Raw genomic sequence first — 70,834 nt, forward strand, 5'->3', positions numbered from 1 at the left:
GTGCCTGTGCTGTTCCTCGGCCTGGAATGCCCTTTCCCTGACCCTTCTCCTCTCTCACCTCTGCCCCTCCCAACACTTCATTCTTTTCCTTTGTGACTCAGGTTTTTTCAAGGAAGCCCTAGAACAGCCCGGTGCAATAGAACGCTCTGTGATGATGAAAATGTCTGGATCTGCTCTGTTCAGTAGGGTAACCGCTAACCACATTTTGCTGTTGAGCATTTGAAATGTTTCTGGAATGACTGAGGGACTGAATTTTAAATTTTAAGTTAAATTTAAATCTAAATAGCCAGGCTTGGGGAGTGATTACTGTGGAACAAGAGTAATCTTGATTCCTTCTGTGACATCCCCTGCTGGTTTCTTATATTCTCCCTTCAGTGTGAAAAGTGAAAGTGTTAGTCACTCAATCCAACTCTTTGTGACCCCATAGACTGTAGCCCACCAGGCTCCTCTGTCCATGGAATTCTCCAGGCAAGAATACTGGAGTGGGTATTCCCTTCTCCAGGGGATCTTCCCAGCCCAGGAATCAAACCTGTGTGTCCCGCACTGCAGCTGGATTCTTTACTGTCCGAACCACCAGGGGAGCCCTTCAGTGACCTATCACATATTGTCATTTGCATTTAGTTGGGCATTTTTAAAACCCATTCCTTGTTAGACTGTAAGTTCCAGAAGAACAAATGCTTTATCTGCTTTGCCACAGCTGTGTCTGTAGTACCTGGAATGGGATCAGTAGATAGTAAGTACATCATAACATTTCTTGATGGATGGGTGAATGAATGAGTGAATGCTTAGTGAAGGCATTGCTTTCATTGGTGCTTTCCTCAGTTGCTTAGCCTAATGAAGTGCAATCATGAAAAAGGTCAGCCCCCAGGTCATAAAATTAAAAGCTAAATCCATGCTTATAGGCACCATACATTCCCTATGTATAAGTAAGCTTGTGTGTACAAAAGGATAATAATGCATTTGCAAAGCTTTGCATCTGTGCATTCATGTGTGGACATGTTATGACCACGTATCTCCATGTCAGGGAAATGAGGTCACTAAGACACATGAAAGTCACTCAGGGAGGCAGTTTCTAAATCAGTACTTTTTATTTTGAAAGATTTGTCAAACTCTTCACATCGTGGCAAGAGTTTGCATGATTAATAAGAAGCAGCTTTTTCATGAAATGCTTGGAGGTGAACGAGTTCTCAGCCTGTGAGATCCGACCATCCCATTGATTTTGAAATTTCTTTTGATTAATAGAAAGAAAAAGTGGGGAGGGGAGAAGAGGAGGAACATGCTAGCGACTGAAGGAAAGATCTCTGGTGACAGCCATCCAGATGTGAAAAAAGAAAACAGAAAACCCAAAAGAAAACCAATTTGCCACCTGCCCTTTTTCTGTTTTACCACGTTCTGCACCTCGCTCTTGATTTTGGTCTTTCTGGCTGAAACAGCCTCCCTGTCCTGCATCTCCTTAAGGTAGTTTGGAGGGGAGCAGCCCTGCAGGATGTGGTGATCCACCTCTCAGAGGTGTGGGGGATTCCAGAGAACGGATGGGCCATGGCTCTGAAAAGTCTGAGCAAATTGCCTAATGCAAAAAGAAATGGCACTGCAAAGTGAGAAGGGGAAATGGTGAAGAACTGGGTTTGTGTGAGAGTTTATGTACTTCCAGAACATAGCCTCAATTTCCTTCTCTCAGTCACAGCCCCTGACCACAAGATTTGTTATCTGTGGTTCTGGCTGGTAGATTCTGCAGGTCTCTCCCACCACTGATCCTCTAGCCCTAGAAGCATCCTTGCCAACATCACGTGCCTGTTACTTCCCTTTGTCCATCTTCAGGCCACTTAGGAATGACCCCCTGGCAGCCAATACCCTGAAATAAAGTTAACACAAAGTCTGACTTGGTGAATATTAGTTTCAAGCAGAAAAGTAGAAAATCTGAAGATGCAACGTGTGTTGAAGGCAGACTCGAGCAGATCAAGTGTTCCACCCATGTGCCACCAAGACAATGGGCAGAGGTGCACACGGCAAGGGGAAAATGGGACCATTAGTGGGTGAGCAAGAGGCCGTGATAGCTGAGTTACAGCTAAGAATGTCGTGACTTGGGTTAAAATGTCTATGTTTAGCACCGTTAATGTATTCGTTTAAGTCTATATTAGCACCTTGACCCCAGGCAGAACAACAAACCATCCAAACATTTTAAACATTGGGGAAAACAGGAGGGGGAAGGTCAAAGAGAGAGAATCGGGTTCTGCAGGAGGAGGCGTGGCTTTAGATCACGAGGTCCTTGTCAATGTCCTCTGCAAGGCAAGAAGGAGTAGAATTAGACTTGGGGGCCAGGGTCAGTGAGGAAATGTTTCCCAAGGAGTTGGCAGATCCCACCCATCCCAGGGGCCGGGGGCCAGGTAACCAGTCCAAGGTCACCCAGGGAGTCTATGACTGAGAACTTCGGTCTCCCCCGTCCCTGGCCGGTCCTTGTGACTTGCGCTGCCTAATTACACGTGCTGTTTCCTGTAGATGACTGTCAGTTCCCAAAGCAGTGCTAGACACAGAGTGAGTACTGATGCTTCAAAAGGGAGAAAGAGACAGTCGGGTGGATAGAGAAGGACCAGGAAGTCATCTAAAAGAGTGAGGCCCACCCAGGCAGGGAGAGCAGACAGGAGTTAACCAGGCACAGAGCAGAGATGGACAGGAAGGACAGACATACAGAGAGCAGCGAGGTGGGAGGGAGAGGATAGCAGACCCTTTGCTCAAACACTCACTCTCCTTGATGCCGAAGCAGCCGGCCCACTCGTCCAGGGCAATGTATTTGTCGTTGTCCAGGTCACAGGTCTCGAAAAAGCGGGTGGTGCAGTGTTCCATGGGGATAAGGGGGGCACGCAGTGGGGCCAGCTCGGTGTGAGACAGGTACCTGCAGGGGTGAGGTGGGGAGAGACTGAGGCTGAGCCAGCCCCATAGCCCTGCTTGGGGAGACAGGGGGAGGGAGCCTGCCCCTTGGGGCTAAAGGAGAGGATGTTCATTGCAGAATGGGAAGCCGGGATCCTGCGTCTGCCCCGGCTCTGCCACTGACCTGCTGTGGTTCTGAGCATACAGCACTGCCCCACTCTGAGCCTCAGTTTCCTCCTCCATCAAAGGGGGAGGAGTTGATCATAACATCTAAGGGCCCTTCTAGGTCTGAGGTCTGTGGGTTCATAGGGTTCACAGGTCTCATGGTGAATTTCATTGTTTCCTAACTGACTAAGAATTGAGGGCACAGAAGCTTAAAATATTCAGCAATTCTGCTGTTGGTAGATCAAAATATGGTATGAAACAACAATGCATGTTTTCTGCAGACACATTTATACATCTGCAAATACTCAGAAAAGAGGTGAAAAAGAGATGCATCAAACTGAAGAGAGTACTGAAAAAGTTGGGGAGGAAGGGTGGGGTTTCCCTGGCAGCCCAGTGGTTAAGACTCTGCACTTTGACTGCTAAGGGCCTGGTTTGACCCCCGGTCAGGAAACTATGATCCCATTAGATGTGTGGCTGGAAAAAAAAAAAAGGGAGAGGGTGCCAACTTCTGAGAAGGGAGCGTGGGAAGAGATTGGAATTGGCAGGCAGAGGGTGAGTAGAACTTTATCTTTTATGTACTATGTCCCGTGTGAGAGGGAGGCCTTCTGATTTCTCTCCCAATCTCCTCTGTTCCTGTCCTCCCAGCTGGCCTGGACTCCAGAGCACATATAGGATTTTTTTTCCCTTGTTCCCCAGAGCCCTCCATTAGTTGTCCTCAAAACACTCTTCCCCAAGGACCCCCAGGCCCTCCTATCTGGCCCAACTCATGGAAGGGATCAGTTGAACTGAAGCTTCTCCGCCTTCTTTGTATATCAGTGAGGAAAGCGAGCCCCAGAGATGGGCAGGGACTCAGGCAAGGTCACCAGGCAGCTCTGGGTCAAGGAAAGGGGCAGGACGATCCTCTGACCCAGCCTGCTTTCCCAGATGCAGGGTCCTTGCAGCCCCATCTGGAAGCCTCCCTCCAGGCCCCTTCCTTGCTCAGCCTGAGTCCAGATGTTCCCTGACTTCTCCCCTCCCCTTCACGGTATGACTCAGATGGATCTCAGCCATGGAAAGAGCCTGGGAGAGAAGCTACAGGCAGTTTCCCAGCACTCAGGAGACCCCAGCCCCCCAGGATCACCCACAGGGTGGGCTGGACTAGGAGGAAGGGTTGAGCCTCCCAGAGGGGAGCAGCCCTGGGCATCCTGTGTGAGCAGAGCGGCCCTCCTCTTGAGCTGCTCCAGGAGCACACAGCAAGAGAAGGCAGAGGTGAGGGGGGCCTGTCCTGCTCAGCTGCAGAAGCATCAGCCACCACCTGCAACTTCGGGGCACCTTCCTTACTTTTTCCTTCCATTGTGAGAAACAGATCACCACCCAGAGGGTGAGCTCCATGGGGGCAAGGGCCTCCGTGTCAGTTCTGACTACAGTTAAATCCCCTGCCTGGAATCATGTTGGACATGTAATAGACACTCAATAAATGTTGGTTCACTGACCAACTATCGGCTTATCCCACAGGGCGTTTACTATGGCACTTCCTAACTCATTTCAACACGGGGCAGGAGTGATCAAACCAAGGGCTTGCCATGGAGATGGGATGGGCACTGTGAATGTCTTAAGAACTTCCAGAGCCAGTTTGCCCCATTGGGGCCAGGTCTCAGGGCCTTTCTGTCTCACACAGACCCTGCCACCTCACAGAGTCTGGCGCTCCTTCCCAGCTCCTTCTACCTTGCTGAATGGATACCCAAGGCTGGCACTCACAGGGTTAAGGTGGGGTTTTCAGTTCTGATGGCTTCTGCCTCTTAGGGCAGTAAGGAGGGAGTGACTCATGGCACTAAATCTTCTATATCCTTTCTCTTACACCTATCCTCTCCTGCCTCAGCCCTTAGGCAAACTATGGGCCTCCAGGGCTGGGAGCAGCAGAGACCCCTGAGGAGTTTTCTGACCACATCTAGTGCACCTAGCAGCCCTGACTGGTGACTGTCCACTCCAGGGCCAAGCCAGAGGCAGCTCCCCGCTGTGATCCTGAGGGTCTGGGGTCTTACCCGTCAATGGGGTGCTGATCCAGCTGCCCAAACTGCCAGTGCACCGGGAAGATGTACATGTTGTAGTTCTTCTCGAAGTCCCGGGCCAGCAGCTCCACAGGGTGGTCGCCAGCCTCCAGGCGCTTCTCGTTCTCGTGGATCTTCTTCACCTGTGGGAGCAGAGACGCTGTGAGACGAAGGGTCCACGGAGGCTGTCGGGGCCAGTCAAGGTCCTTCCCCCGACAGGAGGCCAGAGCAGGCAGAGACCAGCCCAAGTCTCGGTTTAGAATGAGGGAAGGGGGACCCCCAGGTGGTCCAGGGGTTAAGACTCTGTGCTTCCACTGCAGGGGGCACAGGTTTGATCCCTGTTGGGAACCTAAGATCCCACATGCTGAGCAGTGTGGTGGGGCTGGGGGGTAGGGATGGGGTGTAGAGACCAAATGAGGGAAGGAAGTGGTTAGATGAGTACCAGCATTATCTCATCCACAGAAGTGGAGGCCTGGGGCCATCTCAATCAGAATAACTGGGGAGTGTGTCAAAATGCAGCTTCCTGGGCCTTGCTTCACAGAGACACTGGTTCAGTGGGCCTGAGGTGGGGCCCAGGGAGCTGTATTTTATCAGTACTCCTAGTGCTTGATATGCCCCTTAAAGTCCACAGACTCAGAAGGAAAAGGGAATAGAATTGTTTATGCCCCGTACTTAACATGGAGCTAAACAAAGTGAGCAGGTCCTTTCATTACAGGACTCCTCAGAGCCTTTAAGAGGTGAATGTGCTCTGCCTGCATGCTAAGTCACTTCAGTCATGTCCAACTCTTTTTGACCCCATGGACTATAGCTCGCCAGGCTCCTCTGTCCGTGGGATTCTCCAGGCAAGAATACTGGAGTGGGTTGCCATGCCCTCCTCCAGGGGATCTTCCCAACCCAGGGATTGAGCCCATGTCTCTCATGTCTCCTGCATTGGCAGGGGGGTTCTTTACCACTAGCGCCACCTGGGAAGCCCCTGAATGTGCTCTGCTGCTGCTGCTGCTAAGTCGCTCAGTCGTGTCCGACTCTCCGCGACCCCGTGGACTGCAGCCCACCAGGCTCCTCCATCCATGGGATTCTCCAGGCAGGAGTACTGGAGTGGGGTGCCATTGCCTTCTCCGTGAATGTGCTCTAGGAGACTTCAAAGGCTGCACGGAGGAGTCTGTGTCCTCAAACCCGGGACAGAGGCGCTCGTTGGAGCAGGGATGCGGGCTTACATTTGGGGGCCTAGATCTGTGAACAGGACTGTGGATCTCAGCCAGCCTGGGGCCCGAGGTCAGGGCCAGCTCGGGGCCGAGCAAATGCCCCGAGACAGCACGAGAACGGCCCTTACTCGCAGCTTCTGCTTCTCGGTCAGGAGGTTGTTGTCCTCGTCCCTCTCGTACAGCGTGACCAGGACGTTCTTGAGCCAGTCGCGCATGCGCAGTGGGAATTCAGTCAGCTCGGAGTCCAGGCAGGGTGGGATGTCTAGGGTCAACACACCGGGTGGTCACCACAGACCCTGACTCTCCCTGCCCGAGGGCCAACGTGCGGGCCAGGTCGCTCTCCCCAACCCCGCCCTTCTCCTGCTACTGCTTCAGTCTGTGACCTTGGCACAGGGCTCGGCCTCTCTGGGCCACAGTTTCTTCACACCTTTTGAACAAAGGAGATTGGCGGGGGTGGGGATGGGGGGAGAATACTCTGCAAATGGACAAGTGCAAAGGCACATCCCCTGTTCCCTTGACCTTGATCTGATCTGGGGAAGGAAATGGTTTGCTCCAGAGACTCCTGCTTTTCTGGGTGTTGGGCCCTGAAAACAGAAGCCAGGACCCACCATAATGATGTTGACCCTTGAGAGATGTTTGAAGCTGGGTGACTGAGGAACAGCATTCACCCATAGGCCCAGCTTAACCGGGCTGGGGGTTCAGGTATGCTTAATTACCAGAACATTCTTAGCGATAGGATTGCATCCTGGTCTTTGGAACTCAAGGTGACAAAATGTCGGTCCTAGAGATTTCATCCAAGTCCACCTTCTTGGAATTATTAGAGATCAGTGTGGAGAGAAGGGGCTTGCTTAAGGCCACGTTATCAGAGCCTCATCCAGCGCCAGGGCATATGGGTGCCAGGGGGCCTAGGGGTCCATCATTCCCCCATCCTTGGGCCCATGGAAAGTCCCCTCTGTGGTTAGGACCACGACCTTCTTCACCAGCAGCTGGGGAGTGGAAGAGAACATCTGAGAGGGAAACGCTAGGAGTTGGAGCAAGCGATACGCCCCAGAGAACAGAAGAGCCACTTGGCACAAGTGTCAGTCTCACTGCCCAAGGATTCCTACCAACGTCCCTCCCCCGCCCTCCTTCTCCAGGCCTGCGCCTTCTCTTTTCCATCCAGGGTCCTGTAACTGCAAGAGCGGTGCTGACCACAGGAGAACCTGGTTCCCTTCCTCCACCTTTCTGCACTCTGCACACCTGAGGCAGGTGAGGGCCCTCCCCGGTGTCATCTGGTGTCAGAACATACCAGACACACCATGTGGATGCTGTCTTGGAGGGGAGCAGAGGGGGCCTTGCCTGTCTCGGATGACAGGGAGGCAGACACGTAGGAGCAGGAGCCTGGGCCAGCTGAGTCTGCCCCTGGGATCACTCCCTAAAGGCCAGGCAAGCCCTGGCATTCCTGCCCACAACACCTGGCTCCCAGGTTTCTAGAAGCAGGTGCTTAATCATATGTTTTATGCGGGCAGATGGGAATGTAACAAAGTAAAAAGGCCTAGGATATGACAATGTTGAGTAACAGGGTCTAAGGGGAACTGACTGGATTGCCTTGATTTTAATGCATTCAAATTCAAGTATTTTTAAAACACTTTTTAGGCCCAGGAAGAACATCATTTTTGCTTCACAACATTGAAGCAGGAAAGATTGTGGTTAGACCTATAGAAGAACTTCCTCATCATTACAGAAAAGAAGTGAGCTGTCTTGGATGCTAGTGAGAGGCTCCAGAAATCTGCCCTGATCTTGTGTTTCCTCCACTGCTCAGTCCATCCTGGAGGGGTCCTGAGTACAGATACCAGCTCTTAAACAATCATCTCATTTTATAACTGGGATCCCTGAAGCTCAGACAGGGGAAGAGAGGTGCCCAAGATCACACAGCTCAGAGGTGACAGAACCAGCATCAGTGCCAGTTTGCTGCCTCTTCCCCGAGTCGGGAGGCTTGGCGGGGCCCGAGGAGAGACTCACATTTGCAAGGTCCGATGTAGTCCAGGTGGAGTTTGTGGCCCTTCTTGGTGCCCTCCAGCGTGCACTTGGTGGCAAAGAAGTGGCAGGAAGAGTCGAAGGTCTTGTTGTCATTGCTGCATACCTGTCGGCAAAGCATAGAGTGCCTCACCCTCATTCCCAAAGCCCTTCGCCAGTACCGCCATCCGTGCCCATTTTAGAGATGGGAACACTGAGGGCCAGGCAAGGAACGTGGTTAGCCCGGGGTCCACACAGTGAGTTAAGGGTGGGGCCCAGGCAAGGAGCCGCTCTTTAGGCTCCTAAGTCAATGTTCAGCCCAAGCTGAGAGCCGCTGCTGGTCTCTGAGCAGCGGAACGATGGAGTCAGGGCTGAGATATGGGAAAGCAAACCTGGGAAATACAGAAAAGATGAATTGAAGGCGAGGATGAGGGAAAGGTAGAGTATGCCGAGAAGAGTTAATAAAATAGGCCTGGGATTGTTGTTCTTAGAAAGGCCTTCTTGTGATGTTGGCCCTTGGCTGGTGTCTGGGAGCGAGGCTGGTGAACAGTTGCTTGCACTGTTAGAAAACTGATGTCTACAAATGATGCAAGTGTCTCAATTTGCCTGGGTTGCTCATACAAACAGTATGGTTCATGCTGAACATCTCTTTTCCTGCTTGGAGTCTAGAATTTGGGTGTATGCTAGGCATGGGATGCCTACGTGGCCAGGCTTCAACTAAACACTGGGTGCTGAGTCTGTAATGGGCTTCGCTGGGCAGAAGCCTTGCTTGCATGAGGTTGCAGCTCACCTTTGTAGCTGGGGAAAGAAATCCTTCATGGCAGGGGGAATATAAGCAAGACTATGCATGGATCCCTCCACACTCAGCCGGTATCCAATTCCCTTTTCAGCCAGCTACGTATCCTTAACTATTAGCAGTGAGTGCAAATATGTGGTGAGTTATATTGGTCCTTCTTGCAAATCTCTGCACATGAGGATGGCAGAGCAGAGTTGCTATGGGCTGAACAAGGGCAGTGGCAGTAAGTAGTTGTGTCAGGAGGAGAGAAGCCTTGTCTTGAAAACCCTTCACATACTTACTGCGTACATATCACTGCGGAGGGAGAACTGCTGGGCACTGGTGACCAGTGTGATAGGGGGTGGTGGGGTGAGGAGGAGGGAAGAGCTGACGAAGATGCTAAAATTTGGACCTCAAAGGGTAAGTTGTACTGGGGAGAGGTTGAAGGTGAGGTGGAGTTGTAGGAATGATGCTGGAACTCAATTTGTGGCCCTGAGCTAGGTGACCACTAGCACAATGGTTGATATGCATGAGTGCTCAATAAATATTTACTTGGATGGATGGATGGACAGATGAGTCCTATTGGAGACTGAATGGACAGCTTTGAAAGTTTTTTTTAAATAGTACATATTGAATACTTACTAAGTACCAGGCATTATCTGACAAACCCCTGCAATAGCTCTATGAGATCAAGTCTATTTCTGTTCCATCTTTAGAGGTGAGAAAACTTGGAGAGGATCAGGAACATAGCTAAGATCTCACACTATCAAGAGGTAGAAATGAAGGTTGATGTCATCCTTTGCTGTGACCCAGAACACAAGTGTTTGGACCTGATGCTTTGCCAAGATTCTCCCATGTGAGAAAGTCCCTCCTGTGTGTTCCCTTCTGAGTCTCAGTAGGGCTGGAAGCTGGTAAATTCCTGCCCGTTGCTGGAGAGTCAGTGACAGTCACTCTCCATTGACTGCTGGAGAGTCCCAGACAGAGACCCCCTCTGGCTGGGTCTCTTGCTGTGACTAGACCTAGCGAGGGGACTTCTGAGCCTGGAGCTGCCCTGTGGGACCCCCAGGCCGGCAGTGTTGTGGGCAGACGCTCTGAGGGCTGCAGCCCTCACCCCCCGCCTTGTCCCTCGGGCCTCACCTTCTCAAACTCGCCAATGGGGGCAGGGCAGCTGGTGGGGTCCTGGCACACGCACATGGGGGTGTTGTTCTCATCCAGTTCGCACACCTTGCCGTGTTTGCAGTGGTGGTTCTGGCAGGGGTCTGGCAGAGCACAAGGGCGACGTGATTAGCCTCACCCGGGCTAGCACATCCATCCCAACCCAACACACACGGCTCCTTGAACAGAAGTCCTCGGGTCTGGCCCCCACTCAACCTTCGGGCAGCCCTGCGCCCTCCCTTCTCTTCTGCTGAAATCAGCTTGTCGGGGAGCAGTTGGCTCAGTCTGGGGAACTAGAGATTTGGTCTGAGGTCAGGGCCAGGCACTCCTGCGGGGGCTGGGGATTCAGTCTGGGACCCGGGAGCACCGGATGCCATATGGCTCCCCCGAGGGTTGAAGCAACCACTGTGTTCTGGCTGTTCATGGATCAATGACAGCAAAGTAGTTCAGAATTCTAGAATAGACTTTCTAGAATGACTCGGAAAGTCAGCTGTTGTCACGGAGCCAGGGAGCTGTGCAGCCCAGCAAAACACACCTGAGTGTCTGCAGCGGAAAAGGGATCAGAGCCCCAGGACCACACCGAACAATAGAGTCTGCCTGTGTCTTGTAAACACCGGATGAGGGACGTGGAGGGGAAGGAACAGGACTCAGTAGACGCCCCTCTGCTCCAGTGGATACTCAGGCCCTGAGGGTGAGAGCTCATCTAACCTTTCCTCCCGGTGCTTGACTGGGGTGTTGCAGTCTTCCTTTGTTGGGTGCCTGCCCGGCCAGGTCCTGGGCAAGGGTGCCTCTACTTTTATCTCATAGTCCCTCGACAACCCTGGGGTGGGGGTCTACTGTCTTCACCCTTCCCCACGCAAGACATGAGCAAGCTGGGCTCAGAGAAGGTTTGAGGGCTGTCAGAGGGCATCGCACAAAGTTTGGAGGCAGACCTTGGTTGGTCCACCCCCAGAGTCTGGGCTGTTAGCCCCTGGGGTACGGTGAGTCTCCATCATGCGGGTTAGGGATCTGGACTGTGGGTGGGAGCCAGAAGCCCCAGGTCCTGCTTCTCACAAGCTGTATAGGAGTTGTGTCAGGCTTCCAGACCTTATTTCCTCATGGCCATTTGACAATTAAATAAGCTTATAAGTGTGAAAGCGTCTGGGGCCATCAAGTGACCGGACGGGACTGGGGATCTCCGTGGGAACCTGAAACCCAACTCTGGAACTAGATTAAAGTGCTGCAAGGGGACAAGGCCACTTCCAGCTTAAGACTTCCCTTCCTAGCACTCACAGCCTGGCTATAAATAGATCTTTCCAAATTCCAGAGAACACTCCCAACCTTTTAGTCAAGGCAGTTTGTCCTTCACAGCCCCTCCCACAGGGAGGACCCCCCTACCCTGCGTTTCCTGGGGAAGGAACCTCACACAGGCTGGGCCCGCGCCCCAGGCCCGGGCGGCAGAGGGCTAAGGCCTGTGTAACAAGACAAGGAGAAGGGACCTACTCTCAGCCACCACCTCTTCCTCAGTTTCCTCGGCACCCTCATCGAATTCTCCTACTTCCACCTGGACGGGGTTGGCTCCCACAGGTACCTGGGGTGGAGGGAGAAGAATGAGTCAAATGCCCCATCCCACCCCCAGACCTGGAGGAAAGGGGCAAAGGCTGGAGGGGACTTGCCCAAAGCCTTGGGTACCCACAGGGGATGGGGAGAGACATGCCGGAAGGAGTGCTGGGTTCAGATCCCAGGAGGCACAAGTGCCAGGTCCAGGATCGCGACTGAGTCTACGGACCCGCTCTTCCTCAAGGGCCCAGAATGCTATGGAGATGCCCTAGAGGCCAGCAGGGGTGTCAGGGCAAGAGCGGGTGCCAAGCTCTCTCCCCTTCCAGCCGCACCAGGGTACTCTCCCTTTCATCAGTTGACATTTGGGAAGACTGTGGGTGACCATCTGAGAAAAAATGTCACACAGTTGGAAAAGTAAAAAACAAATTCAGAATCATAGCTCCCACCTATGAGGTTCCAGGGAGAGTTTGGGGAGCACTCGGGAGTGTGTCATCATTGGGGGATCCACCGGCTTTACATCTGTGCTGTGTGTGCACGTGGGAAGGGGAACAATGGCCTGTTCCAGCAGCCCCTGTCTGGATTCCCCAGCGGGAGCGGATGTTGGCAGAGAGGAGTCTGGGGCCCCCACCACCTACCTCGGCCACCTCGGCCACGGTTTCTTCCACCACCTCTGTCTCATCAGGCAAGGCTTCCTGTTGCTGTTGGGAGGTAAAAATGGTGTTCAGAGAGGTTGGGGTCCGGGCCAGCTTCCCACCACTAACATGCCTTAGCCTGGACCACTGAGGCTGGGGAGCTAGGAGAGAAGCTTGTGGGAGACGCCTGCCATGGGTGGGCAACTCGGGCACAGGAGAAGCCAAACATGCAGGCTCTGTGGGCTGCAGGAGCACCTCCCTTTGTATAGTTACATCTGGAGTGTCTATCAAAACTCCAAAAGCATTTCTGCAGCTTAGACTCCCATAATGATGGGAGACCAACTCCCTTCAGATGGGAAAACGGAGACCCATAGGGGATGAACCCTGAATTTTAACAAATGTCAGTGTCTTCCCCACAGGTGTGATACTGTCATCATCATCATTATTTGGCAATTCCTTCTTGGAGTCAACTTGGAGTTAGAAGAAGCAAGATAGCACATGACTTTGAGGTGCCTGGCTGGCTGGGGCTTCTTCTACCATCACCCCATCAGCATCCCCTTCTCTTCTGTAAGTCTTCATATGACAAAGAGCTCACTTCCTTCTAAAACAATCCTAGTCCCTTTCTGGGGAAGCTCTGATTGCTAAACAAGTACATCTTCACATTACATGGAAATCTCTCTTCCCTGGAATCTCCTCCCAATGATCCTCATTCAGTTTTTATTTTGAGCTTATTAGTTTAAGGGAAAAAAAATCTTAAAAAAAAAAAAAAAAAAGACCACTCAAGATGGGGAAGTGCTTGTCCCCTCTGAACATCCAGGGCTGGTAGATTCAATGCCCTTGAGCTGGTGGTGGGAGGTAAGACCAAGAAGATGTGACTTTCAGGTACTCACAGGGGCTGCCAAGGCCCTCCCGGCCAGGCAAAGGAGAAAGAAGATCCAGGCCCTCATGATGCTAGGAACCCTGTGGGGAGAAAAGAGATGAAGAATTCAGTGAGGGCTAGGTGTCTTGATGGAGAGTTCCTCCTGACACTGAATTCCTGTGATATGCAAGATAATTTTAGATGGTCCATGGTAAACAATAGTGAAAGACAGGGAGAAAGTTGCTTCTACTTGCTTCTCTTTTAATCCTGATGGTATGAGAAAGTCTCAGTTTGGTGCTAACAAGTCTTTAACATCTAACACTCATCTCTTGCCCTTTTGAACAGAGGCCAGGCCTCTGGCTCAGAGCCTCCGCAGGAAACGACATCCAGCTGGAATTCAGTACAGTTGTTCTGTCTCCTTTGTGTCTAGTTTAACAGTTTCCTTCTATTTATGACAGAAGTACGCAGGTTTTTCCATTTATGGTAGGGATCTTGTCTCTTTCCTCAGTACATTTATTTAAATTTTTAAACAGTGATTGGACACAGACAACTGGTTAATCAAGTCTGGGCAATGCTGAACTGGAACTTGTTCAAGGGCCCTTCAATCCCTGATGTTCTAGGATTCTTTTCTTCCTATACCCCAGACTCTTCCTCCTCTCCCCTCTTTCCCCCGACCTCCTTCTCCCTACCCCTACTTAATAAGAGAATTTAATAGGCAGCAACCCCTTGCCAATTTGAGACAATGAGGCCTACATTCTAAAACAAAGAACAATAGTTTTTGAGTGTGGTCAGTGGAAACTTATGGCCATACTTTCCTCCATTCTGCCCAGGAGGGATGGTACTTCTCTGGATTCTGTGTGGAAACTACCCAAATGCTTGCATATGTTTAGGGTTACCTTCTGTTTCTCCTTCACAGCTAAAAGATGTTAACTAAGATCTAGAACATTCTCTAGAAAATTCTCCCACCCTGGTCACTGCTGAAACCTTCCTCTAGATGCTGAGCTCTCGACTCTAACAATCTCATGACCGGAGGGCATCTTGGAGCAGAATCTCTATGATTTGCTGACAAAATGCGTCCCTAACCAAGGGACTGTGGTGGGGATGCTTTGTTTCTTGTTCTAACTCAGTGAACTTCCGTTTCTAAATGGCTTTAGAAAGTCCTTCCTTCTACTGTTCAGCTTGCCTCCCTTCAAGCTTCTCCTGGTCTACTGTGATTATCCATCTGCGGCCACACAGAGCAAGCATGCTCCCCTGTGCCTAAGCAGCTTTTAGTTAATGTGGGCAGTGGCCATGTCTTCCCTCATTCATCCCTAGTTCCTTCCAAGATTTCTCAACTGACCAAGCACCTTGGTGGGCGGTACCCTGGCATCGTGGAAGAAACGCTTAGCTTGGAGCTAAATCCCAAGGATTCTGGTTCTATCTCAATATTAACTTGGTATTTTGGTTCAATCCTTCATCCTCTCTGGATCTTGGTTTCCCTCTTCTATTACTTGAGAGGGTTGGACTAGCTGAGCTTTGAGATGGTAGCCTGAGCCCTTGAGATGCCCTTTAACTGTCCCAAGCACATGCTGGTCTTGGCACACATCATCCCCTCCATTATCCCCATCTTCACTTAAATTATGGTATTTGGGTAGTAGAAACAGGCAGCAGAAGGGAAGACTTCATAATGGTCCTCTATTGGGGTTGAAATAGACACTAAACCTCAGTATTCTATGGCATGTATACGAAATAAAACCAACAGAAATTTAAAGAAATCCACCTGGGAGCTTGGTTTTGCTTCGTGGTGTCCCCAACTCTCCCATCTGAATGCAGTCTTCCCTTCCCAGGTTTTGGAAATGTTCCTCTCCCCCTACCCTGCATACACAGTCCTATGCTTCTCTTCCCCGCTCCACTTCTCTCAAGCCTAGAGGTGGAAAAATCTCCTTTCTTGCTTCCCCACTTGGAGACAAAAGCAAAACAATGCCTGCATGTGGCTTTGGGTGAAAGGAACAGGAGAGAAAGCATGAAAGGCTTGTCTGAGACAGTTAGAAGTTGAAGGGTCAGAGACTCATAGCAGGAATAAAAAAAGGCACTTTATCTGGGCTCCAATGACAGACAAGTCCTACAGTTAGAGAAGCAGCCCAGCTAGGGCTGGAAAGGCAGTAAGCTTCAGCTTGGAGAGCCAGGAAGACTGGCATCTCCAGGATTTGTGTCCTTCATCTGAGCAGAGGAACTGCTCCTCCTCTGTGACCAGGGAAAGATTTGTGGGTCGGCTCTTCTGTCTGTCCTATCTCACCAGCCATGCTTTCCCAGTGACACGCTGACTCTTTCTGCCACCCCCATCCTTGGTGCTGCAGCCAGAAGAGAAAAGTGATTCTAGATCTCACGGTGCATTAAAATTTCTAATGGTCTCACACACTGGCACCATGGCATGGGAGGGCTGTGAGTCCCGCTGTTCCGATGAGGGGTCTGAGGTGGAGAGGGAGGAAGTCAGGCAACATTCAGGCCCCTTTCAAGCTGACAAAATTCCTCCTCATGGACTTGGGTTGGGCCTCATAGAGTTTTTCTTTGAGACTGGGGTGGGGATCGGGGAGAAAAGTGGGAAGTAAGTGTAAAGAAAAGGACACACAGTCTTGGAGGAGGAGTTGTTTTCCTAATTTGGGGTTTTGCCCAGTTTCCCCTCACCAGTCCCAACATCCTCTCCATCCAGATTGCTTGATGGGAGGGAAGGGCAGCAGTGGACGGTTCTCGAATGTATGACCATTCTCCCTGCATACCCGTGAGCTCCCTCTCTGAGGTTCTCTAAACCACCTCTGGTGAAAGAGGCCAGGTGCCCGTCCTGCAAAGGTCAGGGGTGCATCAGTAACCCCAGCAAGGTCAGAACACAGGGCCAAACCCCAGCATCCAGAAATGATCAGCTGTACACACATCCTTTGCCAGTCAAACCTAGGTCTGGCATGCCCCCCGCCCCTGGTGAAAATATAAACACCTTTGTATAGATGAGCAGTATTAAATAAAAACTCTGTATCTCTTTAGTTTGTAATGATGCCTGTGTTTATCCGTTTTAAGAATGTTTTCATAATCCGGCATCCCCTTGGGGGCTGAAGGCATACTACCTTATAGTACAGAAGAGAGGGCTGAGGCCCAGAGGGGAAGAAATCTGCCCAGAGCCCCAAGGAGCGGGTGGCAGGGCTGAATGAAGACCAGGGCTGCCCCCCTCCGCCTCTGGCCTGCCCTCTGCCTCACATGCTGTTTCCCTTGGCGGCAGTTCCTCCACTAGGTGCTCACCTGAAGGGGGCCCAGTTGGGCTGTGAACTGGCCCAAGGTACCCTGGAGGAAAAGAGACTGGGAGGGTTGGGAGCGGGGGAGCAGGAGGTGTGTTTCCCTTGGCCCAGTGGTCGTCAGATGCAGACTTTGCTCACTCCCACCCCGCCACCGCCCCTGCCTCCTGTTCCGAACATCCAGTCCTTTCCTTTTGCCTTTATTTGCTCTGGAGACGGCTGAAAACCCGTCCCTGCCTGCCAGCGGGACCCGAAGCTGAGGTCACCTCTCCTCCTTTAGAAAGAGTGTGGGGATGGAAAAGTACAGCTGCCCGCCCCCCACCCCACCCAAGTTCATCTCTCTTGAAACATAAATGGCCTCCTGTGGGCTCTCTCTGGACACTGAAAAGTTACTGAAGGACAGAACTAGGGAAAAATCTTGGAATCATTCAATTTTAGACTGTGGATCTTGGAATCGTAAACCCCTAAGGACTTGAAGCACAGAATCTGAGTTACAGTCATCAAATCTGATTTGAGTAGAAGAGTTTATGAAGCAATGCAGTCTACTAGAACTTTCTAAGATGACGAAAATATTCTATATCTGCATTGTGTAACGTGGTGGCTAGTGGCCACCAGTGGTTATTGAACACTTGAAATGTTGCTAGCGCAAATGAAGGGCTGAAGTTTTCATTGTATTTCATTTTAATTAACTTAAATTCTACGTAACCATATGTGGCTAGTGGCTACCATATTAACACAGAGCTTGCTTAGTCCCTCAATCATGCCCAACTCTTTGAGACCCTGTGGACTATAGCCCACCAGGCTCCTCTGTCCATGGGATTCTCCAGGCAAGAATACTGGAGTAGGTTGCCTTTCCCTTCTTCAGGGGATCTTCCAAACCCAGGGATTGAATTCAGGTCTCCTTCATTGCCAATGAATTCTTTACTATCTGAGCCACCAGGGAAGCCCATATTAGACAGAGTGGTTATCAACTTTTAGAGAGGCATTTTGGCAGAGAGGTAAGCCCAGGGGCTCTGGAGACAGAATATACAGGTTCAAATCCTGGTTCTGCCGTATAGCAGTTGTGTGACTTTCAGAAAGTGGTTTTCCCTCTCTGGGCCTCAGTTTATTTCTCCATCTTTAAAATGAAAATAACACACTTACCTTGAAAGATTCATGGGTGATTACAAGAGATAAACATCAGAAGAGTATCTTAAAAAACAAAGATCCCAGAATCTCCATTCCCCTTGAAAATCCAGGACAAGAATCCCAGCTCTTTGTCCATGGCCCAGGGAGAACAGGTGCTGCGCTGGAACAAAGGAGGCATTACTCCTCTTGGTCTCGGGCACCAGCCCAGCCTCCACAGGGCACAGTGATGAAGCCAGGCCCCAGGCTGCCCTCTCAGCTGGGCTGCTGACGCAAACCAGGCATCTTGCTTCCACCATTTGGCTTACCAACAAGGGTTCCCAAAACACATGCTCCTGGTAAACAAGCCCAAAGAGAGGAAAACAAGTCTAGAGGCTAATAAAGGAACTCGTGAGTGAGCCAGGCCCACCAGAATGCCAGGACTCAGAAGGAGGGCTGAGACGGTCCAGAGAGGTGCCGTTGTGGCCAGTGTGGCCACGCACTCACACCCCAGGGAGCACACACAGCCACTCACAGGTGACGTGGAAGTCAGGAGCCCTGGGATTGAGTCTTGGCAGTGTTGCTCCCAGCTCACCCTTCAAATTAGAATAGGCTCCTCTACTCCTTGGACTTCACCTAGTGCCACTCATCTGCACAGTGCAGAGGTTGTTTTAGATCAGTGGTGTTCAGAGTGATACAAGCCAGGGAGCCCTTTCTCTCAGTGAAGTCTTCTGCAGAAGTCCAAGTCTGAAACAACTAAGAGCCGTTCACCTTTGTTGTACATATGAATGTACTATTATCTATTCACTGAATCAGCTTAAAATTAAAAAAAAAAAAAAAAAAGCAGTGTTGAGATGGGGACTGGCACTGGGACACTCCTTGAGACACCTCAGAGAACCTCTAATTTCTTTTATGAGAGAGTTTGAAGACCCTGAGGCCATAGTCCCGAAGGTTCCTTTCAGCCCTGACATTCCAAGTCAGCTGAGTCAGAAGCCTATCAGAGGACCATCTTTCACAACTTGGCCCTTGACTCCCTGCTTCCGCTTCTAACAATTCTTGCTGGAAGGGAAGAAGCTAAAAGAAACATTTAGGGCAGCGGTCCCCAACCTTTTTGGCACCAGGGACAAGTTTCATGGAAGACAATTTTTCCACAGACCAGGACGGAGTGAAGGGTGTGATTAAAGCACATTCTATTCATTGTGCACATTATTGCTATCATTACATCAACTCCACTTCAGATCATCAGGCATTAGGTCCTGGAAGTTGGGGACCCCTGTTTTAGGGTGCTCAAGCATAGGTTTGAAGATGTTCAGAGGCAACTCAGAAATAGCCCCAGAGCATAAGACTGGTATCAGTCTGACAGAGGTTCCATAAACACATCTAAGATGCCACGTTTCGCTGTGGTTAGAAGCCCCAGGGTGGAGCTTCAGGATCTCCCCGTTGGCTCCCCCTAGGGGCCACTGGTACATCTGTGTGACCACAAATGGAAGGGATGAGAAATAACATCAAAGTGTCCAGGCTGTCACATCCTAAAGATAGCAAGCAAATCCATGGCACATGTGGCTCCACCTGCCCCTCTGGTGCATGTGGCAGACATTACTAATCAACCATATGACCTTTCCCCCTAAAGTCCAGAGTGGCACTCAAATTCTGGACACAGTTCTTTTGGCAGCTGCTACCAATGGATTGGTGGTGTCATGCCAAACAACACCTCTTTGCCATGCTTCTGATTTTAGAGATAGGAAGACTGAGGATCAGAAAGGGAAAATAATTCACTTGAGGTCATACACGGCAAGCTGGTATCTGGGCTGAACTTCCAGATATTCAGAAATAGCAAGATGTTTGGGGAATTGTTTATTTTTTTATTTGATTAGTCTAGGATCCTATGGCCATGACTAACACATAAGGGCCCAGAAAGATCCCCAGATGAAATGGGTTAAATACCACATTTCTGAAAGAACCCAGCTATAGCGAGAGTTGGTATCTCCATTCCTACTTTGCCTACAGACATCAAGGTCTATAACTTGAAAAGTGAGAGCAGAGTTAATGTCCTGTCTAGACATCTCCTGGATAAGAAGGAGGCTGTTTTTCTAAATTCTGTCAAGTCACTGGTTGCAGTCACCACTTAGCCACCTCCTGTTGCCTAATGACATAGCCATGTGGGCTGCATCAGGCCACGGCAAGCCAACAAAGGAGGAAGAGAGGTAGCTCTTATCACTTTTTATCCATGGGGCTTGTTGACTACAGGGGAGGAGTGTCAGGAGAGTACCAAACTGCTCAAAGGAAACCAACAAAAGAAGCCAAAATGAACATCTGGATGTTTCCAGATGTCTGAAAATTTGGCTCAGGCATCAGTTTGCGATGTGACTTTGAGTTATTCTCCCTTCCTGAGTCTCAATTTCTGTCTATAATATACAACAGGTGCTCAGATGGTAAAGAATCTGCCTGCAGTGCAGGAAACCGGGGTTCAGTTTCTGGGTTGGGAAGATCCCCTGGAGAAGGAAATGGCAACCCAGTCCAGTATTCTTGCTGGGAGAATCGCATGGAGAGAGGAGCCTGGTGGGCTACATACAGTCCATGGGGTTGCAAAGAGTCAAACATGACTGAGCAACTAACACTCAGGTGTCTATCTCCCCGCCATGACCTGAAGTTAGGTCTGGTTGTGCATGTCTGTGTGTGGCTACAAATGGTGATTGTGTATTTGCATAAGTGACCAATGACCTTGAGGACCACTGTGTGAAGCGTTATATGTGACGCTGTGTGTTGGTCCTGACTCAGCATCTGTTGGTTTCAGCCCATATAGGTGAGGGTCAGAGTTTGCATATGCATCGGATGGACATCCGAGACTTGTCTGTGAGTCAAGGTATTGCTCAGAGAGAGCCATGAGTGCATGACCCCCTGTGTCTGCTCACGTATTGAAACATTTATTTTCAGCTGTGCCAGTGGGTGCCTGTCGGTGAAATCAATGTTTATATACTTGGCATCCTCGTGGGTTTGTGTCTGTCCCTATTTATCTCTGCACACATAGCTACCTGTCTAAATAACGTCAAAAGTCAAATATTTTCCTGTTTACCTCACATCCTCAAGCTCTTTCCTTCATCATCCTTTTCTATTTATAGCGTATTTTTTAGCACAGAAAACTGCTCTTGTGAATAGCAAACCCCAGCCACGCAGTTGGTTGACAAGTCTCTACAGATGGATAAAGATTTTAGCAGGACTATTATGCAATCCAATTTCCCCTAGCCCCTCCTCTCTTGTTTCCTTTTCAACTAGGGGGCCAGGAGCTGTTAAAAAGGTGGCCTGACTGTTCTTTCTAATGAAAGCAGCACCTGGCAGTTAGGTTCACAGGACTTCAGAGCTGAAAGGGCACCTGGAGACCCTAGGTTAGAGTCCCCATTTAACAGATTGGGAAACTGAGTCTGGAGAGGGGAAGTGTCTCTCCAAATGTCACTGTGAGTTAGGATCCACCTCTGCCTTTGCCTTGGACAGTGGAGGGTGCAACACTCTTGGGAAATATGAAGGTGCCCAAATCAAAAGAATTTGGACAATATTTATTTTGCTTAAATGTGCCTGTCGGCACTTTTAGTAAAGGGAAGTTATATCCAAACCCTAAAATGATAAAGCTGCCGGACAAAAACGCAGGGAATGATGTCACCAATTCTTCGGATGCCATCAATTCATCCATTCTAAAAACCCATCTCATAGGTGAGAGGGCCACAGTGTAGCAAGCGCTTCTCTGTGTATCATCCCCGTTTTGTCCACACAGTATCCCTTTGAGGTGGTGGTGTTATCACTTTTTGAACCAAGGAGGACCTGGTTCTCCTTGAACCTGGGGCTCAGAAAGGAGAAGCCATTAGCTCAAGGTCAACTGGCATCTTTGAGATAGAGGTGGTTTTAAAACTCACGTCTTCAAGTAGCCTATCCCAGGAAACAGGAAGCATCTTACAGCCCCACTGCTGCCCTGGGGTCCCGGGAGATTGGGAGATCAGGAGGGCAGGACCTAGAATTTGCCCTCTTGGGATGGAGTGGAGTGGGGGACATTCAGACCCACAGAGCCTGATATTCTAAGAGTTTCTAGTGTCCCCTCCCAGCCAGCAGGCAGAGACCCTGAAAAAAAGGTTACCGTGGCAACTCGCATTCCTCCTAGAGTGAGTCATAGCAAAGAAGAGCCTTTTGGTGGGTGGGACTTGGAGAAAGTTTCAAAAGTTGATTTCTTCCCCAGGCACCCTCCCTTCCCTCCCCCTCCCTCCCTCAACTCCAGCTCCCGGCTTTGTCGATGTGGCAGCTGATGGCTGCAAGTTAACTCTCTCTTCACCCCAACCACTCCCATTTCAAAGCTTTTCATCCTCCTGCAAATACACCTTGGCTTCCAGTCCCCACCCTCTCCATCTCCCACGTCATGCCCTCTGGCTACCTGGAGGGGCAGGCGTCATTTGAGAATATTTTTAAGACTGAAGGCTGTGAACACCCTCTAGGATATTGCCGCGAACTTTGTTTCTCTCTGTGTCACTCTCTCATCTCTCTCTAACACACACACACAACTGTATATACAATTTTAAGGGGCTTGCAATCTCCATGAAACCTAGCCAAAAGCTAGGTTTAAGGAGAATTCTGCTTTAAGAGACCTTCACTGGAAAGTTCAGAGGACATCAGGCACACCAAAGACCATTGAGTCCATTCCTCTTACTTTACAGACAGGAAGACTAAGCCCAGGGGAGACATTTACCTAAGATCACATGTAAAACGTATGTCTTTAGTCTGCCCCCCTACTTCTGATGTGCTTCTCATCCTGCTGTCAGCACTTGAGGTGCACAGAAATTCAACCGCAAAGAAAACCCTTTCTCTATGTGTTCTGCATAGAATGGCATTTTCTGGAGGAAAATGTGTGCCCCTCTGTTCCTTTTTGGGTGGACTGGGCTTCCTGGAAGACATGCCTTCCCCAAGGTCCCCCTTTTCCCTTGGTGCCCTTAGGGACTCAGGAAGCCCACTCATCAACCAGCCAGTGGAGCCACAGGTAGGAAGGAGTTTACCTGAAGAAGACCTAACAGCAGCCTAGTGCAGAGTTTGGACTTCTCATGGCAAAGGTGTGAGGAGGCTGCCCTGAAACCCGCTCCATCTTGTCTTCCCCCTCCCACTCTGCAGCACACCACCGCCACACCCAGTCTCCCACCGGACCCTGTGCCTCTCTGGAGCCTATGATATCAGGGGTCTTCAAATCTAGACACACGGAGGGCTCCTGCTGCTGAGTTTCCTGTGTTTACACCCTGGGGAGCCCGGGATGAGAACAATGCCTAACCCAAGACTGATTGTCTGACAGTGCTATTTCAGGCTGAATGGCACCGGAATCGGGGTGTGTGTGTGTGTATGTGTGTGTGTGTGTGTGTGTGTTGGAGGGGGGTGGAGGTTGAGAGGGGAGAAATTCCAGAGCAACAGGAGCCTTTACAGAGGTGCTGATGAAAGGTGAAGACCCCCTCTTATCCCTCCAAAGATCAGTTTATCACTCATGCCAAATTTCCCTTTGGGAAAACAGAGTGCAAGAACCAAATCTAGAAAGTTTCTCCTCCTAGAATGGGAAGCAGGGCAGACTCTGGTGGCCCATCCCTCTTGCAGCTGTGCGCAGATCATATTCCCAGGAAAGGAAGAAGTGGCCCCCATTTGTAAAGGCAGCCTCTGAAACCCGTGAGACAGGCGCAGAGAGAGACAGAGAGAAAATACTCTCTCAGAGACAGTCGGATTACTTTCTGCAAACCCAGAAGGGAGACCACAGGATCTCAGTTTCACCTGAGAAGTTAACAGGCAGCAAGTCCATGTCCCCTGCCCTTCGGAAGAGCAAGGATGGAGTCCCCGCGCCCGGAGACCTCCCAACACAGCTTCTTTCCCTTGTACACAAAGTGAGGAGTGGACCAGGGTGCAGGGGGTGCAGGCCTAGAGGAGGGACAGTCAGGGCAGGGGTCGGACATACCTCAGTGGCGGGCAGGCAGGCAGCAGGCGAGCTCCGGGCAGTCTGAAGGTCTGCAGGAATGTGAGGGGCTTAGAGCCTGGCAACAGGAAGCCACTCAGAGCTCTGGGCTGGGTCTGTCTCCCCCTCCACCCCGCGGTCCCTCCTCCTCCTGTGTCTCCTCCTTCCCTTCCCCTCCCCTCCCCTTCTCCCCACAGCCAAAGCTGTCTCCAGTCTTCCAAGGCCTTCTTCCTCTCCTCTCGGAGGGCTGCCCTGACCCGCCTCCCGACCCCGCCCGCCACGTGGGTTCTGGAGCTCTTGCCTAGACAGACTGACTGAGCAGAGCGCTGGGACTGCAAAGGCCAGCAGGAATCACCTAGAACAGCCCTCTCCTTGTTCAGAGGGGAACTGAGGCATGGAGGGGGCAAGGGATCACCCACCCAGGGTTCCCAAGGGGAATATCCAGGCCCAAGAGTCTGGAGTGTTTGACTGGTGATCTTTACAAGACTCCCTAGCATCAAGCAGTGCTGAGGAGGGCAGAGCCCTGCGAGGGGGTTGTATCTGTGGCAAAGGCAAGGCCGGGATTTGCCTCTGTACAGACTGAAGAAGCTGCCACTGATGGCGTCATCACTGATGGCTTGGGATACTGTCTAAAAATAACTGCTCAAACTCTTAGCTGGGCCACCGATAGACACAGAAGGGGTTGGCCGTCTTGCTGGGGGAATCTGTGTCATCAGTATAGAATAGATAAGGTGATTGCTGATATGGATTACAGAGCTAACAATGACCAAGGTTTACTTGGGACTTAGAATTTTCTCGGCAAACCCTTGACATAGATACTGTTACTATGCTGGTTTTACTAATCAGGAAACAGAGGCGCTAAGAGGCTGTTACTTGCCCAAGATACCCCTAGAAGTGGGGTAGGCAGGTGGATTCTACATTCAGTCCGGGTCACTTCTTTTTTAAATTAGGTATTTATTTTTGGCTGCCCTGGGTCTTTGTTGCTGCATGTGGACTTTCTCTGGCTGGCGATGTGTGAGGCATACTCATCATTGTGGTACGTTGGCTTCTCACTGTGATGGCTTCTCTAGCTGCGGAGCGCAGGATCCAAGGTGCATGGGCTCAGTAGTTGTGACACACAGGTTTAGCTGTTCCGCAGCACATAGGACCTTCCCAGACAAGGGATTGAACCTGTGTCCTCTGCATTAGCAGGCAGATTAGCCTCTGGACTACCAGGAAGTCCCAACCTGGTTCACTTTGATGTGTATGAACTTCTTGGTGCAACAGGTCTTAGTTGAATATTTATGAGAATATCAATGAGTGTATAAATATTTATGAGTGCACAGCTAGCATCTGGAGAAGTATAAGAATTAATATCTGGTCCTTGTCCTCAAGGTGCTTGGATCTTGCTGAGATGGCATGCCTTAGGCATTCACCCACTCACATGAGTGGTTCAGATTCTGAGGTTTACCCCCGGGGGTTCAGAGTGGCAGGGTTTCTGAGTCAGAGCAGGCAGAGAAGGCTTCCTGTAATAGGTAGCTCTCAAAGCATGAATTGGGTTTGAATAACATGAAAAGGGAGAAGGCAGAGAACATTCTCATGAACTTCTGCACAATATGGCCTCTGCCTTCTTTGCCACCCTCTCCTCCTGTCACTCCCCTCCTTTTTTTTCACTGTATTCTATCCACACTGGCTTCCTTTCAGTTCCTCAATGACTGAAACATTATTGCCACCTCAGGGGCTTTGCACTTGCTCTAACCTCTCTCGGGAACTTTCTCCCATCTGATTTTCTTGTGCCTGGAGTTTTTTCACCCTTCAGATCTCTGTTCTAATGTTGTCTCCTAATGGAGGCTCTCACAGGCTTAGTTCAGCACCTCACGCAGCTTTGTTCCCTTCCTAGCACTGGTCATGACCAGGAGTGTTTTGTCACCTGAGCTCCACAGACACCGCGTGGCAACAGGCACTTCATGGGTCTAATTCACCGCAGTGCTCCAAGGGGCTAGAGCAGCGGCCAGCACAAAGCTGGCCCTCAGAGCGGAAGTTGTCTTTTACTAGGGTTCCAGCCTGCAATAGTGCCCCATGCTGGTCTTCCCTGGTCTTCGGGTGCAGTAAAGTTAGATAGAAAAAGACAAATAGCATATGATACTGCTTGTATGCAAATCTAAAAAGAATGATACAAATGACCTTACATACAAAACCAAAACAGACTCACAGACTTAAAGAACGAATTTATGGTTACCAGTGGGGAAGGGTTGGGGGGGCATAAACTGGGAGATTGCAGTTGACATAGACACACTACTATATATAGAAGAGAGGACTAACAAGGACCTACTGTACAGCACAGGGAATGTTCCTCAGTATTCTGTAACAACCTAAATGGGAAAAGGATTTGAAGAATAGATACATGTACATGTGTAACTGAATCACTTTGCCATACACCTGAAACTGACACAACATGGTTATCAGCTGTGCTCCACTATAAAATGCAAAGTTAAAAAAAAATGGGGGGAGAGAGATTCTTGAACCTGAGAAACTCCGGGTGTCTGTGCATTTTTCATCAGAGAAGGCCCATGGCTTCCTTCAGGTTTTGAAAGGGATGAGTCAGAAATCCATGAAAGTATCTCTGCACCAGCTGACCCCCAAGACCTCTCCCAGTTGCACAAATCAAGAACTCTACCTCAGCTGTTTAGTACCAGGTGCTGGCAGACTCCTCAGATATCTGTTTGCACTGTGAACAGATGTGTGCTTTTATAGGATTGGTTGCTATAGCTCCCAGGGATCGTGGGGACTAAAATTAACTTAAACGTTGTGTTTTTCTTCATAAACTAAGATAATGATTCTGATGAAAGTGAGCTGATAGAACCATTCCCAGTGTTTGGCTGGAGTTCTCATGAGGCCTTCAGTTCAGAAGCTAGAAAGCTGACTGGGGCTAGGCTAAAGCTCTGGGACAAAGATCCCATCTGGGGGCTATTCCCAGGCTCTGTGGGAAGACCCTGAGCCTGGATTCCTCAGAAGAAAACTTGGGAGGTTTCTGTCTAGGTCCCCCCTAGCACCCTGGGGGGACAGGAGCCTCTGAAGCAAGATGACTTGGACCTACTGAGGGAGACCATTAGGACTGAGGCTGGTCCTCCGGCCACCACCAAGGGAAGAGAGAGAAGTGCAATTGGGAGGGGTACTCGTCCTGGGTGCCAGTCCCTGCTCTGACACTGAGTTACTGAGTGACACAGCCTCACCCCTGTTCCTGTCTGAGCTATACCTTTCCCATCGGTTAGGATATTGGACAGCATAATAGTAATCCTGTGTGTGCTCAGTCGCTTCAGTCATCTCCAACTCTTTGCAACCCTGTAGACTGTAGTTTGCCAGGCTCCTCTGTCCATGGGATTCTCCAGGCAAGAATACTGGAGTGGGTAGCCACTTCCTTCTCCAGGGGATCTTCCCAACCCAGGGATTGAACCCGGGTCTTCTGCATTGCAGGCAGATTCTTTACTATCTGAGCCACCAGGTAAGCCCCACAGTAGTCATAAGAGTCAATATTTATTAAACACCTACTATGTGCCAAGCACTGAGCTAAGTGCTTGGTGCATATTTTCTGACCTAACCTTTATGAGATAGGAAATATTATCTCCATTTTAGAGATGTGGAAAGTGAAATTTCAGATCGATAATTTGCCCAAGCTCATGCACCAAGTACATGATTAAATCAGAAATTCAAATCCAGGTACAAGGGATACCAGTGCCCAAGTGCTTAACTACACTCTACTCCTCCTAAGTTCCCCTCCATCTCTGCCATCTGTGGGCTCTGGACTCACCACCATTGGGTGCCCATCGCCCTAGTTGGGTGTGTTGCTGACCCCATATCAGACTGGATCAGCTTTTCAGCTTGCAGAATGAGAAGTCAGCCCCTTGGTGTCCCTACCAGCTGCTCATCACCCTGTCCAGCCTCTCACCAGCTGCGCTCCTTTAGGTACCACCCCTGCTCCCTTGATCCTTCCCTTCTTGACATAGCACCCAGCACAGCTTTAGAACTTCAGGACAGTACCCACAAGTGCACAGTGTCTGGGCTCCCATACCTTCCAGAACATCAGCTGCCTCCATCACTCATTCATGGACTCCACTCCACAGAGGCTGTATCCATCAGTAGGGCAAAGGCTGTCTTCATGCCTTTTACATTCTAATAGCTAGAGGCAGGTGATAAATGAAGTTTCAAGTTGTGATCAATTCTGTGAATGAACTAAACAGGATGACTTGAGAAGGTAATGGGAGAATTATTTACTGATAGTGTGGTCAGGGTAGGCCTTTGGAGGAGGTCAGTTTGGGGGGAAAAATGAATGATGAGTCAGCAAGAAGGGCTGGGGGAGGAGTGTTCCAGGCAAGAGGAGAATAAGTGCCAAGACCCTGACTTCTTCATGTGACTGAAAATGTGTCTAGAATTATAGATCAGAGATTTTCCTTCTCCTCATGGCCTTCCTCATCCTCCTCTCCATCCTCTTCCTCTGCTTCATCCTTGTTCTTCATCTCCTTTCTCTGAATGACAGAGCCATCCTGTGAAGTAATCAGGGAAATGGGAATTAGGACCTAGGTTGTAGATACAGAGAAACTGAGGCCCCAGTCACTTAGTGGAAAGTGAAAGTGAAAGTCACTCAGTCGTGTCCGACTCTCTGTGACCCCATGGACTATACAGTCCATGGAATTCTCCAGGCCAAATTACTGGAGTGGGTATCCTTTCCCTTCTCCAGGGGATCTTCCCAACTCAGGGATTGAACCCAGGTCTCCCAAATTGCAGGTGGATTCTTTACCAGCTGAGCCACAAGGGAAGCCCATGGAAATGGGGCTCAAAACCAGGTCTCCTGAGCCCTGGCTCAGAGACCGAATCTCAGGCCCACTGAGAACCTGCTCGTCCTTCTGCTCATAACTCTAGAGTTTCTGTCACCTGAACCACGTGATGGACCATCTCTGGGAGCTGAACTGGGGCCAGGTGGGCCACCAGTGTTCCCACATACAAGCAGAACTACCTAGAGAGGAAGCAAGAGGTCCGAGCTCTGGAAACAGATGGGGAGACTCTGTCAATTTGACTTCTAGCAAGAAGGAAGGCAACCAAGCAGAAAGTTAAGTAAATAGAAGCAGTGCCAAGAAACATGCCCTCAGGCCTCACATCAGAAGCAGTGTCAGGATCTTAGCGGTTCAGATCTCCAAGGCCGTAAATCCTGAGTGGGCCTTGCAAGTAAAAAAAAATAATAATAATAAGTTTTGTATGTGGGAACTTGAGGGCCTGGGGGAGACCAGGTCCCCTTGGAATAATTATGAGTAAACTAGAAAGAGAGATGATAATTTCCAATATTTCTCAGCAGACACTGGGCAAAACATTTATGTTCATTATCTCTTTTAAACTTCACTTAATATACACACTTAGCTAGGATATTAGTTTTCCATTATTGCTATAATAAATTATCACAAACTTGGTGACTTAAAACACACATTTATGACTTTACATTTCTGGAGATCAGGGGTCCTAAAATCAAGGTCTTGGCAGGGCTGTGTTCCTTCTGAAGGCCTGAGAGGAGAATCTGTGTCCATGCCTTTTCCAGTTTCTAGAGGCCAGCTGCCTTGCTTGGCCTGTGGCCTGTTCTCCGTCCTCCAAGCACATCTTTCCAACCTCTGTTTCTGGTGTTGCATCTCCTTTTTCTGACTTTGACCCTCTCACCTCCCTCTTATAGAGACTCTTGTGATTACATTGGGCCCACCCAGATAATCTAGGATAATCTTCCCATCTCCAAAGTCTAACTTCACCTGCAAAGTTGGTCCCTTTGGCCATATTTATAGTTACAGGAATAAGAACATGGACTTCTTTGGTGGGGGGAGGGGGGCATTATTTTGTCTACCATAGGGAGGTATAATTGCTTCCCAGGTGGCATTAGTGGTAAAGAACCCACCTGCCAGTGTAGAAGATGCAGAAGACTCAGGTTCAGTCCCTGGGTTGGGAAGAACCCCTGGAGGAGGAAAAGACAATCCACTCCAGTATTCTTACCTGGAGAATCTCATGGACAGAGGATCCTGGCAGACTACAGTCCATGGGCTTGCAAGGAGTCAGAAATGACTGAAGCGACTTAGCATGCATGCAGGGAGGTGCAATTACCATTCCCATTCCAAAGATGAGGAAAGAAAGGTTCAGAAAATTAAATAGCTTGCTCAAAGTCCCACTGTTGTAAAGCTAGGAATCTACACAAGTAGCTTAACTCCAGACCCCAGCTCTCTGTCACTTCCCTAATCACAACCCTGCCTGTGCCATGTTCTTGGTGAGGCTCCCTCCCTTCCCCCATCTGCCCCAAGCCCACCCAACCTGTGAGCTCAGGCTGAATCTTTGTTAGTCTTTCGAAGTTTAAAGCTGATAGGGCCCTTCAGCTCTATCCAGGCCGACTCCTCCTTGTATGGCTGGGGAAATGGAGGACTGTAGAGCCCAAGGTCACAGTATAGAAAGCTAGGCTTAGAGCCCTGGTCTCCAGGCCCAAGCGGAGGCCAACTCTGGCTGCTCCAAGTCTCTGGAGGCAGGGACTGTGCCACGTGATCCCTTTGGACTTAAGATTATGTATCAAAACTCTGACATGCACCATTTGTGCATCTGGCTGAAGGTCAAGGCTGCCGAACTAAGACAGCCTGGGCACAGGGAGACTGACTCAGCCTGTCTTCCTGTTACTGTATCTTTCCCTGGGCCGGCCCTCCCATTGGCTGAAGGGCACAAAGAGCCCATTGTTCTCTGGTCGTTGGTCCCCTGGGCAGAGTGGCCGATGACCAGGGCAAGGCCAAAGGGAGAGGAGGATGGAATTTCATGTCAGCACCCTCTGCACTCTCAACACTCCCACCAGCCAATTGTCCCTCAGCTCTCTACAGTTCATAAAGGACTTTTATTCCCATATCTTAGGGAGCAGCACAGTCAGTCCCTCAGATAGAAAAGTAAGGATTCACTCAGCACATTCAGGGCTTGAACAGACAGAATGTTCTGCTCATGGTCACCCAGATGGCCCAGGTGAAGCTGAAATGACCACTCCAAACTGGTCTGAGGCTCTTTCTACTAACCAGCTGCCTCTGTCTGGGTTCAAAGGAGAGATTACCGAGGCATCTCCTTCTCCACTGAGGTGGCAAAGCATTCACCATATGTTGGCTGCACTTCCTCGAGTTGACACAAACTACCACCCCCCACCAATGAACAGTGTTTGAGTTGCAGTTAGGTTCTGCCCTTAGTAGGACCCTGCGGTCCTACCTGTAGTCTATCCTTGAGTGGCCTATCCTTTCTCTGCACTTCGATTTTCTTGTCTTATTAAATAAGCATGATTATACTTCTGACCCTCCTGAGGACAAAATCAGTGTTAGATTCAAGAGAGAGTAGGTTTCAGAGAGTGAGTTAACAAGAGCAAAGTTGAAAGGCCCAACTTTGGAGTCAGATCTCTGGGCCTGGATCCTGTGACAAGTGACTTAACTCTAAAACTCTGGGCAGGGACTCCCCTGGTGGTCTAGTGGTTAAGAGTCTGCATTTCCACCGCAGGGTGTGAAGGTTCAAGCCCTGGTCAGGGAATTTAAGATCCCGCAGACTGCGAGATACAGCCAAAAATTAAGGAAAAAAAAACACAGTAAAACTTGGGGCATAGCATTTCAGCTCCAACCTCAGTTTTCTCAACTGTAATGATACAATCCACACCCCCTCCCAGCCCCCTGCCTTTATGAGGATCTTGTAAAGATTAAATGAAATTATATATGTATTGTGTTTGGCTCACTGTTTCATATCCTGCACTATCAAGAAATGTGAACTATCTTATCATTAGAGCATTAAAAATTTCCCAAAGCATGTTCACATACTATTAGTCCTCAGATAAAAAGGCGGAAACTTGGGTTCAAATGGGTTTGGGAAGTGTGGCATCAGCCACCTTCCTCATGGCTATTCCTGAGGCACAAGACAGTGTTAAAGTCTCTGAAAAGTTCTGCAGGAAATAAACCTTTCTTTTTTTTTTTCTTTTTTTGGTCTGTTTGTTTAAGCTGCGCCATATGGCATTCAGGATCTTATTTCCCCGACCAGGGAAAACCTTTATGTGTCCCTCAGAACTCAGTGTCCATGAAAATGCCTTTGAGGGATGTCTGTTGGATCCAATGTCCTTGCCCAGGAAGGTGAAGTAACTTGTTCTGGGTCATGAGGCCAGTGAATGGTAGACCCGGGGCTTGACCCAAGCTCATGAATTCTTTGGCATAGTGCTCTATTAAAGCATGCTGAGGAAAGGCCTCCTGCTAGAGATATAGACAGGTCATCATCAAGTTGCTCAGTCGTGTCCAACTTTGTGACCCTGTGGTCCGCCAGGCTCCTCTGTCCATGGGATTCTTCAGGCAAGAATACTGGAGTGGGTGGCCATTTCCTTCACGGGATCTTCCACTGCAGGTAGATTCTTTACCATCTGAGCCACCAGGGAAGCCCAGAAATGTAGACAAATTCTCTCTAAATGTCAAAGATTCGTGTACAGAGTAGACAGACTTTTACTCTTTCTTTGAGGTCCTGTATCCATGACTGAGGATGCCAGGCTCCCTCAGGCCTGAGCTATGTCCCTGTAGCCCTGGGTGGGGTTGGAGGAGCTCGATGATGGATTAGTTCTGCCTCCTCCCATCCCTGGCCCTGTAACACTCCAGCTGCTGGTCTGGATCCAGGGAACACTCACACGCAGGCACCAATTTTCTCCTGAAACCCCACACGCCTGGAAATCTTTTCTGAAGGAGGGGGAAAGCCCAATAACCCAGTCCGCAACGTGGCAGATCTTACATGTTCCCTGACGTGGCCCACAAACCGAGCCTCTCTTCAGTTTTAGCCGCTGTGGACCCGGGGGTAATGACAGCCCCGCCAGTCCAGCGACGTGGCAACCGGTGCTGTGACTCTGCTGACCTGGGGGACAGCCTAGAGCCTCCATCCTTCTTTTCTGGGTCTCAGGAGATGGGGGACACAGAAGGGAGATCTGGATTAACCAGTTACCAATTAACCCCTTACCCCTGTCTCCAAGTCTCTTTTCCCCCACCATTGCCTGGCAGACTCACTGTCTTCTGGAGCTGATCCAGTAGGTCATCTCTCCCCAGTCCTGGCTTCATTTCTCAGACAGCAGCTTCTTGTAATGAATCTTCGAGACTTTCCACACCAGTGACGTTCACACAGGCTTCTATGGGAGTTTCATAGAGGAGCCTTAAGGAGACAGAAAGAAAGCCAAAGGGGCAGATCTCCAGATTCCCAGTCCATCTCTGCCTTCATCCAGAGCAGAACTACATTAAAAAAAAAAAAAAATTATTGGAGTATAGTTGATTTACAGTGTTGTGTTAGTTTTAGGTGTACAGCAAAGTGAATCAGTTGTACATAAATATATCTCCTTTGTTTTTTTTAGATTCTTTTCCCATATGGGCCGTTACAGAGTACTGAGTACTCTGTACTCTGTACCGAGTAGAGTTCCTTGTGCTACACAGCAGGTCCTTGTTAATTACATAGAGCAGAACTACTTTTACCTGTCTGACATATCAGGCTTTTGCCTAAGATTTCATTACTTAAGAAAAAAATTGAAATGCACGAGTTTATTTTTAGCCTACTGGCTTTACCGGTGAAGAAAAAAATGAGCAAAGAGAGAGAGAGAGCAATCTGTCCCAAGACACAGAGTATCACAAACTCACAAGCTGTACCCAGCCCCGTGGGAAAGGGAAGAGCTCCATGAGCCAAGTGTGAGCCCCGGACAATGTCAGACCCACTCCCCGGAAGCTTGAAGTCTCCTCACCCCAGGTAGGCAGCCATGAGGAAGGGGCTCCATCCACCTGCCTGGTACATCCCTGGAGGAGAAACCAGGGTTACCAGGGAGACAGGGTCATCATCTTTGGGGGCAGGCAGGTGACAGGTGTGAGAAGTTCCTCTAGGCAATGTGCTGGATCTAGCGGGGAGAGTGAGGGTGGGGGTGGGGGGGCTTGATCAACCTGGAGAGAACATGACCCACCAGAGGCTCTCAGATCCCTTACCCCCTTTTTAAATGTTTCTCTTTCAAACAAAATCCATCTGCTGGAGGTGTCTCTTATCAGCCACCATTCTCGAAGCTTTATTGATGGGAGCTGGGGCTGGTCCACCTTTCCCGAAGGTCCCTCTTCTGTATCCTTCTGGGAGAAAGACCAATGTCTTACTTTCTGGTTATGAAAACTTTAAAGAGACCTAGCCTTGTGCTTCCTTCTCTCTGCTAATCTCTCCCTCTTCTCCATCTTCTCATTTCCCGTCTTCCTTTTTTTGTTTTTTATCTGAACCCTTTCTTTTTCTGTTCTTTCCATCTTTTCATTTATTTGGCTGCAGCAGGTCTTGATTGCAACATGTGAACTCTTAGCTGCAGCATGTGGGATCTCATTCCCCTGCAGTGGGAGTGCAGCGGCTTTGCCACCGGAGCACCAGGTAGTCCCCTTCCCATCTTTCTGAAGAGACCAGTGGACCAGGAATCAAGGCGCCTGATTTCCGTACTCCATAAATGACTTAGGCAAGTCATCTCCCCTCTCTGGGCACTTGACTCATTTGTAGAATGAGGCTGTTGGGTTAGGTCACAATTTCCAAATGGTGGGGGTGAGGACCAAGGTGAGGGGGCTCAGGTTCTTTCCTTAGAACCCCCCAAGGCAGCTGTTGTTAGGCTATTTTAATCAGCTTCTGCAGCTAAATAACTCTTGAAAATCACTATGTCATTTAATTCAAGGCCTTGCAGACTTTCAGTTCAGTGTTTCCTCTTCTTTCTCTACTGTCTCCTGTGTCTCTCCCTCCCCCAGATCCTCAGGTTTTCTAGTGGAGCCTTGTGATTCTCCAGGGTGGCAACCCTGAATCTGTCCTGCTGTCTCTTGGGAGGCCAGACTTTGCACTTTGACTTGCAATGTGGGAGAAGGAATCATTTCTTTCCTGAAACCCCAGAACTGTAAGGGCCCCACCCCAGAGCCATGAGGAGCCGGAGCCAGCCACCCATCTTGGCCCCCGGTCCCAACACCGAGATCTCCACCCCTTGCCCTCCCCCACTAAACGGCCCACTTCCCAGCCTTATCCCAAGTTGGATTATTCTCCTGATTCAGACATTTTTGTGGTGTGAAATCATCCCCGCCCCAGCCAGCTGAAGCCAGGAGCTCGCTCCAGCCCACAGCAGCTGGCCAGCCCTCCCTTCTCCTGCCACGTCCCACACCCTCAGCTCCTTTGCTCCAGGGGCTCAGAATTTCCATCTGATGTCCTTCCAAGGCTAAAGAGAAATTCAGACAGAGTGGCAGGGGCATGGCTGCTTGGTCCCTTCCCTGCAGCTCCTGTGTGGGTGCTGGCACAGCGTGGCTGACTCCCAGGTCAAGGCGATTAAGATGGGTTTGTGAGATCCAGACAGAGGGACAGAGTCCAAGAAAGACAGAGAAACAGGCTCAGACAGAGAAGAGAAAGACACTGACCGAGCATGCCACGATCAAGAGAGAAGCAAAGGTGAGGAGAGAGGGGAAAAGGCACACACAGAGAAACAAATGTGGAGAAATCGACCCAAGCTCAGCAACAAGACCAGAGGGTGACTGCATATCCTCTTGATGTCAGACTAAAGCCTGGACTAACACACCCATCCAGGGACCACCTTCTCTAGGAGATGTACTGTTGTTTGACTTGTTTACTATTGATTAGGGGGCCTGGCTCTGAAGTTACATATTAATCCATAGATTTCTGTCCAGTTAAAGGAAAGCTGGAGCTTTAATGCCTTGTAGGACATGAACCAGTTTTGTATATGACCTAGCAGACCCTCCAGTTTTCCTTCAGTGCTATGTAGACATGATCTCTCTTTGAACTCTCCTGGAATCAGCTTTACCATCCCGCTATTCCCTCATGAACAGGTTAAATAAATCATTGGTATGCACCCATTTTTTATTTTTATGAAAGTTTTTAACTTAAAAAAAAAACCTGGTTTTGACAGGAGAAGCAAAAAATAGAATGAGGCAGATAAGGAAAGAGCGAGAGGCAGAAAGAGAAAGGGAAGGGGGGCGGGGGCACTGAGAGATCAGGAGGAAAAAGCAACACAGAGAAACAGAAAGAGATAAAGGCAGGGATGGGACTTCTCTGGTGGTCCAGTGGTTAGGACTCAGGGCTTTCTCTGCTGGGGCCCCAGGTTCAATCTCTGGTTGGGAAACCAAGATCCTGCAAGCCATGTGGCATGGCCAAAAGAAAAAAGAGATAAAGGCAGAGGAACTGAGACCCAGTTAAACCCATACACAAAGTCAGAGAGAGAGAAAGAGAGAGAGAGGAGAGCTAATATCAGAGCACAGGGTCAGCCATGCATACTCACAAAACCATAAATAGTGGTGGCTTCTGGAGAGGGGATGGATTGAGTGGAAACGGAGGTGAGAGGTACTTTATACCAACTTCTTATTACTTCCCTAGTGCATTTTTTATGAACATATAATTGCCTGTTGTTTTGTGCTTTTAAAACAGACACAGAGGGCAAGGCTAAAAGACAGTGTGAGAGAAAAAGAAACCACCAAAGAGAGATGGATGGCATTAAGAGCAGCACAAGTAGGGAAGGTGAGACTTGATGGAAGGCTGTGGAGGCAGGACCGAGAATGGTTCGCACAAGCTCCTGCGCTCACTGAGCCTGGAGCCCTGTGGGCTGGGTGTGGAGCTGTCAGAAGTCTGTGTGGGAGGCGGGCAGTGAGCCGGAAGAAGCGGAGAAGAGGCAGACATGGAGGAGGGGACGAGCAGGAACAAACACATCCAGGGCAGGTCGAGGGACAAACAGGAGCTGAGGCCAGGCCTCCTCCCTCCTCCCAGAACCCAGGCACCCAGGCCTGAAGGGAGGTACCTTTCAGAGATGTTGTGGGGTCCAGGAGATAGAGGATGGGGGAGCCTCCCAGAGATGCTTCTCCAGGGCATGGAATGTGCCCTGAGAGCTGCCAGGCCCACAGGCAACCACCTCTGGTACATCAGCCTCATAAGGAGAAGCAGACTGAGGCCCTGTCAGTTTATGAAAGGACATAACTCAGGCCCAGGCAGGAGGAGAGACTTGTTCAAGATCACATGGTTAATTTGTATATCATCAGGAGGAGGAGCCAAGTCTATGACTCCCTCTTTGATGCTTTTTTCCATTCTTGCCTCACCACTCTCCATTTTCCACAGAGCAACTAGAATGGCTCTTTTGAAATGCATATCACTTTATGTCGCTTCCCTGCTGGAAACCCTTGCAGAATTCTCTCCCCCAGTGCCATTTGCTAGCTAATGAGATGTACGGCACTTCTGAGAAGGATCCTTTCAGGAGTTTGACTCAGCTGGGTAGTCCATCTCTCTTTTAAAATATCAAATTATACAGGTAGGGGCTCTACCCTGCCCACCCACTGCAACTTTGGCCAAGGTGATGTACATCCTAGAGGCAGCTCTTCTTGTGGCTCAATCCAAATGTCTTATGTATAATGTCCTCAGCAGGCTCTTGACATGGGCTCTCTCCTCAGATCCCTATTGGCACGTAGAGTAGACTTAGCTGGCCCTCTTCATCCCTTCTTCTTCCCAAGGTGATGAAGTTCTATCGTGAGGTAGACACTCATTCTTGGTGGGATGAAAAAGGACTCCAAAGGACAGAGTTGTTATTTGAAGTCATACTCAGATTTGGCATGCAGAAGTCCATCTTTTTGCCTTTCCTTCCTTCCTTCTTCCTGCTGCCTGGAATGAAGGCATAATGGCTAAAGCACCAGCAGCTATATTGGACCACAAAATTACCTCAAGAATGGAAGCCATTAGCTAAGGGGATGGAGAAGAAAGAAAGAGCCTGGGGTCTGATGACCAAAGAACTGCTATAACAACCGTGTACACACTACCTCCAGCCATCTGATCTCAGCTCAGTGAATTCCTAAGAGAAGCCTTCACTAACCACCTAATCTCATGGTTGGGTGGTATCATTGACTCAATGGACATGAGTTTGAGCAAACTCCAGGAAATAGTGAACGTCAGGGAAGCCTGGTGTGCCGCAGTCCATGGGGTCGAAAAAGTCAGGCACAACTGAGCTACTGAACAGCAACAACCCACCCCCAATCTCCAGTCACTCTGTCATCCACCCTGGGGGGATTTTCTTTCTTATCACAGGATAAATTTACTTGTGCTTATTCATGGGCTTGTTCTCTATCTCCCTCTCCCCCAGGATCTAAGCGTTGCATGAGCAGGGATGTTGCTTGAGCAGGGATCTTGCATGTCTTGGTCACTGGTACAGCACTTGTGTTTCACACAATGCCTACATTTCTTCAACAGAGATGGTTTTTCCTTTTTCCAGAACTTGCCATATGAATTTTATGTTTTTTTTTTTAATCACAATTTTTAGAAAGTCAGTCTTAGTAGGTGCAATGATTAGGTTTAAGGAATAATGATACACTTTTTAAGAAACTTACACGAATGAATCTTAAGGCTCACTGAAACTTTGTTTGCTTTTTTTTTTTTTTAATTTTATTTATTTATTTTTTGGCTGCATCATGAGGTGTGTGGGAATCTTAGTTCCCCAACCAGGGATCAAACCCACGCCCCCTGCACTGGATACCACTGGACCACCAGGGAAGTCCCTAAGCATTTTTAAATTGAATGCTGTGTTAGATTCAAGTGTAGAGCAGAGATGCAGTGTGCTGGGGATTCCGGAGGAGAACATGCTGTTGCAGGGGTCCAGGGAATAACAGTGAGGGTGGAAATGTGGAAGCACAGTTGAGAGCCAGCTCTAGAGTACCATGAAGAGACTCTTGAACACGAATCTGATGATGTCACTCCCCTACCTAAACACTTCATTCCCCCACAGAATACCCTTCAAGCTCCTTAAGGCAGGTTGAGTCCCTGCATAGCCTGGCCCCTGCCTACCCTCCAGCCTCATCTCTCAACACTTCCTATACGGTTCCTCCCCACCCAACACAACACACATTCTAATAAATTGACCCACTGTAACTGCTCTGGGCCACCAGGATCTCTTGAACCTACGGCTGCCTTTGTGTATCCTCTTCTCCCCACCAAGTTCTATATGGACTTGAACTGCTCATTCCTACCCTCCTCTAGTGCTCAGCCTAACCATGGCTTCCTCTGGAAAGCTTCTCTGATTCCAGAGAACTAGCTTAGGTACCTCCCCTACAGGCTGTGTAATGGTTTTTCCATCTCTCCTTCACACTCTACTGTTTCCTGGGCCAGGGAATGACGCCTTGTTCTTCATTGTGCCCCAGCGTTTGCTCCGCGCCCCACCCAGAGGGGGCGCTCCGTCACTCATTTGAGTGAATGGGATTATACCAAGAGGAGGATGGGAAAGATAAAGCAAGAGGGCTGACTCAGTTTACAAGGGTCTCTTACGTCTCTTCCACCCCAGACTCATAACAGCTTTCTGGCTCCCCGTTCTTGGAGAGTTCTCTGAGGTCCACACTCAGCCCTCAGGCCGTAAGTCCGAGCCAGGTGGGGCTTGGACTGAATACAGGTGGGGATTCTTCCACCCCTTCTGGTCCTTCTCCGGTTTCCAACCTAGAGTTTCAGCCCCAAGGACGCGCAGCATCCACCTTCCCTCAACAGCTCAGCTGGTCAGAGAATAATGAAGGCCTTATGCTCCCAGGGCGAGCAGCCAAGGGAGCGGGTCTGGAGTAGGGGTGGGGATGGGGCAGGACAGGGGAAGAGGGGAAGGCCCGGGGCACGGGGGGTGGGCGAGAGTGAGGGGTGGGGTGGGGATGGGCGAAAGTGGGGGTGGCGGGGAGGAGGGGGGGGCAAGGATCTACTTCAGGAGCTCTCAGAGCCCTTCACCCGTGACCTCCCAGGGCCTCTCCTCTCTAATGAAAAGCATCGTTTCCCCTAATGTTTCTCAGCAACTCTCAAAGGTCCAGAGAAAGGCAGCCAGGGATGGCCAGGAGAGAGAGGAGATTATCTTTTAAAATACGGGGATGGGAGGTAGGGGGTAGGGAGAGGGGGACAGTGGGTCATCCTGACCAGGATTTTCCAGATTCAGGCATAAGGCACCACCTTCACCACCCATGCGGTATCCTCCTGAATCCTATCCTCTTATTTGCTTTATTTAAGCTTATTTTTTAAAGCTTAGATCCATTTAATTTTTTAATATATATTTTTACTTATTTGACTGTGTCAGGTCTTAGTTCCTGCATGCAGGATCTTTAGTTTCAGCATGCGAACTCTTAGTTATGGCACGTGGGATCTAGTTCCCTGACCAAGGATGGAACCCAGGCCCCCTGCTTTGGGAGTCTCAGTCACTGGACCACCAGTCCCAAATGCATTTCATTTAAATGAGAGCTTGTAAAACTTAAACGGAAAAATATCCCTGGCTGTGCCAGTTGTGTCCTGCTTGCCCCGGGATCCACTCCCCAGCCTTCCGCATCTGCACACCTCAGTGGGCACCCAGGGCCTGTTTCCACTTGGGAGGGGCCAGTAGGGAGCACAGTAGGAGACTGGGAAGAGCAGGAAGAAGAGTGAGACTGGTGTGTTAATTTCCCTCAGCTCCTTCCCTGGGGGATCACAGCAAACTGACTCTGTCCCTCAACCCAGGGGCCCAGCTCCCATCCAAGGCTCCCTTCTTGTTCTTGTAACCATCTCTCCCATCGCCTCCTCAGGTCTCAAGCTATTGCTGGCCCTGGGGACCTGCACCATCTCTGTGGCTTACCTACATGGGCCCACATCTGTATAAATAGCCCCTTGATTAAATTCTCAGATTACCCATTTTGAAAGTGCCATCTGTTTCCTGCCAGAAACCGGACTGATAAACTTGTCATAAACAGAAAGCAATTGACACAGTGCTAAGAAGATGATGATGTTAAATTCTAACTCAGTCTAAAAAGGAATGAGGAACATTTTTTTTTTTTTTTTTCTTTTCTTTTTTTTTTTGACCATGCTGCCTGGCATGTGGGACAGTAGTTCCCTGACCAGGGATCAAGCCAGAGTCTCCTGCATTGGAAGCACAGAGTCTTAAACAGTGGACTGCCAGGAAAAGTCCCTGGTAATTTCTATATAATGCTATAAAACAACCTCCAGGACATATTAGGTTAAAACAAGAACAACAACCAAACAACAACAACAAAAAAAACCAAGGTGCCAAACAGTGTTTAGAGTGCAAGAGACAAATGAAAATGTGTATATGTGTTTGCTTATATTTTCAAAGAGAAATGAATGAAAGATAAACCAAAACTTAACAGAAATGTTTTCCTTCAGTTCAGTTCAGTTCGTTCGCTCAGTCATGTCTGACTCTTTGCGACCCCATGAATCGCAGCACACCAGGCCTCCCTGTCCATCTCCAACTCCCGGAGTTTACTCAAACTCATGTCCATTGAGTTGGTGATGCCATCCAGCCATCTCGTCCTCTGTCGTCCCCTTCTCCTCCTGCCCCCAATCCCTCCCAGTATCAGGGTCTTTTCCAGTGAGTCAACTCTTCGCATCAGGTGGCCTAAGTATTGGAGTTTCAGCTTCAGCATCAGTCCTTCCAATGAACACCCAGGACTGATCTCCTTTAGGATGGACTGGTTGAATCTCCTTGCTGTCCAAGGGACTCTCAAGAGTCCTCTCCAACACCACAGTTCAAAAGCATCAATTTTTTGGTGCTCAGCTTTCTTCACAGTCCAACTCTCACATCCATACATGACCACTGGAAAAACCATAGCCTTGACTAGATGGACCTTTGTTGGCAAAGTAATGTCTCTGCTTTTTAATATGCTGTCTAGATTGGTCATAACTTTCCTTCCAAGGAGTAAGTGTCTTTTAATTTCATTGCTGCAATCACAATCTGCAGTGATTTTGGAGCCCAAAAAAATAAAGTCTGACACTGTTTCCACTGTCTCCCCATCTATTTCCCATGGAGTGATGGGACCAGATGCCATGATCTTAGTTTTCTGAATGTTGAGCTTTAAGCCAACTTTTTCACTCTCCTCTTTCACTTTCATCAAGAGGCTTTTTAGTTCCTCTTCATGTTTTCCTTAAGGAGAGAGAAAAAGGCAAAAGCTAGCTTTCTGAATATACCTTGTTATATAATTCTAAATTTGGAACTATTAAATGTTTTACATAATTTAAAATTTAAATTTAAAATTTAAAATTAAAATGTGCTGTGCATGCATGCATGCTCAGTTGTGTCCAACTCTTTTTGACCCTATGGACTGTACTCTGCTAGGCTCCTTTGCCCAGGGAATTTTCCAAGCAAGAATACTGGGGTGGTTTGCCATTTCCTTCTCCAGGGGATCTTCCTGACCCAGGGATCAAACCTGTGCCTCCTATATCTCTTGCACTGGCAGAAGGATTCTTTACCACTGTGCCACCTGGGAAGCCCTAATTTAAAATGCTAAATTGTATCAAAGAGATAAGTAAATTCTAAAAAGGAAAAGATACAGGAGCAACTGAACCTCATTGTATATCAAGTTGGAGGCATAACCATCCTGAGAATCATTATTTCAAGTAAATTTAATAGTATTTTGGCTGTTCATCCTTAATGAGATATATACTTGGGGGGAAAAGATGTATTCCACAGACTTAATTTTAGTATTGATATTATCCACATATTAATATCTGGATACAGTAGGTAAAGAAATTATATGTGGTAAAGGAATCATATTGGTATCGTTAGCACTCAACATTTGGATCCTAAGAGATAAATTTTTTAAAAATAAAAAATTAAAATCCTGGGAATTTAGAGCCCTGAGCACATCACTTTTCTTTCCTTGTCTTTGCCAGCACCCTTAGAAGCAGCCAATCAGCTGCATCATCCTCCTTCATTTCACTGAGATGCTCTATGACAGCAAATACTTGATCACTTAGAGCCTTGGCTTCTCTAGGTACTTGGTTATGAGAATCTATGGCTGATAGTTTATTTGTTTGTTTATGACTGCCCTGGTTCTTTGTTGCTGTGTCAGGGCTTTCTCTAGTTGCAGTGAGCAGGGCTTTCTCTCTAGTTGCAGTGAGCAGGGGCTTTCTCTTTGTTGTGGTGCTCGGGCTTCTCATTGTTTTGGCTTCTCTTGTTGTGGTCCACAGGCTCTAGACGTGTAGGCTCAGAGGTTGCCACTTGCCAGCCCTAAAGTGTGGGCAGTTTCAGCACATGGCCTTAGTTGCCCCAAGGCATGTGGGATCTTCCCCAACCAAGGATCGAACCCGTGTTCCCTGCATTGGCAGGGCAGTGCCAGCTAATAGTGCCACCATCTGCCATGAATGGCAAGTATCCCCTTTAAGACTGAAAACAGGTCATTAGTGCCTTTAAATCCAGTCAGACTAGAGAACCAATTTTAAAAACTCATCTTAATATTCTATTCCTCACGAGCCATTCTCAATTTTATCAATCTCTGTCTGAATCAAACCACCGGTTTACAGGAAATGAAGGGTTAGAGGAAAATATTTAGGAACACTGTGAGAATCCAACCAGCCATACTCAGAATGTCAGAAATTCTGCAGGACAAATGAGATAGTTTCTCCAATAAATGGTGTAAAAAAAGGTGGGTGGGGGGAGGAACTACAATAGATTAATGGGATGTAAGAAAAGTGTATGGTGTGGGTTTCTTTGTATCTTGATTCAAATTAGCCAAATAGAAATAAAGATTTTTAAGATAATCTGGAAAATTTGAACACAGACTGGGTATTGAATGATACTAAGGAATTACTTTTTTTTTAAATTTATTTATTTTCACTTGGACTGCTTTACAATGTTGTTTTGGTTTCTCCCATACATCAGTATGAATCAGTCATAGGTATACACATGTCCCCTCCCTCTTGAACCTCCCTCCCACCTCCCATCCCATCCCACCCCTCTAGGTTGTCACAGAGCACTGGTTTGAGCTCCTTGTGTTATAGAGCAAATTCCCACTGGCTATCTGTTTTCCATGTGGTAATGTATGTATTTCAGTGCTACTCTCTCAATTCACCCCAGAGCCGAATTTGTCCCAGGGGCACTCTCTCCTGCCCCTGCTGTGCCCGTGAGTCTGTTCTCTATGTCTGAGTCTCTATTCCTGCCCTGCAAACAGATTCCTCAGTACCATTTTTCTAGATTCCATATATATGCATTAATATATGATATTTGTTTTTCCTCTTTCTGACTTACTTCACTCTGTATAACAGGTTCTAGATTCATCCATCTGATTAGAACTGACTAAGATTTGTTCCTTTTAGTGGCTGAGTGATGTATATATCACAAATTTGATTGTATGTACCCACAACTTCTTTATCCATTCATCTGTTGATGTACATCTAGGTTCCTTCCGTGTCCTGGCTATTGTAAACAGTGCTGCAATGAACATTGGGGTACATGTGTCTTTTTCAATTATGGTTTTCTCATGGTATATGCCCAGTAGTGGGATTGCTGGGTCATATGGTAGTTTTATTCCTATATATACTAAGGAATTACTTTCTTTTTTTTAATATATATATATTTTTTTGCAGGAATTACTTTTAATTGTATTAGGTGAGATGATGGAATTGTGGCTCCACCAAAAAGAAAGTTCTTATCTGTTAGCTTTACATACTGAAATATTTATGGTTGTGATGGTATAATGCAAAGACAAGATTTGTTTTGAAATACTCTTAAGAAAAGGTGTGTGATGGGGCTGGGTATGTAAACAAGTTTGATGAGCTCTTGATAGTGATTAGAGCTGGCTGCTGAGTACTTAGAAGGTTAATAGCATTATTCTCTTTGTTTTGAATTCTGCTTGAAACTTTCCACAAAACATTTAGATAACAATATTGAATTAAACTAAATTGTTTCCGTTTCTTGTGAAGGTTCTGATCCTAACATGGGCTCCCTTGTTGTTAAAAAATAAAAATAAAAAAGATTATTAGCAAGTGAGGGGAGTTAGCAATTTACTAACTCCAAACCATGACTTTCTCCTCCGTGTGATCAGAAGGCTTGGAAAAATATTTAAAGGAAAATAGTTTATTTACTCTGTGGATTCAGTGTAGTTTCACACAAAAAATAATCTTCAGGACAAAAAGTGGTCCGTGTCCCACCTTGAGAAGCTCTGGTATTATAAAGTGAACCCAGGACTCAGGGCAGGAGGCCTGGGATCTCATTCTCACTCACAAGAAGTTCCCTTGCCTTGGGTTCTTTCTCTGTAAAATGGGAGAAATCAGGCTAAAAGATCTCAAGGATCCCTCCAATTATGTCATGCTATGATTTAGTAAATGATCAACGTGTCTAACAACTCATTCAGTCATTCAACAACCTATTTGTTCAACACCTGCTATTGATGGTGCTTATGCTGGGATGCCCAGAGAAGGCAATGGCAACCCACTCCAGTATTCTTGCCTGGAAAATCCCATGGACGGAGGAGCCTGGTAGGCTGCATGCAGTCCATGGGGTTGCTAAGAGTCAGATGTGACTGAGCAACTTCAGTTTCACTTTTCACTTTCATGCATTGGAGAAGGAAATGGCAACCCTCTCCAGTGTTCTTGTCTGGAGAATCCCAGGGACAGGGGAGCCTGGTGGGCTGCCGTCTATGGGGTCGCACAGAGTCGGACACGACTGAAGTGACTTAGCAGCAGCAGCAGTGGCAGCATGCTGGGATGCGCCTAGACATAGTCTGTGCCTTCATAGAGCTTAGAGTCTGGCTGAAATCGGCTATTTCCAAGAGAATGTCATTTATTCTGAAAAATAGACAGTGGTGTATTGACACATTTTGGAAGGAGCCTGACCATTTTCTCCCAGGTCTCCTATCTATTCAAATCCTAACTCTTCCTCCCCAAACTGCCTGTATTTCAGAACAACTGTTGCCTCTGGGACCAGGAGATGCAATCCTCTGAGTGCCTAGGTAGGGCGGTGTTCTTATCCTGAAGCAGAGTCTTCCCTGCCCTCATGGGGGCTGAGAGTGGGAAGAGGGATGGGCCGGGGGAAAACTTGGGTGCAATAAAATGGAGATAGGGTCAGTGAAGGCAGAGGGACAAAAGGTACCAGCCCACTGTTTCCCTTACCTCACTGCAAGTGCTAGAATAAAGATACCACACTTTCCCATTCCTCTGCAGGGAGATAACATAAAGAAATGTCACTACAGGACTTTTTAACTAACCCCATCAATAGGAATCCCTCCAAAGAATTGTTTTAATCTTTCTACCTCAGTCTTCTCTGTGGATTAGGGAAGGTATCTATCCCCATAAAGCAATTAAGATCCAGGCAGATACTCCATGTAAAAGGCTTAGCATAATAACTGGAACATTTCACTACTTCTTGTCCACTCCGTACATTCACCAGATCCAGAAACAACTCCTTAGCTTGCCTAGCCTTCCTGGAGTATAACTGTCTTTTGTTTATTTTACTTTATTTATTTTGGAGTGTAACATTCTTGTTGATTATCTGTGACCCTTGCTCTCAGTCTCTCTTTGGACCCAGAAAACCCAACTTTGGAACCCTGTTCATTCAATTTATGGCCCCTGGGTTGAATGACCCAAGCAGGTATGCTTGGAACACTCAAGAAACCAATTCTTTTCTATGAGTGTTCATTGGAATACTAATGACCATTAAGAACAGCCAGGAGGCTAGGATGGATCTGATCCTTTTTTTTTTTTTTTTCCTAAAAGACTTTTCCAAATTCCCTTGGTAGACACACCCAGCCCTTGTCTCTATTAACACTAACCCCAGGCCGGTCCCATCACTTCAAGGCAAATAGACAGGGGGAAAATGCATCACTGACTCAATGGAGGTGAATTTGAGCAGACTCCAGGAGATGGTAAAGGAAAGGGAGGCCTGGCATGCTGCAGTCCAGGGGGCTGCAAAGAGTCAGACACAAATTAGGAACTGAACAACAACAGCTAGAGGCCATTTCCATGTGCCTTGCTTTAACTGCACTAGTCTCATCTTCAGAATAGATCATTTTACCCTGGGTTTTAAAGAGGCATGTCCCAGTACCTCCATAACAATTCTAAACCCTTGAAAATTTAGCATCCAGTGGTTTCCCAGCTCCCATGTAGTTAAGGCCAGACTTCTCAGCTTTTCTTCAAGACTCTCCAACATATGACCTCAACATAGGCCATCATCTTTTATACAACTTGTACTTAATTCATACTTTAGTGATTATTTTCTGTAGACTGCTCACCTACTTTCTTTCTTTTTCCCAAGTTCAACAAATGCTTATTGGACTTGAGACAAAACCTTTCCCTTTCTGTATGATCTGTTAGAAATTTCAGATGCCTGCAGGCATATGTTAAGATTTGGTTAAATAGCCCAGTTTAACACAAGAGGGAGGGATGGAGCCTTACTGAACTGGAAAGTATCTGGTCTATAAAAGACATTCAAATTTAAAATGCTATGAACAAAGTAGTCACCAAAGAAAACACATCTGTTGGCCTAGGACCTTCAGAAAATCATTGCTATCAATTCTTTAATAATACATCCCCAATTCTGAATGAAATTATACATAGACTTTCAATATATTAACAAATAACAGTAGTGTTTTATCAGTGTAAGTTTATTTTCTGATTTTAAACATTATTTTGGGAATTTCCTAGAAGTCCAGTAGTTAGGACTCTGGACTTTCACAGCCAAGGGCCCAGGTTCAATCCCTGGTCAAAAAACTAAGATCTGCAACCTTCTCAGTGGCTTAGCCAAAATAAATAAATAGCTAAATAAACATTGTCTTATCTGTTTGTGAAAGCCAGTCAACATGAAGAGCAGGCACTGATGATCACAAAAACTTAAAACTAGGATTTAGGTTTCAATCATAGACTTCAATCAGCCTCATAGCCAATTCATTGAATAATATATTTTTTATGCCATAATATTGAGAGAATATCAATTTATAGATACATAGTTGAAAATGGGCACAGTTTTTAAACAGCTCACTTTGAAACACAGAATATTTTGCAGTTAAACAGAGAATAACTCTTGAGAGTCCCTTGAACTGCAAGGCGATCAAACCAGTCAATCCTAAAGCAAATCAACCCTGAATATTTACTGGAAGCACTGAAGCTGAAGCTCCAATATTTTGGACACCTGATTCAAAGAGCCAACTTACCAGAAAAGATCCTGATGCTGGGAAAGATTGAGGGCAGGAGGAAAAGGGGGTGACAGAGGATGAATATTTGGATGGCATCACTGACTCAATGGACATGAGTCTGAGCAAACTCCAGGAGATAGTGAAGAACAGGGAAGCCTAATGTACTGTGGTCCCTGGGGTCACAAAGAATCAGACACAACTTAGCAATTGAACAACAAACAGAGAATAAAGGAGAGGCTTGATTCCAAAGTCTACACACACACAAAAACTTAAGTTGATAGTTAATCCCTGATATTTTGTAGACTTCTCTTTCTCAGAAATAGAAACATTGATTTTTAACTGCCTGTGTGATGAATAGACTTTTAAAAACTGAATTTCCTCAAATTCTTTGCAGATAGATGTGGTCATATAACTAAGTTCTGGCCTAACAATGTATATAGTAGTGTCATATGCAATTTTGGGGAAATGTCCTGCTGACAGAATGCAATTGGGGTGGGTGGAGCTTAAGCAGTCACTTTGGAACACGACATTTAAAGCCCATATGGAGTGTGGCAGAGCAGCAAAATAGAGTGAATCATGAAGCTGTGGAGTCCTATCCCAAGGAGAGAGGTGTGAGGCATTGCACCAAGGCCATTGAAGTGGAGACCAGAACCAAGGTTACCTCTGAAGCTAACCCTTTGTAACTGTTGCCAAAAGCCCCCTTGATCATCACCAGCAAGCTTCCTGACCCCAAATTGGGCAAAAATGCCCACCTTGGTACTCACCCTATAGCACCCTAACCTAATGCCACCCTTCCAGCAGGAATTATCTACGTCTTGAGACGATGAAAATTGGCTGCTAACCTGTGGCTCAGAGGTTAAAGCATCTGCCTGCAAAGCGGGAGACCTGGGTTCGATCCCTGGGTCGGGAAGATCCCCTGGAGAAGGAAATTATTCTCCAGTATTCTTGCTTGGAGAATCCCATTGGATGGAGGAGCTTGGTGGGCTACAGTCCACGGGATCACAAAGAGTCAGACACAACTGAGTGACTTAAATTTCACTTTTTCAACCCGTGAAAGGGCTTTCCAGGTGGCGTTGGTGGTAAAGAACCTGCCTGCCAATGCAGGAGACATAAGAGCCGTGGGTTCGATCCCTGGGTCAGGAAGATCTCCTGGAGGAGGGCATGGCAACCCACTCCAGTATTCTTGCCTGAAGAATCCTGTGGACAGAGGAACCTGGTGGGCTACAGTCCATAGGGTCACAAAGAGTCAGAGGGGACTGAAGCGACTGAGCATGCAACCCATGAAAAAAGCCTCAGCTGCCTCTTGAGCCAGCCCTGTGTTCTAACAGCATCCTGTTGGCTCTCCCTGGCCTGTCAGGAGGTCAGCCTGCTGCATTTGCAGCACCCTCATTATCTCTGCTCCCTGCTTTTAATAAACTCACTCTCATCTGAAATACTGTGTGTCTGGAAATTCTTTTCCAGCCCACACTCAGGCTGCCCTGACAGAAGCCAGAACTCCAGCCCTTGATAACTTCTCCAAATTTTGTTCGTTTGAGGGCAGAACATATTTCTGTGTTATTTAAGGCATTGCTATTTTTTCATTTGGTTTTTGATACTTACAGCTGAAACTGTGATACAGAAAATTAAACTGATGATGGTCTTGAATGGGTTAAAATTTGTTACCTAACACTTGTAAGTGTGCCTGTTGTTCCTTAAGATGTTCGAGTGAGCCTAATATCTAAAGCAGATGATGGGTAGCAGAATATGCCACTCCAAAATATGAAGGATGATTCTCAAATTTTGGTCTCGAACGCTCTTATTGCCTTAAAAATTATTGTGAGGGAGTTTTGTGGCCTTGTAGTTAGGATTCTAGGCTGTCACTGCCGTGGCCCAGGTTCAGTCCCTGATTGGGGAACTGAGATCCCACAAGATGTGTGGCATGGCCAAAAAAAATTGTTGTGACTTTGAATAAATGTTTTATTTAGTTACATTTGTCAATATTCACTGTGTTAGAAATGAACACTAAGATCTTTTTAAAGAACAAGAATATACAAACACACACCCTGTTAGGTATCAGAGCAAAACAACATCTGGAGCCAACACGTCACGTAACGTCTGGAAAACTCCCCTGGATCCTTGGGAGAGAATGATAGTGAAAGAGGCAAATAACATCTTAGTGTATTATGAACATATAGTTTGGAAATTGTGGACCCTTAAAGGGACCCCTGGAACCCTGGGGCCACACTTTGAGAACCACTGATCTAAAATATGAAATTTTAATCAAATATTTGGGGAGGCGGGACATACCTTCAGTGATTTAAGAATCTCAGAACAGGATGATGCCTAAGATTCAGCAGTAGATAGCTGATGGGATTTTGGGGGGCCACCAGCACCCATTTTCCATTCTTTGGGCACCATACCTTGATTTCTCTCTTGGGCAATGACATCCTCTCCTGCATTCTCAGTCCAGCTTACAGAAAGGGTGTGACTAGGCTAATTCCTAGCAGTTGGGCAGTAAGAATGAGGAGAGGAGAGAATTTGATGGGGACTGGACCGGTTTAATTACTTAAGTTACTTAGTGTTCCAGGCTCCATGATAATATTGACTGTTTCACGGAGGAGCATGAGGTGGAAGGCAGGTCTGTAGCAAAGGATCTGGTGTTTTCCTTCTGGGCTGGACTAGTAGTGGATGTGAGATCCAGAGTAGAAGCAGTCTCTTGAAGATCACACTGGGAGGCCCATGTGAACACGAAGCCGGCATGAGAGAGACAGAGAGCCATCCTGGGACATTGGTCTGAGTCCCTAAGCCAGCCCAGGGCAGCCTCTGCTATCTGTCTGCTCTTCTGCTCAATCTGAAGACCCTCCGTTTTGCTCAGGGAGCTCTCTGCCTACGTCCAGCCAACACACCAAGCTTCCTAGACCTCCTTACGGTGAAGAGAGAGGCCAGGTGACCCAGGGCTGGTCAATGACTTGTAGGCAGGTCTGTGCGTGGAAGGTTCTGGGGAAACTTGTGATAGGAAGGAGCCTTTGTTCTTTATCCCTGTCTTCTCAGATTGCAGGCATGAGAGATGAGAAGGGGAGCAGCTGGGGAGCGAGAGGCACCAGGAAGGCTGCCAGAGGGAATGGGTTGCTTTACAGACTGAGATGAACGTGTTAGGATACAAACGTCTGTGACACACAGCAGCCTGCAGTCCCTACATGGTAGACAGCCCTGCTCCTGGCCTTTTGGCTCACAGGGGCCTGTCAAGTCCCTTTGGGGCTTATGCCGCTTTGGCTTGGGGGCTCTGTCACTTTCAGGAGAAAAAGTCAGATTTCTGGCTCTGAGGAGATCTTGTGTTTACTCAAGTGGTGGCTAACCTCTTCTCACGTCTCTGAGACAACGTGAGCCCCAGTCACAGCTTTAAGACAAGAGCAGATGATGTTTGTTACGTGGCAGAGGAGAATCATCCTGTGGTTTCACAGAAACAGTGAGCAGGAGGGTGAGAGAGGAAGAAGGTCCCGGGAGAGGGCAAAGAGCAGCCTGAAGGAGAGCAGAAAACGTGTCCCGGCTTTGGAAAAGAACTGAAACGGCATCTGGGGCCACTGTCTGGGTCATGCACATAGTTCTGATGACTCTACAGTCAAGCTATGTAGGGGAGGCTCCTCCAACTTTTAGCAAACTGCAGTTGGCCCTCACACTCCTGAGACGTGAAGGACTGCATTCTCTGGGGGGCTGGGCCTCTCTGTTCTGGACTTTTCCTCTTTCCTGGGGAAGGTCAGGGCGAAGTCAGAGGGAGAACAAGACTTCATGTGAGCACGTGCCAACTTTACAGTCTGAATCGAAGTCCTGATTCTGTACCAAATTGCTGGGGATCTTGAGCACTGTATTTCATTTCTTGAGACTCAGCTTCTTCCTGTGAAAAATGATCATTGTTAGAGTCATCTCATAGAGCTGTTGCAAGGATCAGATGAGCCGGCAAGATGTAACATGAAAGTCTTAAATAAGGAGAATAGGGGAATCGCTTAGAGTACTCCAGACCGCTGAGTACTCTTGCTACTACCTTTGCAGCTTCTTATGAATCTGTGATGATTTCACAGTTAAAAGTTATGAAAAAAATTCTTCTTTTTCTCATTAATAGGAAGAAAGAGACAAAAATTTACATGGCCAGCTGCAGGTTTTTGTATTTTCCTAGCAGTCGAGCAGTAGGAGTGAGGAGATGAGAGAATTTGAAGGGGACAGGAATGGATTAGTTAATTAGATTAATTAACTAGATCCTTTATAATGCTCTTAGAGATATAAAAGTAAAGATTATAGAGCTTTTAAATGACTGGTGATGGTGGGACTTTGTTTTCTTGGATCATGGCTCTGCCCAGACTAGGCTGCTCGAAGCTTTGGAATTTTCCAGGGTTATGCTCTCACAGAGGCAGGTCAGCTATGTTGATCCCCTTTCATTGCTCCAGCCCCACCACCCTTGCAACAGGCTGCCCAGCCGTCCCAAACCCCACAACATTCCTCTCAGAAATGTGGTCAGAATCAGGAAATAATACCTTGGCCCCTGGGTCTTTCTAGAACCCTCTCTAAGATACCATCTTTCAGGCCCATGACCTCACCCCTTCCCTCCTGTGTCTCTGGAATGGATTAAAAGCCTCTGGTGCCGGAGGAGATTATATTAGCAAGTAATGTGCTTAGCTCAGAGACTGGCACATAGAAAGTGTACATTAAATTCAAGCTATCACAGTTCATGGAAAGCATCAGGATAAGTCAGTATGTGACCCAGCCCTGCTATCAAGTTGCTGATGACTTTCAATAAGTCTCTCAGCCTCTCTGGATCAGTTCTTCCTTCTCTGAAATAATGAAAGAGCTGAACCAAAAAATAGGTCCCTCTACTCTAAAGATCTCTGAAACTCTTGACGGAAAGTCTGAGCCATTCCCTGCTAAGAAGCTGTCCTGGCTTTGAAACACTGAGTTATCAATGCCTCAGTAAACTACACCTCCTCTAGGGAACTCCCAGCCCAAGAGGGAAGGCTACTGAATGACAGAGAGCTTTTCAAGATATTTGGCCAGGGCCATGCTGACTCAGAAGAAACAAACAGTACAATTCTCAGTCCTGAAGGTAACAAGAAGTGCCCTGCCAGTCCCCAGAGAGAAAGCCCACTGTTAGCTCATGGAACGGGGCAGGGCTTTCATTGAATTCTAGAATGTCAGTGCTGGAAAATCTCTTAGGGAGTTTCTGGTTCAGGGGTTTTTAAGCCATGTTCTGTGCATGCTTCTGCAGTTCCACAAACTGTTAATATTTGTCTCCTTTTGTATACTTCAAGCTGTATTTAAAACCATGACTGAAAAACAATCAAGACACCAATATTGGTCACCCATAACTTTCAACACATCAGAAATGAAAATTCATTAGTATGTTGTGGCAGAGTCCACTGATATTGTCCCCTAAACCTACCCTTCCTTCTCTTTGTTGTGGAAACTGCAGTTGGCGTGGGTGGGGCGGGGGTGTTGGTCCATGGCCACTGAAGTTAAACACTACATTTCCCAGCCTTCCTTGTAGCTAGGTAAGGCCATGTAATGACATTTTCATTAGTAGGATATAAGTAATGGTTGTGAGCACTACTTCTGGGTGTTTTTTTAAAGTGAGGGTCTATGCTCTTCTTCTTCCCTTTTCTCACTGGCTGTGGTGTGGACATGATGCTGAAGCTCAGTCGGTTGCCTTGGACTTAGAAGTCTCATGCTGAAGATGATGGGCAAAAACAGAGAAGGGATCTTGGGTCTTTGATGATCGTTTACCTGCCTGTTTGTGGCTCAGATGGTAAAGAATCTGCCTGTAATGCAGGAGATCTGGATTCAATCCCTGGGTTGGGAAGATCCCCTGGAGAAGAGAATGACAACCCACTCCAATATTCTTGTCTGGAGAATTCCATGGGCAGAGGAGCCTGGCAGGCTACAGTTCATGGGGTTGCAAAGAGTCAGCCATGATGATCATTTAGTTCTAACTTGATTATATTGAGTTCCTGGACTGTTTCTCTCCAGACTTCATTTATATGAAAGAGTTATAAACCTCTGTCATTTTTAAAGTGAAGTCACTTAGTCATGTCCTACTATGTGACCCCGTGGACTATAGACTGCAAGGCTCCTCTGTCCATGGGATTTTCCAGACAAGAGTACCGGAGTGGGTTGCCATTTCCTTTTCCAGGGGATCTTCCCGACCCAGGGATTGGACCTGGGTCTACCTGCATTATAGGCAGATGCTTTACCCTGTCATATTTAAGCCACTTTTATCTTCTTATTGTTGTTGTTTTTTATTTTTTGGTGCTCGGCTTGTGGGAATCTTAGTTCCCCAACTAGGGATTGAACCCAGGTCCTTGGCAATAAAAGCACAGAGTCCTAACCATTGGACTGCCAGGAAATTCCCAAGCCACTTTTATTTTGGAGTTAGTGCTTGTTTAGTCTCTAAGTCACGTCTAACTCTTTTGTGACCCCATGGACTGTAGCCTGCAGGCTCCTCTGTCCATGGGCTTTCCCAGGTAAGAATATTGGAGTGGGTTGCCATTTCCTTCTCCAAGGAAACTGCCAGTTGTAACTATCACTCAGGTCAGGAAATAGAATTTTGCAGTCATACAGAAGGAATCCACATGCTCTGACTCAATCACAGCAACCTCTTTACTCCTAAAAGAACAATATCCTTAAGATGTTATGGAAAAATCCAAATGAACTTTCAGGCCAACCCAATATACAGGATAAAGTTTAAGACTTTGTTTGAACAAAGTCTTCCTCTGGTCAAAAGTTAGAAAATAACGGAAATAGTGTGACCACCTCGTTTTACAGAGGGAGAACATGAGGTTCAGAGAGGGGAAAGGACTTCCTAATATCAATCAGCAAATTAGTGGCAGAGAAAACTAAGACTTTCCCTGACACCTTAGCATTTCATTTTCTAATTCTGTCTAGGGGAAGGGACCCTTGATACAAGGTATCAGCCTTACCTAGTTACTCAAAGATAGGAAAGATTTGCAAATATAGACTCTTTAGTACAGGGCATTTCATCCTTGACCAGCACCAAACCTGGCTCTTCCCACTCAGATCTTAGGGCAGAAAGGCTGCCAGTGGTTCTCCCCAGATGGCTTTGCATTTTAACCTTGAAGGATGCATCAGCAAAGGTGGAGTCATAGACACAGAGTCATGTAATGGGGATGCTAATTGGATGAAGTGATCTCAGTATTTCTCAGAACCCAGCATAGTGCATCTCTCCCAGGGTGCTGTGTGCACCCACCCCGATACACAAAGGTTCTCAGAGAGCACTGTGGTTAAGTGTATTGCTGAGTCCCTAGGACCAATAGAAGTCAGATGTAGGCTGGAGTAAACCCGAGCTCTTCCGCCATATTCAGTCAAATGTTGTGACCTGCATGGGGCTACTCCCAAGTCAGAATTCCAGGGACTCGCTTGTGCTCATGAAAGTCAATTATGTTACACTGTGAAAAGTGCCCGTTGTGCTTTCATGTAGGACCTGACAGCATCTCATATTGGCCAGACTCCACAGTCCTCTCTCTCCTAGATTTTTGGATGTTTAAGGATAGGCTTATTGGCTTTTGCCTTATCCTATGGGTTAAAATTAGCTATCAACATTTAGTAAAGATGTTATTATATATTCCGTGATTGGGGGTAGGGTTGTGTTCTGAGGACTCCAAGTTATGGAAACAACACAATCTCTCCTTTTGGAAAACCCATGAAGTATGGTATTTGTATATTGAAGGCTCTGTGAATCCCCAGACTAGAGAATTTTGCTTGATTTTGACTGACCTAGCATTTCCCAAACTTTTTTGACTTTTGGCTCTTGTGTTTCACTAACACCATGGCAAATGATGCCGAGCCCCTTTGAGGGATAAAGGATGCATTAATAGACATGGACCACATATACAACATGGCTAGAAATGCACCCTTCTGGCCCATGTAGCTCATCTTTCTGGAAAAGTACAGAATTATCCCATATTCTGTAAAAACCCATTCCTAACAAATCCAAAAAGCCGTTGTGGAACTGACCTCAGCCTGCCTGGTCTGGGGTGGGTTCCCACTGGCTTGTCCTCAAGGCCTGGCACCTGGCTTGTTGTACCAAGATCCCTGGCCAGCCGGCAGCCACCCAGTGTGTGTCTGGGCTTGTTTTTCCTTCCTCTCCCTGCTCTTTTTAGAACACGGCTGAATGGCTCCAGTCTCGCAGCCTTTCTCCCAGCCAACACTGGACCTCTCCAAGTCTGGCCAGCTCCTCTCCCACCCGCCTTGATAAACACCAGCTCCAAGCTGGGAACCACAGCGCCGGGCTGTTTTCCTCCCTCCTGCCCCCCCCCACCCAGGAAGCCTTCCCTTTGCCTAGGCTTCCTTCCTAGGGCCTTGGCTGCCCACCCATTTTTAACTCATCAGCCCAGTCACCTGAAGAAAAAGAGACTTGCAGGAGACGCAAGATGAAAGAGTCTTTAATCCTGTGGCTTTTTTTTTGGAGTTTTGTTTTTAGCAGGAAAACCTTATTTTCAAAACAAATTATTGTGAAGAATTTACCAGTTTATAGAACAGGTAAATAAGGACATTTATGGCAGGCTTGTTTATTCCGGCAAAACACTGCAAAGAAATGAAATGGCCATTGGGAGGGGATGGGTTTAATAAAATTATGGTGAAGTCATTCAATGGAATATTATGCAGCCCCCTAACAACATGAGGCAGTTCCCAATGATAGTAACAAAAGTGCTAGGAAAATCCTTCCTCCATGTGGAAAATGTTTGGTTGATAATTTAACTTGGGGCCAGAAATGAAGATAACCGTGCACATTGCTATAATGGACGAATTCCTATTCAAACTTGTCTGATATTTTTATGGTACTTAAATACGACGACCAAACATCCCAGTTCACCCAGAACTGAGGGGTTTCCTAGGACACAGGACGTTAGTGGTAAAACTAAAAAAATCTCAGGCAAGGATATGAAGTCGTTCTCCTATACTCAGCAAGTTAACACTGTTTGAGAAAGAATAAGATCATTACTAATTTTAGCCCCCAGTATATTCACAAATAAAATTGAACCAATATTTGTATTATAAATAGAAGGGCAAAACTATGTGGATTAATATGAAATGTGGAATCATTGTAAGATGCTGTGAAATGCAAAAAAAAAAAAAAAAAAAGCGAAAATACAGAACATTGTGCTAAGTATGTTCCCATTTTATATGTTTTCTCTCTTGTTTTTCCTAAAGTTCAGGGTCAGAGAGCAGTAAAGGATTTATCTGTATAATATAAAAATGAAGTTTATGACTTCTTACCTATTTGTGTACCCCATTGTAAGAAAATGGCTGGACTGATTCTTACCAAGTTTTGAGGATATATTTGGGAGGGTCTGACTTAAAATATAGGCTTCCCAGGTGACTTAAAATACAGGTTGTTTGGCATATGAAATTTTCATTCTAGGGGTCCTTGGTGGTTTGGTGGTTGTCACTAAGTCGTGTCCAACTCTTGTGACACCATAGACTGTAGCCCACCAGGCTCCTCTGTCAATGGGGTTCTCCAGGCAAGAATACTGGAATGGGTTGCCATGCCCTTCTCCAGGGGATCTTCTGACCCAAGTATTGAACCTGTATCTCCTGCATTGCAGGTGGTCTCCTGCACTGCAGGCAGATTCTTTACCAACTGAGCCACCAGGGAAGCCCCAGGGGTCCTTGGGAGGGTATGTCATAGAGATAAGCAGTCATTCTCCAGAGAAGCTGACTCTGGTTAACAAGGGAGGCCCACAAAGTCACCAGTTGGAAAAGATGCACCAGATGGGCTGGGGTCCACTGACACAGAGAAAGAAAAGTGGTTTCCAGTCAATGTCCAAAGTACAAAGTCACAAGGTAGACTCTCCAAATGGAAGGCCTTGGTGTGCAGGCTGCTTCCCATATGGGGAATGGATCAGATGTCCATGCACGTAAGGATGGTTGTTCCCAGTGGAGTTACTCTTTTGGATCTTAAAGCTTGCATTTGCAGACTATTCCTGAAAGATGCTTATGAAATTGGTGACAATAGTGTCCCCAAGGAAGAGAACCACAGATCTAAGATGACTGGATATTCATTTTTCATTGTATATCCTGTTGAACTGTTGGCAGTGTTTTCCATGTTTATATATCATCTTTTTTCTTTTAATTTATGAGCTATTACAAGCACACGAAGAAAGTTTAGAGAATATTAAGTTAACATCTTTGTATGTACCTGCTGGCTTTAACAAATCTTAATGTTTTGCCATATATAGTTGTATAGAAAAATTTATAGTTTTCTTCCTGTGTCTTTCTCCTTTACTGCCACACAGAATGCTTTTCTTTTTTTTGCCAATTTATGTTTGAAATATAATTAATTTACAATGTTGTGTTAGTTTCAAGTGCACAGCAAAGTGATTCAGTTATATAGATATATATTTTCTCTTTCAGGTTCTTTTCCACTATAGGTTATTATAAGATATTGAGTATACTTCCCCGAGCTATACAGTCAGTCCTTGTTGTTTACCTATTTTTTTTCTATGTTCAGTGGTTTGCATCTGCTAATCCCAAACTCCCAGTCCCTCACTCCTGCACCTACCCTCACCCTTGGCAACCACAAATCTGTTGTATATATCTGTGATTATGTTTCTATTTCATAGATATATTCATTTGATATTGTTCATTTTATTCACACATATTGTTCATTTTAGATTCCACATGTAGGTGATAGCATATGGTATTTGTCTTGCTATTTCTGATTTTGCTCAGTATGATAATCTCTTGGTTCATCTATGCTGCTGCAAATGGCATTGTTTATTTATTTATTTTTTTATTTTTGTTTTTTTTTTTTTTGCAAATGGCATTGTTTCATTTCTTTTCATGGCTGAGTAATTTTCTGTTGTGTATATATACATACCACATCTTCTTCATCCATTCATCTGTCTATAGACATTTAGATTGTTTGAATGTGTCTTGGCTGTGAATTGTGAATAATACTGCTATGAACATAAGGGAACATGTATCTTTTTGAATTATAGTTTTGCCTGGGTATATGCTCAGGAGTGGATTGCTGAACCATATGGCAACTCTTGATTTTTTGAGGAACCGCCATACTTTCTCCATAGCTACATGAATTTACATTCCCACCAACAGTGTAGGAGGGTTCCATTTTCTCCACACTCTCTCTAGCATTTGTATACTTTTTAAAAATAGTATTCATTTATATCTGGCTGCATCGGATCTTTGTTTCTGCACATGGGCTATTCTCTAGTTGCCATGTGCAGGTTTCTCATTACATTGGGTTCTCTTGTGGAGCATGGGCTCTAGGGCTTCAGTAGTTGTGGTGCATGGACTCAGTTGCCCCATGGCATGTGAGTTCTTAGTTCCGGGACCAAGGATTGAACCTGTGTCCCCTGCATTGGTAGGCAGATTCTTAACTACTAGACCACCAGGGAAGCCTGTAGACTTTTTAATGATGGCCAATCTGACTGGTATGAGGTGGTTAATCTTAACAAATAAGAGGATCAGTTGTTTTTTATTTTATTTTTTGTTTTCATAGTAGCATGTGGGAACTTAGTTCCCTAACTAGGGATTGAACCCATGCTTCCTGCAGTGTAAGCATGAAGTCTTAACCACCGGACCACCAGGGAAGTCCCAAGAGAATCAGTCTTGATAGAAAGGTGCTGGGGGCCTGGAACTTCACCATCTATTTCTCTTTCCCCTGAGGCACCTGTAGGAACCTTGGGTTTCCATAGAACACAGTTTGACATACTGATCTAGTCCATGGATTGATACAATTTCTCTGCAAAAGGCAAGATAGTAAACATTTTAGACTTTGTGGACAATCTCTGTTGCAACTATCCAACTCAGCCATTGTAGTGAAGAAGCAGCCCCAGATAGTACATCCAAGATGAAAATGTATCCACGGAAACTATTTAGTGAAAGAAGCAGGTTACAAAACATCAGCACCAATAAAATTATTAAAATGCTTATTGAGGGCCTCCCTGGTAGCCCAGTGGTAAAGAATCCACTTGCCAATGCAGGGGACATGGGCTTCATCCCTGATCCAAGAAGATCCCACATGCTGCAGAGCAACTAAGCCCGAGCTCTGCAATTACTGAGCCTGTGCTGTAGAGCCCAGGACCCGCAACTGCTGAGCCCACAGCATCCTGGAGCCCATGCTCCGCAACAAGAGAAGCCACTGCAATGAGAAACCTGTGCACCGAAACTGGAGAGAAGCCCCTGCACAACTAGAGACAAGCCCACACAGCAATGAAGGCTCAGAACACCCCGAAATAAATAAAGAAAATCACTGAAAAAATGCTTATTGAGTGCCTACTACAAAGAAGGCACCATATTAAGTAATTTACATGGGTTATCTTGTTTAATTCTCAGTACGACCCTGAGATACAAAGGCAATGATCTCTGATTCACTAATGAGGATACAGTGACCTAGGTGGGTTAAATAATTTGCCAGTAAGATATGGAGCTGGGATTTAAACCCACGTAGTCTAATTCCAGACCCTGAGCTTTGAAACACTACAGTATATTGCCTTTTATGTTTACATATATATATATATATATATGTTTATGGGGCTTCCCTGGTAGCTCACTGGTAAAGAATCTGCCAGCAATGCAGGAGATGCATCAGATGTGGGTTCGGTCCCTGGGTTGGAAGGATCCACTGGAGGAGGATTAGGAAACCCACTCCACTATTCTTGCCTGGAGAATCCCGTGGACTGAGGAGCCTGGTGGGCTACAGTCGCAAAGGGTTGGACGCACTGAGCGACTGAGCATGCATGCACATAAATATTTACATAAGCACCAAAAAGAAGTAGAAAGAAATACACCAAAATGTTACACAGACTTTCTTCATCATGTAGAGATTATAATGCAGGCAGTGATTTATAAATAAAATGGTTTTAATTCTGTATCACCATCATAACTTAGATATTTCCATCATGAGGCAGTAGGAGTTTTTCTTTCTAAAGAGTTGTCCAGTTCTAACATTCTAGAATTCCTCAAGGCCTCTGCTACCTCTGGAGTTTGGTCTGAGGAAGAGGCAGAGGCAGGAGGTGATGGTGGAAGGGTCTGGGGAGCTGGAGGGCACCTGAAGCTCTTAGAGGTTCTGCGCTTCTCCCCCAGCCTCTAACCTTCCACCTCTCCTTCTAGCCCTTCCTACCATCTCAGTGGCTTTTCTGGCCTCTCTAATTGCTAGGAACACAGAGGGAACCACAGCTTCTGTTTAGACCAGAAAGAAAAAAAAAAAAAAAAATGAGTTAGATACCCGCAAGTGGCTGCTTAAGGGAGGATGGTTTCCAAACTGGACCCTGGGAGGGGCAGTGGCTGAGCAGGGGAGGGGTCAGGCCTGAGACGGGCGGCGGCCTGACCAGGTAGCCTCAGGCCTTTTATGGAGCCGCAGGATTCAGAACACACTTCCCGAAATGTAAAGTGGAGTGGGGTGGGGGATCCACTAACCCATGTGCCGGGTGCCAGGAACCATATGAGCAGGCCTAGGAGCAATGGGGGCCCAGGGCTGCTTGGCCCTCTTGTGTTTTCTCAGCTTCCACTATCAAAAGGGCATCAGCGAGGACTTCCCTGGACATTCAGTGGTTAAGACTCCATGCTTCCACTGTAGGGGGCACAGGTTCGATCCCTTGTCAGGGAACTAAGATCCTACATGCCCTGAAGTATAGCTAAAAAAAAAGCAGGGGGCATTAACAAGGAGGCTGGTGACCACGTGGTCTGATGACTCCAGCTGTATGCCCGAGGAAGAGCTGAGGGGGTGGGCCAGAGATGGGAGTAGGAATGGGTAAGGGAGTGTGTTCTGCCTCTGAGGCACCATCATGGGGAGGGGCTGGACTGATGCCTGAGTGTCATGGTAAACCTAGCCTCCATTGTGAGAAGTGCCAGGGAGGTGTGTGTGGGCTCAACACCAGAATTTCCCCGCCGCCCAGAGCTGTCCGGAGTTGAGCCAGTTGCTTGTAGAGCTCTCTCTCAGGGCTGGTGTGCAGGCCAAGACTTGGGGCCCCACCGTCGGGGGGAGGCAGGGTGAGGGTGTGTGTGGACATTGGACTGGACAACCAGCCAGGTCTTCTTCCCCCAAACCCTGCAATGATGGTAACAGTAGCCAGGCTGAGCACCCACTGTGTGCATGCCTCATCTCATTTCACTGTGAGAAAAAGGCATAGTTATTATTTTACAGATGAGAAAACTGAGATCCTGAGGACAGTTAAGCAACCTGCCCAAGCTCATGCCACTGGGAAACAGCCAGGCTGGCACTGAACCCATCTGTTGTCTGCAGAGCCTGCATTCTCATCTGAGATCCAGCTGGCTTCCAGCTGTCTGGGGATTTTTAGTCCTAAAAGGACTAGGATGCTAGGAATCCAGGATGAGCAGACCAGTGGGGGATAGCATCCTTGTTTCCGGAGGCTTTGATACTCTCTTTCAAAGTTTTGACCGGCAGTCATGAGACCTGCAGACCTTTCTCTTCTTGGGGAGCAGATAAGCTCCCCAAGCTCTCTCTCATCCACTTAAACTAAGTGACCACAGCCCCTAAAGACACGGAAATCTAAAAGCAGCTCTGCGGGACACTCCCCAGAAATTACAGGCTTGTGTTTTTGAAGAGACCATCCCTAATTAGAGAATGCCACGGAGAGGGCTGTGACCTGAACAACCACCGCTCTCCTCCCACTCAGCGCGAAGCTTGAGGGTCCATTTTTCCTTCTCATAGTCTGTAGGGTTGAAAGGACCCAGATCTGTAGATCTGCAAATTCTAGTTTTCAAACTTCAAATTGTATAATGGTGAAACATTTTGTTCAAAAGACTTGATTTGTGGAATGCCACCATCAGGCATTAGGCATTTTTATTTCAGTCTCAGAATCTTACATAAGCCACCTTATATAATCTCACAATAGCCAGCTGAGGTAGATATATCATGATCCCCATTCTACAGATGAGGAAGTTAGTTGCACAAAAAAATCCGTTACTTTCCCCTCAAGGCCATGCAGTTAGTAAGTAGTGGAGGTAGAACTTGAACCCAGGTCTGTTCAAGTCCAGAGTGTGGCTCAATCCCTCTGGGCTGGAGGAGGGAGCTGGGTAGCTAAAACCGTATGTTAAGCTGCCTTGGTTTGGCATCTGCCTTGGTTTGATTCCTGTGCCCTGTGGAGCCATCGTGGAACCTGACCAGCAACAGAGAGTAGTTTAAAAAACTGGAAACAAGTCCAGGGTCCATCAACGGTTGCATGAATAATACTTTGTGGTATGGCTGTGCAATGGCATATTACTCAGTGATAGGAAGAAATAAACTACTGAGACCTCAATAACATGAGTGAATTTCAAAGTCACTGTGGTGAGTGGGAAAAGCCAGACAGAAATGAGTCCATTCTGTATGACTGTATTTATATAAAAGTCTAGGAACTGAAAGCTGACTGATAGTGGCAGATAGCAGATTGGTGGTTGCTTTGGGGGTGGAGGGAGGGGTGGAAGGATCACCAAGGGTTCTGATGAGAGTTTCCCAGGTGATAAACATAATTCTCTTGATTGTGGTGATGGTTTCATGAGCATTTCCATATATCCTTTAATATTATATATAGGTTTAAGTTGTGTGCTGTTTATCAAATGAAGTTATACCTCGTTAAAGTTGTTAAAAAAAAATCAAAAACTTTACTTAACAGGAGGCATGGACAGGAGATGACTTGTTCAAGCTCGCTCAGAGTCGAGGGGTTCCCTCTGTGGACCCTCTGCTACCCTCTCCTATGTCCAGCCACTGGAATCTGCTGGGGCTCTGCCTCCAGCACCCTAGGACCTGTGTGGCTTCTCTCCAGCCCTGGGGATGTCAGCACCGGACAAGGTAAGGATTTGGCCATGGAGGACACGGGGGGAAAGTGGACAGAGGCAAAGGTGAAGGGAGCCTGGAATAGTGAGCTCCAAGAGGGGATTCAGTCTGCTGTATTCACACAGGGACCTTTTACAATAATATAAACCTGCTAAAAGGATCAGACCTCTGTAATTTCTGCCTCTGTAAGATTAACTCAAAGAATGCCTCCTACACATCTACCATATCTGAGTCTGTCCTGGTCCACTGTCTTACAGGGACTGGATAAAAATCAATGTCATATTATTAGAGAAATGCAAATCAAAACTACAATAAGGTATCACCTCATACCAGTCAGAACAGCCATCATCAAAAAGTCTACAAACAATAAATGCTGGAGAGGGTGGGGAGAAAAGGGAACCTTCTTGCACCGTTGGTGGGAATGTAAATTGATACAGCCACTATGGAAGATGGTATGGAGATACCTTAAAAAACTAGGAATAAAACCACCTTATGACCCAGCAATCCCACTCCTAGGCATATACCTCGAGGAATCCAAAATTGAAAAAGACACATGTACCCCAATGTTTATTGTAGTACTATTTACAATAGGTAGGACATGGAAGCAACCTAGATGTCCACTGACAGATGAATGGATAAAGACGTTGTGGGGTATATACACAATGGACTATTACTCAGCCATAAAAAGGAATGCATTTGAGTCAGTTCTAATGAGGTGGATGAACCTAGAGACTATCATGCAGAATGAAGTACGTCAGAAAGAGAAAGATAAATATCATAAACTAACACATATATATGGAATCTAGAAAGATGATACAGATGAATTTATTTACAGGGCAGCAGTGGAGACACAGAGAACAGTCTTATGAACACTGGGAGACGAGAGGAGAGGGTGAGATGTATGGGGAGAGTAACATGGACACTTACATTACCATATGTAAAATAGAGAGCCAGTGGGAATTTGCTGTGTGGCTCGGGGAACTCAAACAGGGGCTCTGTATTGACCTAGAGGGGAGGGATGGGGAGGGACAAGGGAGGGAGGTTCAAAAGGGAGGGGACATATGTACACCTATGACTCATTCATGCTAATGTTTGACAGAAAACAAAATTCTGTAAAGCAATTATCCTTCAATTAAAAGATAAATTTAAAAAAAATGAATGACATAAATATAAGGGCAGGATGCACAATAAACAGCCCCCGAATAGCAGCCATTCATTACATATCCATCAAATATCCCCACTGTGCCTGCTTTCTGCACTGAGGGAACAGATGTGTGGCCTGATCGTTGAGGACAGGAAAGACACGTGGATGAAAAGCTTTGCCTCAGCCCTGAAGCTAGGAGGATAAATGCTGGGAGGGCCAAGAGGAGAGAGAAATTACTTCCAGTTGTGGAGGTTTCATGGAGGCTGTGGTATGCAAGGGAGGGAAAGGAATTTGTACGTGGAGACAGGCGGTGGTGGGGAGGCGGGCGAGATCATTCCATCTTGAGGTAGCGTGAACAAAAAGCAAGGCAGCTGGGAGATGCAGCTGGCTGCAGAGAGGGCTGGGAAGGCTGAGCAGGTGGGCTGGGGTCAGGCACTGGGGCAAGCACCGGGGTGACATGTGGATACATTTGCTCCCCTTCAACACACACACATACCCTGCTGTGGGATCTTATTGGCTCCAGCTGCTTGGGGCATTGAAGAGTGAAACCTAGGACCTCAGCTGGAAACCTGGATTCCGGCAGGGAGTGGTGGGGTGGAGAAAAATCAAAGGAAAGAAACTCCTCCAAGGACCACTCGCCCCAAGAGGCACTCGTGTCTCCATCCTTGGGCGTTCCCAGTGGGCCAGCCAGCATCAACCAGGTCTCCTGGGAAGCTGTGAAAATGGAAAAACTCAAGTTTGCACTCCCAGATTCCACAGAAACAGTCTTCAACATCTCCATGGATGGTCAAAGCCAAAGAATAGTGCCATCTTGTGGCCAAGATACCTAGATACCGTGAAGGCTGGCAGAAGCCCTGTGCCCCTGAGGGACCACAAAGGCAGAAATGGCTGAGACTTGCTTTCGTACTCTCATAATGGGGCCAGAGTTACACTAGCACAGGTTTAGGGCTGGCAGAGTCTTACTTAAGGCCCCTGAGGTGCCGATATTGTGTACTGTACAGATGAGGAAACTGCGTCTGGAAGAGAGGAGGTGACTGGTCCAAGGTCACAGGTGGCCACAGGCAGACCCAGGTCTCATCTCAGGTCACTGATCAAAGCAGTGATGTGGTTCCCAAGACCTTTCAGTAGGAATGCCAGGTCCAAACTGCTCCCACAAGATGTCTTTTCCCCCCCTTTCTCTTAAAATCATGCAGTGAAGTTTCCAGTATCTAAATTCTGTGCGATGACCTCATCTCGCCCCAATGGCTCATGGGAGATGTGCTTATGTATTCCTGTGTTTCAAACATTCCTGTTTTAATTTCTAACCCACATAACCATAAACTCTTTGAGACACTCAGAAATTTTCAAGTGTTAAAGGGTCCTGAGATGAAACAGTTTGAGAGCTGCTGCTTGAAAGTATTTTTAAAAAGTAAATAAAGCTATACAAATTAAAACATTCCCTTTGTTTTGATATAACTGAATCAACTCTGTAGGCACTAACTTTTAGGCTGACTGGGATTCTAATTGCCATCTCTATAGATACTTGATTAATTAAATACACACCAAAAAAGTGTACGTGGATAGAGAATGTTCACTGAGTGATTTCTAACTGGCAAGCACTGTCTAAGTGATTTACACGAGTCATCCCATTTAATCCCCACAACCACCATTTGCAAGAGATGCTGTTACCACATTTTATGCCTGTGGACACCAAGAGATTATGCGGCCCAGCTGGGAGATGTGGAGCTTGGACTCTATCCCAGACAATCTCTCTCTTCCCGTTATTCTGATACACAAGCACATCTTCCCATTATTATTCCCATTACCATACAATTTTACGTCCCTTAAATGCATTCACTTGACAGACAAAAGTTTCTCAATATACAGAGTCTAAGAAAGTAGTGAAAAGAAAGAGGATCACCAACCTAACCCAACACCTTCACTTATAGATGAGGAAAAGTGAGCCCAGAGAGGGCAAGTGATCTGCAAAAGCTCACACAGCCAAGGTTCAGAGTCCACTGGACCTGGGAGCTGTTAGAACGCCAACCCAAGGAAGCACTGTTGTTATTTCCTTCCAGCAACATGAGAGCACCACAGCACAGCACAGCACAGAAGCAAGTGACAAGACCAGGCAAGACACAGTATCACCAGCAAAATCGCCTTGACTTTATTGCAGGGGAGCTACAGAGGAGCAGGGTAAATGAGGGTCTCCGCAGGAACTACCACTGCTGAGCGGGATTGCCAGGTCCTAGGTCTGTCTGGAAGGCAGGAGAGGATCAGCGTCCTGGAAGAAATGAGAAGTGAGGTGGAACACTGGCGCCATCTGCTGTGCACATGGAGACATTACAGAAGCAGTAAAGATTCACCAGGAGGCAGCTGCAGGGGGTGAAGTGGGAAGCCCAGGTGCCGAGTAGGACTGAACCCCATGTCCAGCCCTGCACGCCGCTCCTACAAGAACGCCTTGACCTTGCTAAGCCGATCACTGCAGAGGCCCTCTTCTAGGGCTCTCCCAGGGCTGCTGGAGCACTTCCTCTGTCCTGTTTCAACTTATACTGGGATGGCAACAAAAAAAAAGCCATGAGCAAACAAATTTGCTAAGAGCCAGATGATCAAGGAGACCTCATAACTGATAAACATTCATCCTCTGGTTCCTGAACCTGGCTTCGAATCAGTCACTGGGGAGCCTCTTAAAACAGACTCAGAGACAGATGCTGCCTGGTGTGTGGGAGTAAAACTGGCTTGATCAGCGATTCTCACCCAGTGCTGTGCCTATGAACCCCCAGGAGCCTCTTCATGCTACACATCGTCACTGACAAGTGCAGACCGAACTCCATGATGCCTGAGTTTGCTGTGAGTACGGGGCTGGTGAGAGTGGGCCACGGATGAAATGATGGCAATGACTAATTAAGTGTTGGATCTGGGTGATGGGCATGTGGAGATTCATTTTATGACTCTACTCGCATAGTTTTGACACTTCCTATAATTAAAAAAAAAAGCTAAAATAGATAAATTAATGAAAACTACTATGAGAACTATCTAGCCATTGAAAGGAATGAAGTACTGATACATGCTAAGCTCAAGTGAATCCTGAAAACATTATGCTGAGTGAAAGAAGCCAGACACAAAAGGTCATGTAATGTTTCCTTTTATGGGAAACATCCAGAATAGGTGAGTCCAGAAGGGCAGAAAGCAGATTTGTGGTTGCCAGGGGATGGAGAGAGGAGGCAGTGGGGATTGAGTGTGAGCTTAAATGGGTACAGGGAGTCTTCCCAGTGTGACGAAGTTTTGAAATGAGAGTGGAGGTACAACAAGTGAACACACTATAAAGGCCCATGAGTGGTACATGTGACAATGGTTAGCTGAACGTTGTGTAAGCTTCATCTCAATTTGAAAAGAAGAGCCTAGTATGAGAAAAAACACACATTAAGCTATATATGGTTTACAACAGGCAGGTATTACTTTTATATATGTATATATATATAATTTTTTATATATTTTATAAAAATATATATTTTATAATTTTATATTTTATAATATAATATATTTAATAAATAAAATAATAAAATACATAAATATAATAAAATTTATAATAAAATATAAAATAGTAAACATAATTTTATATTTTATAATATTATATATTTTATAAAATATATATATATTTTTTAATTCATTAGGCTGTGTTGAGTTTTGGTTGCAGCATGTGGGATCTAGTTCCCTGGCCAGGGATTGAACTTGGGCCCCCTGCATTGGGAGTGCAGAATGTTAGCCACTGAACCACTAGACCACCAGGGAAGTCCAGGTATTAATTTTTCAGTTAAAATTTACATGCTCAAGTCAGGAGTTTCCAGTTCAGTGTGTCTACGCTGGGGCTCCCCCATGTGTGGAGCCACTGAGTAACTTTTCCTTTCTTCCATCCATCCTTGTCATTGGGATTTTTATAAACACAATCTTATACCCAACATAAAATAGGGCTACTTAGGTTAGATGGAGGGACCCAGGGTCCCACCCATCCTCCCAGAATCCCAGGGACACAAGAACCACCAGGATGAACACTGGTATTGTGGAAACATTACTCTCCCTTTAAAGATCATCCTTCATATTCAGAGGGACGTCATAGCAACCCCCACAAGGCAGTAAAGCAAGGTAGAGGTTACAGCCCCATTTTACAGGACGGAGGACTAGATCTCAGGAATAAAAGACAAATGTCCAAAGTCAGAGTGTGAACTGAGGGCAGAACTAAGACTAGACTCCTGGAATACTGATTATTCATACTGGGCTCATTCCTGAACACAGTTGTATCCATGGGCAGAAAGGGGAAGAGGAAGACAGACACACCTGACATCTTGTGATCTGCATGTGATGTCACCAGATACACAGGACATCGCCACGGCTCAGATTCCAACACCCACCTTTAGGAAGGAGGCTGCGGCTGAACAGCCGCTGGACAGTTGGACACCTGACTTGCAGCCTGCTCCTGGCACTCATCTGTGTGAAGCTTCGGTCAAGTCACTGCCCTTCTCCAGGCCTCATGTTTCCTAATTACAGTGAGAGCCCTGGCCAACATCAGGGACATTGTGATTGTTGTCATCCACGCATTAAAGGCACTCAGGGGCAGTGACCACTGGGAGGGCTGTGCTCTGAAGGGTTCTGAGACTGAGACTGCGCACAGAGGGAAGGAACGCTGCATGGATGAATAAAGTCTGCCCTGGCTCCACAGTGAAGGGTGCTGGCACAGTGCCACCTGCCTTTCTTTGATTATGTAAAATCAAAGGGAACAACCAGCTTAAACACACTGCTATTTTGTTTTTGTTGTTTTTCACCTTTAACGACTTTATTGGGGGTATATACTGTCATGTTATACACGTATTTTAGTGTACAATGTGATGATCTGTAACTTCTCAGATGAATACACCCACATACCCTCACCAGACAAGTTTTCTTTTTTTTAAAAATAATTTTCTATAAATGAAAACATACAGTATGTTCCCTTTTCTTGGCTTCTTTCACTCACTTCTTTTATACATGAGATTCACTGAAGTTGTTGCATGGACAATAGTATTCAATTATATGGCTATACCACAGTTTGTTTACTTACTTAGTGATGGATGCTGGGTTGTTTCCAGCTTTTGGCTATTACAAGTAAAGCCACTATCAGTATTTACAAGCCTTCATATGGACAGTGCTTCTCATTTCTCTTGAGTAAATACTAGGCAAGGAATGGCTGGGTTATATGGTAGGCTTTAAGAAGCTACCAACCTGATCACACTGTTTTTGCACCAGTCTGGGCAAAGCCCATGCTCAGGAAGCTGACAACAGTTCCAAGTGGGGATGGAAGCCAAGGTGAATTCACTTACCTGGTCAGTGAACAAAGTTCAGGGAGTAAGTATTGTCTCTGAAGGGACTGTTATATTATCAAAGTAAAAGACACACTGCCCAGGGCCAGATGCTTACATTTAAACCCTGTTGATCATGAACTATAGCCCAAAGTCATAGCGGGGTCCCCGGGATACATCAAGCAGTGCTCTGTCTGCTTGCAGGAGACTGGAAGGAGTCCCTGAGCTTGTGGTTTGCACTGGGTAATGACATATTTGGTGGCCGTGTCGGGGCCTTCACCCACCTGCCCATGTTGGTCCATCCTGCAGGCTGCCGGATGGGGCCTCTCTACTTGGGGCCAAGGTAGGAGACAGCCTTTCCTGTTTTCCCCAGGGTCTCCAGCAAAGTGTCCACGCTGTGCTCAGAGTTGATGCAGACCTTTTTGTTGGGCAGGTCAATGTCAAATTGAACTCCTGCAGGAAGTGGGGTGGGGAGGACAGACATGTACCCAGTCAGGCTCCTGAATTGTTCACCCCCACTCTTTCCCTGTCCTCTAGACCAGGGATTGGCAAACTTCTGAAAAGGGCCAGAGAGCCCATGGTTTAAGAACTGTGAGCCGCATGGCCTCTGCCCCATCATCTTCCGTAGATTGTTTTGTGTTGTTGTGGCTTTCCTGGTGACTCAGCTGGCAAAGAATCTGCCTGCAATGCGGAAGACCTGGGTTTGATCCCTGGGTTGGGAAGATCCTCTGGAGAAGGGAAAGGCTACCCACTCCAGTATTCTGGCCTGGAGAATTACACGCATTGTTTGGTCCGTGGGGTCACAGAATTGGACATGATTGAGTGACTTTCACTTTTGTGTCTGACTTTCTTGCGAATGCATGTGTTGCAGCCTGCCAGGCTCCTCTGCCCATGGGATTTGCCAGGCAAGAATCTGGAGTGGGTTGCCATTTCCTTCTCCAGGGGATCTTCCCGACCCAGGGATTGAACCCATTTCTCTTGTGGTTCCTGAATTGGTAGGCAGATCTTTACCACTTGAGCCACTTGGGAAGCCCTATATTGTTTTACAAGCCTAAAAAATGTAAAAACCATTCTCAGCTGTGCAATAACAGATTGTGGGCCCAAAGGCTATAATTTGTCCATCCCTCCTTTAAATAAGGGCTTAAAATTTTTTT

General features: G+C 47.1%; 2 protein-coding genes and 1 long non-coding RNA gene across 5 annotated transcripts in view; all 3 read right to left on the reverse strand.

Moving 5' to 3' along the window:
- Positions 1-1,065: 1,065 nt before the first annotated feature.
- SPARC (secreted protein acidic and cysteine rich) lies at positions 1,066-23,694 on the reverse strand. Of its 2 annotated transcripts, none has more exons than XM_061151779.1 (10): positions 23,541-23,694; positions 13,246-13,315; positions 12,359-12,421; positions 11,667-11,754; positions 10,167-10,288; positions 8,261-8,381; positions 6,388-6,521; positions 5,052-5,200; positions 2,742-2,890; positions 1,066-2,279 (listed from the first exon to the last, which is right to left on the reverse strand). In XM_061151779.1, exons 2-10 carry the CDS (start codon positions 13,300-13,302, stop codon positions 2,251-2,253), a joined length of 912 nt encoding a protein of 303 aa, XP_061007762.1. In that variant the 5' UTR covers positions 13,303-13,315; positions 23,541-23,694; the 3' UTR covers positions 1,066-2,250. The 2 variants fall into 2 exon arrangements, with proteins under 2 accessions (XP_061007762.1, XP_061007761.1); XM_061151778.1 differs by lacking the exon at positions 23,541-23,694 and adding an exon at positions 17,618-17,640.
- A 2,095-nt stretch (positions 23,695-25,789) lies between these two features.
- Positions 25,790-33,350, reverse strand: LOC133061447 (uncharacterized). Its single transcript, XR_009693986.1, has 3 exons — positions 33,298-33,350; positions 32,579-32,797; positions 25,790-28,057 (listed from the first exon to the last, which is right to left on the reverse strand). It is a non-coding gene; the product is annotated as an uncharacterized LOC133061447 (long non-coding RNA).
- Positions 33,351-46,897: 13,547 nt separating this feature from the next.
- ATOX1 (antioxidant 1 copper chaperone) overlaps positions 46,898-70,834 on the reverse strand; it is a 35,438-nt gene continuing 11,501 nt past the window's right edge. The window contains exons 3-4 of one of the 2 annotated variants that reach the window (XM_061151781.1): positions 69,965-70,133; positions 46,898-51,314 (exon numbers count right to left, since the gene is read on the reverse strand). In XM_061151781.1, coding sequence (XP_061007764.1) covers positions 70,009-70,133 — 125 coding nt within the window. In that variant the 3' untranslated portion in view covers positions 46,898-51,314; positions 69,965-70,008. Of the gene's footprint in view, positions 51,315-66,491; positions 66,632-69,964; positions 70,134-70,834 lie in introns of those variants that run through there. The other variant, XM_061151780.1, reaches the window with a different exon arrangement.

Source organism: Dama dama, chromosome 9, assembly GCF_033118175.1.
Source record: "Dama dama isolate Ldn47 chromosome 9, ASM3311817v1, whole genome shotgun sequence".
Classification (NCBI taxonomy): Eukaryota; Metazoa; Chordata; class Mammalia; order Artiodactyla; family Cervidae; genus Dama; species Dama dama.

Bases quoted from the DNA above. Each gene is read 5' to 3' on its own strand.
- SPARC (XM_061151778.1), bottom strand. The intron at 11,755-12,358 runs GTAGGTGGTGGG...CCTCCACCCCAG, and splicing joins CCGTGGCCGAGGTGGCCGAG to GTACCTGTGGGAGCCAACCC. The intron at 10,289-11,666 runs GTAGGTCCCTTC...GTGCTCTGCCAG, and splicing joins GGAAGAGGTGGTGGCTGAGA to ACCCCTGCCAGAACCACCAC.